At 38.3% G+C, this 72,089-nt stretch overlaps 1 pseudogene; it reads left to right on the top strand.

Annotated features, from left to right (window-relative positions):
- Positions 1-27,651: 27,651 nt before the first annotated feature.
- On the top strand, positions 27,652-29,653 carry LOC103698287 (annotated as a pseudogene).
- Positions 29,654-72,089: the final 42,436 nt, after the last annotated feature.

Here is a 72,089-nt window from a genome sequence, read left to right as displayed (position 1 = left end):
TTATTGTTACTTTTCTTATCTCCTCTTTCTCTCTCACTAATTTTTAATTTTTCTTTTTATACTATTTGATCAGGAATCGAAAAAAGCTGGGATGATCAAAAGGAGAACTGCTGGAAAAGGAATGCTGTAGAGGTTTGCCTAAAAAAAAAAAAAATTAAATTGCTGGAGAAATTCCCTTTGGTAACATCTAAACCTTTCTTGTTTACATTAATTATTAGCTTAACATTTTGTGGTGACTGTTTAATTTTAATTTCAGCAAAATTGTGAATGCATGCCGAACACACATACACCAATTAATCTGCACTTAGTAAGGGCAATCACCCCAACAAGATAAGAGCTGGATTTCATCACCGGACTCTTGCCCAACTTAGGTGAACTCAATCTCACATAGTGTCACTTTAAAATCAATTAGATGTTGGCTCATAGGGACATTCGAGCTCAATAGGACGAAGATCACCGAAAGTTGCACCAATTTCGTTCTGTGGCTTAGTTGATGTCTAGGCAAGCTTTGTCCCTATAACGGAGACAGTTCATCTGTTCGAGGTAAGTGAATTTTAAGTGGGACCTTTGCAAACGCATCGTGACCCCTCCACTTACCTGGGAGCTTATCTGGTCAACTCGGTTCATTAGACCGGATTGGAGGCTTAGGTGCCCTCTTCAAACCAGTTAGGAGATGTCTAGTGATTTTAGGACAAATACAAGGATTGATGTATTTTTCTTTTATTGCATGCTTGACTGATCAAGTACTAGTGTATGCAAAGGAGTCGTTCTAGAGTACGTGACCTATTACCTTTTGACCCTGAAATAGAACGGACCCTTAGAAATATTCGAGCTGAGATCAGAACAATAGAATCATCCCCACCTCCTGAGATGGCTGAAGAACAACCCAAACTCCTGAGGGAGTACTTTACTCTCACCATTTACACTTCCCCATCTTGCATTCGATTACTTGAAGTAGCAGCTGTACAATATGAAATAAAGTCTAGTGTGATCCAAATGCTCCCATCTTTTTATGGGCTCACCAACGAAGACCCAAATAAACACTTAGATGAATTTCTTGAGATTTGCACCACTGTCAAGATTCAGAATTTTACTGATGATGCTCTAAAATTTAGATTATTCCCCTTCTCCCTTAAAGATAGAGCCAAGCAATGGCTGAATTCTTTAGAAGCCAATTCGATTCGTTCCTGAGATCAAATGCAACAAGAATTTTTTAAAAAATACTTTTCCATAGGAAGAACGAACCAATTTAGGCGTGCCATTACAAGCTTCTCCCAAACCGTGGGAGAAGAATTTCATGAAACTTGAGAGAGATTTTGGGACCTAATCCGTAAATACCCACATCATCAAATACCTAAATGGCAGCTAATACAATGTTTCTATGATGGATTGACTGAACGAAACCGTCAGATGATTGATGCTGCATGCGGGGGGACTTTTATGCTTCAAAATGAGCATGAAGCATGGCAATTATTTGAAAATCTTAATGAAAACTCCCTCCACCATGCTTCCTGTTCTCGTCAAGCACCTCCGAGTTCTCAAAGAAAAGGGACCATTTGTGAAATAAGTCATTCTATGGACCTGTCTAGCAAGGTAGATGCATTGTCCCATAAGATTGACCAACTGATGGTAGGTGGGCATTTCATTAACTCTTCTCAGCGCCCCAATTTTCCGAACTCGTGCAAGAACACATCAATGCTACTCAAACACAGCCCAGACCGGGTAATGACCCATTTTCCAATACATATAATCCGAGATGGTGGAATCATCCAAACTTTCCTTGGAAGCAGCAAGCTTCGAATACTGCCCAACCCTACTCCCAAAATTTTCAAACCCTACAAAATATTCATCCCTACCGTCCCTCGACTCAATTTCAACACACTCCTCCTCCACCCCAAAGAAACACAGCTTTTGAGGAGAAAGTGTTGAACGTCCTTCAAGGTTTGGAAACCATTACACAATTGGTGCACTCTCACACGCAGTCAATCGCCAAGCTAGAATCCCAAATGGGGCAACTAGCTAATGCACTGAACAAACGAGAGGAAGGAAAGCTTCCAAGCCAACCACTAAGTAATCCTAGGGGACAATACATGGCTCAAGAAAATCAACTAAATACAATTCATTATGAACAAGCTAATGCTTTGCTACCCTAAGGAGTGGACGTGTAGTAGACAATAAAATTAGGGAGGATAACAATAAGGAAGGTGAAGAAGAGGATAAAAATGTATTAAATGAAAATCTAAAAACTTCTTCTTCTTCTTCAGTTAGTCCACCTTCTGCCAAAACTCACATCCCAAAGGCCCCATTTTCTGAAGCTCTTAATTCACCCTCTCCCTTTGGCAAAAAAGGAACTTCACTAGAGGAGATGATGGAAGTTTTCAAACAAGTTAAAATCAACCTTCCACTTCTTGATGCTATTAGACAAGTTCCCTCCTATTTCAAATTTCTCAAAGACCTTTGTACCCAAAAGTGAAAATCTAGGATACATGTGCCTAGAAAGGTCTTCCTAACTGAGCAAGTGAGTTCTATTCTCCAACACAACACTCCTCCGAAATTCAAAGATCCTGATGCTCCCACCATCTCCTGTGTCTTAGGAAATAATTTCATTGATCGAGCACTCTTAGATCTAGGGGCAAGTGTCAACCTTTTACCTTATTCAATTTATGAGAAACTTGAGTTAGGTGAGTTAAAACCAACCTCGGTATCCCTTCAATTGGCTGATCGATCTATAAAAACACCACGTAGGATAATTGAAGATGTTCTTGTTAAGGTAGACAAATTCTATTTTCTAGTAGATTTTATTATCCTTGATATGGAACATGAACCTAATCCTAAGAAACAAATCTCCGTGATCCTTGGGCGGCCCTTTTTAGCAACAGCCAATGCGTGCATCAATTGTAGAACAGGGGTAATGAATATATCATTTGGGAACATGAAGGTAAAATTAAATGTGTTCAATGCGGACGACCAACCCGCGAGGAAAGTTGAGTGTTTTATGATAGACAAAATAGATGAACTCATAGAAGGAGATGCAAAAACTACCTCACTGTGTCTGGCTGAGACAATAAACTTAGCGCTTATTGGGAGGCAACCCAATTCTCTTAGATTTTTTTTTTTTAATATTGAGGACAATGTTAGGTTTAGGTTTGGGGGTATTCATCTTGATTTTCATCCAAAAAAAAATTAGAAAAAAATGTGTGTTCATTTTCATTTTTTATAAAATAATAATAATAATAATAATAATAATAATAAATTTAAATAAAAAAAAGTTTTTTTTAAAAAATCTAATTTCTATACATTTATGCGATAATGATAAATACACAAGGTATATAAAATCTAAAAAGCCCAATGACTAGTCGGAAGTAATATAAATTTAAGTTCTTTTTATTAAGTCTCTCTTAGGAAGTTGTAAGCTAATTAATACTTTGGAATTTCACTACACACTGGCCGACCCTTCTAAGGTCTAGGCTCGATAATATGTTGATAGTATAGTAGCAATCTTGGACCCTGATGAATCATACTTATCTAATTAAAAAAAAATCATCAATAAAAAGGATTTAGTCAAGAACATCGAAAAGGGCTACCTATTGTCAAAGGTCAAGTGGGCTTGTGATGAGGACTCCGAATATAAGTCCGTAGGGGAGTCTTGATGCCCGACACCTTATGCCAACTGGTGTGAGAGTTGTCGACTGACTGCTCGTTACACGGAGAAATCACCACAAGAGTAAAAGTGCACAATTTATATATCTTTTATATATTAAAAAAACCTCTATATTGATCTTGAAAAAGATAATAGTGTGAAAGCCGTCGTTCTAAAAATTCGAGTAAACTGGAATATTACAGATAAAGCTTGTGAGGTACTAAAGTAAACATCCACAACTCTCGAAATCCTGCAGATAAGATCATTTTGAATCAGTGTGCAGGTCCTTTCGACCAATCCTTGGAAACTACTAGTATTAGCAATATTTTGGAGATCCGAACTCTTAGCTTGCGTACGGTCCAGATTTCACCGAGCACCCCAATATAAATGAGTCTTACAACTCCCTAAACGTAAACTTAATGACTTTAACTTAGATTGCATACTAACCTAGAATTTGAGCTGATTTAGTAAATAAAACCATGTGTGCTTTGAAATTCTTATCATTTATATATCTTAAATTAGATTTTAATAAAAAAAAGGGAGTTTTTGAAATTTTTAGCTAGTATGCATTTGGAATTTGATTTTCACTTCATAGATCAATCGATAAATATATATATATATATATAAATATATTGATGACCCAAAGATTGATTCATAGATTGATTTTGATGATCACAAAACCTTGAAGTATAGATACTAATGCTTATGTTGCAAGGAGAAAGATATTTATTTTGCAAGGAACATAGCAAGTTGGAAGAACACAAGAAGGCCTCCAAAGCTCTCAAGTTGGAAGAAAGCTACAATTTATTGGCCCAAGTTTAAAGTTCAAAGGATTCAAATTGGAGGAGTAAAATCAAAAGAAAAATTCAAAAGAACAGTCTTCGAGTCGACTCCAGTGGAATTCGAGTCGACTCCGGAGAAGTATGAGTCGACTCCGGAGAAGTATGAGTCGACTCCTAGGAGTCACAGGCAGAAAAGTCAGAGAGCATTTTTGGGACTCTGAGATTCGAGTCGACTCCCGCATTGCACGAGTCGACTCCGAGACTCCGCGACCATCAACAGACAGAAAAACCAAGTTACTGCCTCTGAGATTCGAGTCGACTCCCAGACAGCTCGAGTCGACTCCAAGGCAGCGCTACACCAAGATGGCAGAAGGCTGTGTTTCGCAAACTGAGAGCCGAGTCGACTCCAAGGAAGTTCGAGTCGACTCCAAGACTGGACGAGCCAAAAGACAGAGGATCGGGAGTTCGGGCTCTGAGATTCGAGTCGACTCCCAGGACAGTCGAGTCGACTCGAGAGGACAAAATTCAAAATTGGATCCACGGACTTCAGTGGATGAGCCGACTCCAAAATTGCCAAGTCAAGCTCCAGAAGTTGGCGAGTCGACTCCAGGTTAAGACGAGTCGACTCCCAGTCGAGGCAAGCACATTAATTCAAATTTGGAACAGTGGCCGAGTCGTCTCCGGTAAAACACGAGCCGACTCCTGCAACAGGCGAGCCGACTCCTGATCGCGCGAGTCGACTCTGATCCCAACGGTAACATTGTCAGAAAATGCAGACTGTGTCCAACGGCTCTTTTTCTTGTCTCTAACGGCTATATTCTTGTTTCCACGCCATCTAAAGCTATAAAAACAAGAAGAGAGCTAGGGGAGAAAATGATGGAAGTGGGAGAGATCATTTAGGAAAGAGATTCCAAAGAGATTACAAGGAAAATCTCCCATAAGCACAAAAGGGCCATTCAAAGTAAAATAGAGAGAAGAAGAGCATCCAAGTGAATCCCAAAGCTTCCTCTCCATCCGTGTGCTGCCTCGGTGATCCTCTACTTCGTGCCAAATCAGAAGAGGGTCAAGTAAAGAAGAAGCCGAGCTCCTTCATCTTCAAAACTCGTTTGAGGGCTTCTCTTTACTCTATTTGTTTATATTGTCATATTTGCTTGTTTAAGAAGTTTTGTTTTGTTTTATACTTTGTTTTAATATCTTGTAACTTGATTCAATCAAGGGATTGAATCAAGGGGTTAAGGTTTGTTGGTGAGCCAAAGGAAAAACCAACTGTGTAAAGTTTGTTGGTGAGCCAAAGAGAAAACCAACTGTGTTAGGTTTGTTGGTGAGCCGAGGGTAAAACCAACGAGCAGGGTTCGATTGTGATCCGGGAAAACAATCGGAGTGGTTCTAGTCGGTGAGCCTGGAAAAACCGACCGAGTTCGTTGTGCGCTCGTAAAACAACAAGTTGGGTTGTGAGCTTGTAAAACAACCGGCTGTAATCGGTAGGATTATAGTGAAATTCCCAAGAGGTCTTGGGGAGTGGATGTAGGTGCTGGGGTGCACCGAACCACTATATGTCCTTTGTGTTTGTAATGCCTCTAGTTATTGTCTAACTAACACACTTACTTACTTAGATAAATTGCTTGCTTAATTCTTATCCGCACATCCTTTAGTTGCAAGCATATTTAATCAAGTCGAAGTCTATACATCAAACCCTTGCTAAGTTTAACTTTCACTGTGCATCTATACAACTTAGCATAGCTAATCAAAAAGTTTTTAGAAGTAGCATAAAAGTTTTGAAAGACCCAATTCACCCCCCCTCTTGGCTTGTATCTACTGGGCAACAAGTGGTATCAGAGCAGGTGCTCTAAGTTTAATCATTGATCTCACGATCAAGAGCCAAAGATCATGACAACTCAAATAGATAGTTTTCTAGGAGAAGGACAATCAATTAATACACCTCCACTATTTAATGGCATAAACTATACACATTGGAAAATACGCATGCGCATCTTTATTCAATCACAAAACTATTACTTATGGAAAATCATAATAAATGATCTTCACATACTCTCTCAAACTTTTAATGAAAAGGACTTAGCACAATTGAATGCTGATGCTATGAACATATTATATTGTGCTATTCAACAAACAAAGTTTAATGAAATTTCTGCATGCTTATCTGCTAAGGAGATCTGGGATACTTTAGAAAATATTTATGATAAATCTCAGATTAGCTCTCATGTGCTTCAATTACATTCTAACAATGAGACTGCAGAAAAAGGTGTTGAATCTCCCATCTCAGTCGAGTCGACTCCAAGTATTTCAGGGTCGACCCTCAAGATAACCGAGTCGACTCCAATAAGGTCCGAGTCAACTCCGAGGCAAATCAGCTTCCTAAAGACAAAGAAAAAGAGGAAGCAAGAAGAAAGGAAGAAAGAGATAAAAAGGAAGAAAGCCTTGACCAAGAAAGAGTCAAGCCATAAAATAAAAGTTAGGAGCAACAATGATGATATTAGCTCCAAGAAACTACAAGAGGTAACGGACTTGTGCTTTATGGCACAGGAAGATAAGGTAAAATCTGAATCTACTTTTACCTCAAATGATTTTCAAGACGAATTCTCTTATGATGAATTATTAAATGCTTTTCACGATTTGTATAGTGAATGTAGAAAATTAGCTGTAAAGAATAAAAATCTTAAGAAACTAAATCTGAAAATTTCAAAAGAAAATCAAATTCTAATAGATGAAAAACTGAAACTAACTAGTAAAACTGAAATCTTAATGAAAGAAAATCAAGAACTAAATCAAAGAGATCAATCTCTCACTAAAAGTCATGATAAACTTAAGAAAAACAATGAATTACTTTCAGAAGATAACAGAAGATTAACTAAAGAAGTTGACAAATTAAGACCTGTTGTTGAAAGATTTACCCTCAGCTCTGAAAAATTGAACCTAATGATAAATAATCAAAGAGCTGAATTTGATAAAGTTACATTAGGATATCAACCTTGGTACACCCAAAAACCTTTTAAGAATATGTTTGTTAAAACAGTTTTTAATTACTCTAAAACAGATTCTCATAAACAAAAGCTAAGTAAAATCTCTTCTGTTGTTCCTAAATCTATACATTACAAATTTGATGAACCAAAAAGGGAGAAACAGAAAATTAAAAGTTTTCCTACTACTCATGTTCGATCTAAGTTTGTTAAATTCAACAAGAGGATACAGAAATACATCCCTTGTAATCCTAAAATCTGTAAATTCATGGACAAAATAGCTATTAAGAGAATATGGGTTCCAAAAGGAACAATTATAGCTAACCTACAAGGACCCAAAAGAGCTTGGGTTCCTAAGTTGAAAATATGATTATTCTTTCAGCAAGCATGTCTAGCTATCCAAGGTTCTAATGAAAGATGTTATCTAAACAATGGGTGCTCTAGACATGTGTTAAAGAATTGAATTTAAAATGTAATTAAAAAGAATGATTTAAATGAAAGAAAGGATGAAATAAGTAATTCTTACATCTTCTCGTATTGAAATTACTTTATTAGTTGATTAAAACATAACTTGAAAGTATTAATCATTTTTGTGATATAAGTGATATTTGTCTTTTTGGGTATGAAAAGAAAATATATTCAAATCACTTCATTTTTTTTTTTTGTATGCTCCACTCACTATTGGATAAGTTGCTAAATGATTAATTAATTCATTAAAAATAACTCTATGAACCCTCTATATGCTTGATTAAGAATTTTTGTCCATGGCATTATTTTTATTGATCATCAATATGATAATGTGTACTTGGTATGCTTTCGAATACCAAGATTAAAGAAACCATCCTTGGCACATAGAATCAACTCATGCTAGTATGTACTTAATCTCAAAAGACCTTGCCATAGGCTTGCTTAGATTATCTACTTAAAGGTCAAAGTTTTGCTATGCATGCTAACTAAAGAAACAAACAAAAATCATTTCTAAATCTAAAGATGTTGTTTCCATCTCTAAGTCTTCAAAAGCTTACATTGGACTTGTTCTTGGAGAATAAAACTGAAGTATTTTTCTGTATTTACTAAATCTTGTAGAAGCGTTTCAAATGAAAAAGGTTTCCAAACTGTGAAGATCATGGCACAGTGTTGAAAACCAAAATTCAGATTAAGGTTATACAGAAAATAGTATTAAATTCAATTATTTCAGCTCCATGGACATCATAAGTAAAAAGGGGTTAATAGAATTCTTGAAAAAATGAAAAAGACAATTATGTATGATAGTCATCTACTTAAATAATTTTTAAAAGACTATCATCACTGCTTGTCATACATATGATTTCTATTAGATCTATTTCTGATGAAAATTTTTGATCTTCTGAAAAAATGAAAAATGAACCATTGCATATCTTTCATATTTTTCAGTCGTACATGTTATGCTTGATATGCTCTTATGAAAATAATGCCAAATCTGATAGAGATATGTCTATTCTTGGATATCATTCATCAAGCAATGCATATAGAGTATTCAATGAAAAGTTTTTAGTTGCAAAAATATCAAGGTATTTTATTCTTTATGAGACTAATGATTTATTATCAAGATACTAAAATTAAATTATGTATGTATATGGTTAATCTTTTACATATAACAATCTGAAAAACTTGTTAATAATTAGAACCAACTTGGATTTTTCAGATATGCTCTTAATGAAGAAAAAGTGATGACTACTAAAAGACTAAATCAAGAAAAGATGAAATAGATCTTGATGAAATTTTTGCATGATTAGAAGTAAAGATCACCATCATCATTTGCTTGCTTTATGAGCTTTATAGTCCATCAAATGAGTGTGTAGAATGGACTCCTATGTGCTTACTTTATTAAAGAAGATATATGTTAAATAACCACCATATTTGAAAACACTCATTACAAATATGATAAAGCAATATATGATTTGATACAAGCATCAAGAGCATGATATAAAAGCTTAAATAACCTTTTTGATAGAAGGTAATAGTGATAATTCTTTGCATCAAAAAATGTGTGACACCTCACTTGCTCAAAGTATACATTAATGACATCATTTCTGGTTCTACTAATGAAGAGTTATATTGCAAGGTGAGTTTGAAATATGTATGATGAATGAATTAACATCTTCTCTCAAACTCCAAATTAAGACAAACAGGAAAGGGGATCTTCATTGACCAATGTTAGTCCACAAGAAAACTCTCATAGAAGATTGGCATGAAGAAGGTATGTCTATGACCCCATCTTGTAGAATTTGAAAAGAATGAGCAAAATAGATCTACTGTTTAAAGCTGTATTGAAGCATGATAGAATAATTATTTTATCATACAGCTAGTAGACCAAGTTGTATGCTCATTATGTGACCTTGTGCAAGACATCAATCTAACTTTAATGAATCATATTTTATTGATAAACAAATAAATCATAATCTGAATTGTGATAGAAACAACTGTTTAAGATAAGTTGATTAAAACTTAGCTAGCGTGCCTTATTGAATAAAATCTAAACTAAATTGATTTTGAAAATAAGAAATTGATTTGACCTTGATAAATCTACCTATTGCCTCACATGCTTGTCCTTGAACCATCTGATTTAATGAAACTATCTCTTTAGTTCAAGTGATATGTGCTTGCTTATATTTAGGGAATCTCTTGAGTAAAGTGACTCAACATGCAACTATTGTCATATCTTATATTGAGTCATCTAGTTAAAAAAAAATATATATGTTGGATGAATGCTTTGTATCTTAAAGAAACTAATGACCTTCCTTCAAGAAAGAAAAATGAGAAATTTCAACTTGAAGGATATCTTCATGTAAGATACACTAAACATTCACATGCAAACAAGAGAGAGGATCTTCTTCAGCCAAAAGTTCACACATAAGAAATCTAGTTTGGCTTGAAGAACATATAATGAATAGGTAATTTTAGATACCTTTCTCACAAATTAATTGAGCAAAGTCAATAACTTAAATCCTATTATGGCATGATTAAATTCTTTAATTATTAATTTTTGATATCATGTCTATATGTGTATTGACTGACTTATACTTTTAGAAATTATTTCATGGTTTGCCCAAACTAAAATATATCTTTGCCTATGTCATAACCATGAAATACACAAGTATATGCTTAAAATTTTGATGTAAAATAACTTGTGAGAAGTTATGAATCCTTGAGCACAATGAAAATGTTGTTTGCATAATATACATCTATATGATACATAAGATTATCTCTTTATTCTACTCTTTCATGTAAATTACTTGAGAATGACAAAAAGGGAGAGAGATAAAGAAAAGAAAATGGATATTACTCAAGAGATGAAAAATCTAAGCAAAAGCAAGTACTCCAATCTTAAGGAAAAGCAAAACAAGCATAATATATTTGGCATATTTGGAAGTGATAAAATCCATAATTAATTACACTTAAACAGGGAGAGTTTGAAGTGAACATTTTAACCTTTCTATATTGCTCATCATAGGGATGGTGCCAATGGGGAGGCTAGTGGTAGTACCCGGCAGTATTTGACCCAACTATTCGGTGTAGGGCATATTAGGGACGGCACAAGAGGGAGACTAGTGGTAGTACCTCGTGCCCCTTCCCAACTTCACCGGATAGGGAGCAAATAGAGTATAGAGCATAAGAAAGTAAAAATGAAAGACAAAGTTAATAAAAGTATATAAGAAGAATCAAGTCAATTTTTTAAACACTTGAAAACATACTTTAAGGATGAAATCAGTGCAAGATTATATATAAATAGGGGGAGTTTATTTGAAAAGGAATAGATTTTGATTCTTGACATGCTTGTTCTTAATATTTTAATGCATGACTTAACACATAATATATTTTGCATGTGGCATGATGTTTTAAATTATGGGTTCTCAATGTTTTACAATGCTTCATGCTTGGATAATTTGATTGAATATTTGGAATACTATATAAAATTTTTTTTTATTATTAAAAAGAAATTTCAGATTTGTCATTCACAATCATCGTTAAAATCTGAAAGGTGAATAAATTTGTAAAAAGGAGAAGAGAAGGATATTTCTATTTAGGCAAAATGAATTGAGTTTGTTCTATCCTTCAACTTTCTTAACTTTGGTATATAATGTGCTAAACATAAATACAAATATTCTGAATATCCTCTTATATGTGTGAAATATGTGTCTTCAATCATAATGATTTAAGATGAGCTACAATGTGGAAGATCCATATCTCAAATTATGACTTTGAAAGCCTCTATTGAAAATCTTTATGAAATTCAGAATCTGATTTTGTATAAAAGCTTAAACTCAATATGATTTCTAAATAAAATTTTAATTTAAGAAAAACAGAATTAATTTTGATGCCTTGGTTGGTTGCTCCGGTACGCATCCGAAACATATCTTTTCTTATCGTTACAATGTACTAATATTGGTCTAAATGATGTGTCTTTCAATGATCTTGATTACAAGCAATTTTTTTTTTTGATTCTATTTTGATATAAAAAAAATATATATATTTATTGTGCTTCATGTATACATTGCTGAAAAACTATGATTAAGAAATTGAGTTCTATAAATATATATACCTCAATGATCATCTATATATTTTTCTCTCCTACATTATTAAAGACTTCCATCAATAGAGTGAATGATCTAAAAGCTAGAAATATTTCACCTCACTCAAATGACTCTAAAAGAAAGAAAATGTAAATGCTGTTGAAAGAAACTGAGCGTCAAATAAATCATTTTCTGATTAATATTTCAGTACATTTTCTCAAAGATTAAGAGGAAACATAACTTGTTCTTGATAGATTAAAAAGGGTGATTGCTATAAATTTTGAATAATTCTTGATCACTCTCCATTCTCGATATCATAGAATTTCAGTTCTATTCACGTTTGTCATTAAAATCTGAAATTCAACAAAAGAAAAGAATGATTAAAGAAGTACGCATCTTTTGAGGGGGAGCTTTAGATATTCGGTATCTTATCCTAAAGTTACTTCAATTTGATGTATACCTTAAATCTTATGGATTGATTTTTATGAACTTCCTTATATTGCAAGACATGCTTTAAATTACCTTGAGATGAGTTCTATAAAGGTTGTCTTATCTCAAATCTTGAATCTTATAAAAATAAGCTGAAACTTATAGAAAATATATTTTTGAGATTGACAATTTTATTGAACATTATCTTAGGATTCTACACTCTTAAATGGAATGATCAATTGAGGGGGAGAAAGAAAATTTCAGAAGGAGAGGTCTTATGGAACTTAATTACATAAATCTATAGGAGAGGAAAAGAATACTAAATGAAAAGTGATTCTAATACTCTCCAATATGTATCATCTGAAATTTAAATCTGAAAATCTTTATGATACACCTTGAGGCGTGTTATTTGGTTAGTATATCTCATGCATCACTCTTGAACTAAATTGCAAATCTTAAGAGCCTCTAATTTAATAAAACAGGGGGAGAACAATGTATTAAATTTTCTTGAGTATCTTTTAGAAAATCTATTTTTGGAACTTCACTAATGAGCTCTAATTGGCTTGCTTTTTGAAACTTCAATTTTATGCAAATTCATTATTTTATGTATCAAATTGTGCTTATTTTCTAAAGAAATAAAAGAAATTCTTTAAAAGAGCTCTAAGATGTATCAAAAATTGCATGAATGTATATTTTGATATTTGTGCCCCAATGCTCCTATTATCATAGAAGAACTTTGAAGTCATTAAGAAAATTAATTAAATTGCTCTCATGGTTGATAAAATACTTAATAGATTGGGCAAAAGGTCTTAAATGAACAAGCTTTCATACTCAGTGAAGAGAGGTTAGATTTCCACTCATGTTTTTCCTTGAATATCATTTGTAGTACTTCTTGAATTAACCTAAGGAAGATTCCACCTACACTTGATTAGAAAACTATCTGTGGTATCAAATTAGAAAACCTCTTGAATTCACACTCGATGTGTTCTACTCTGATCTTTGTGCTTAATGTTTCACTATCTTTTTGATGTTGTCAAAAAGGGGGAGAAATATCTAAGTATATGCTATATACCTCAGAATGCTTTATTACTTTGAATTGAATACAAATCAGTTTAAATATACATGTCTTCTACTTCATGCAACTTTGCTATGTATTACTTCTAGAAAACAATATCTTTTATATTGCATATACTCCAAGTTTTGTCATCATCAAAAAGGGGGAGATTGATGACCCAAAGATTGATTCATAGATTGATTTTGATGATCACAAAACCTTGAAGTATAGATACTAATGCTTATGTTGCAAGGAGAAAGATATTTATTTTGCAAGGAACATAGCAAGTTGGAAGAACACAAGAAGGCCTCCAAAGCTCTCAAGTTGGAAGAAAGCTACAATTTATTGGCCCAAGTTTAAAGTTCAAAGGATTCAAATTGGAGGAGTAAAATCAAAAGAAAAATTCAAAAGAACAGTCTTCGAGTCGACTCCAGTGGAATTCGAGTCGACTCCGGAGAAGTATGAGTCGACTCCGGAGAAGTATGAGTCGACTCCTAGGAGTCACAGGCAGAAAAGTCAGAGAGCATTTTTGGGACTCTGAGATTCGAGTCGATTCCCGCATTGCACGAGTCGACTCCGAGACTCCGCGACCATCAACAGACAGAAAAACCAAGTTACTGCCTCTGAGATTCGAGTCGACTCCCAGACAGCTCGAGTCGACTCCAAGGCAGCGCTACACCAAGATGGCAGAAGGCTGTGTTTCGCAAACTGAGAGCCGAGTCGACTCCAAGGAAGTTCGAGTCGACCCCAAGACTGGACGAGCCAAAAGACAGAGGATTGGGAGTTCGGGCTCTGAGATTCGAGTCGACTCCCAGGACAGTCGAGTCGACTCGAGAGGACAAAATTCAAAATTGGATCCACGGACTTCAGTGGATGAGCCGACTCCGAAATTGCCAAGTCAAGCTCCAGAAAGTTGGCGAGTCGACTCCAGGTTAAGACGAGTCGACTCCCAGTCGAGGCAAGCACATTAATTCAAATTTGGAACAGTGGCCGAGTCGTCTCCGGTAAAACACGAGCCGACTCCTGCAACAGGCGAGCCGACTCCTGATCGCGCGAGTCGACTCCGATCCCAACGGTAACATTGTCAGGAAATGCAGACTGTGTCCAACGGCTCTTTTTCTTGTCTCTAACGGCTATATTCTTGTTTCCACGCCATCTAAAGCTATAAAAACAAGAAGAGAGCTAGGGGAGAAAATGATGGAAGTGGGAGAGATCATTTAGGAAAAAGATTCCAAAGAGATTACAAGGAAAATCTCCCATAAGCACAAAAGGGCCATTCAAAGTAAAATAGAGAGAAAAAGAGCATCCAAGTGAATCCCAAAGCTTCCTCTCCATCCGTGTGCTGCCTCGGTGATCCTCTACTTCGTGCCAAATCAGAAGAGGGTCAAGTAAAGAAGAAGCCGAGCTCCTTCATCTTCAAAACTCGTTTGAGGGCTTCTCTTTACTCTATTTGTTTATATTGTCATATTTGCTTGTTTAAGAAGTTTTGTTTTGTTTTATACTTTGTTTTAATATCTTGTAACTTGATTCAATCAAGGGATTGAATCAAGGGGTTAAGATTTGTTGGTGAGCCAAAGGGAAAACCAACTGTGTAAGGTTTGTTGGTGAGCCAAAGGGAAAACCAACTGTGTTAGGTTTGTTGGTGAGCCGAGGGTAAAACCAACGAGCAGGGTTCGATTGTGATCCCGGGAAAACAATCGGAGTGGTTCTAGTCGGTGAGCCTGGAAAAACCGACCGAGTTCGTTGTGCGCTCGTAAAACAACAAGTTGGGTTGTGAGCTTGTAAAACAACCGGCTGTAATCGGTAGGATTATAGTGAAATTCCCAAGAGGTCTTGGGGAGTGGATGTAGGTGCTGGGGTGCACCGAACCACTATATGTCCTTTGTGTTTGTAATGCCTCTAGTTATTGTCTAACTAACACACTTACTTACTTAGATAAATTGCTTGCTTAATTCTTATCCGCACATCCTTTAGTTGCAAGCATATTTAATCAAGTCGAAGTCTATACATCAAACCCTTGCTAAGTTTAACTTTCACTGTGCATCTATACAACTTAGCATAGCTAATCAAAAAGTTTTTAGAAGTAGCATAAAAGTTTTGAAAGACCCAATTCACCCCCCTCTTGGCTTGTATCTACTGGGCAACATATATATATATATAAATCATAATAATAAATGATTTATTTTAATATTGAAGTTTGTGGATATCTTCACTGGAAATCCTCACGAGACTATAACTCGTCCACTAGGATAACCTAGAGGTTTAAAGCCTTGTTGCATATGGTAAATGCAATCGCGATTCCTGCGAAAGTGAGTTAATTTCTCTTCTATTTTGCTCGAGGACTAGCAAAATGTAGGTTTGGGGTGTGGTAAGTGCTAAATAATATACAAATTTATCTATTTTACATAGCACTTATTATTATTGTTATGCATGTATTTTAAATATTAACAGAAGAAAATATGTTTTCCCCTCGTCATTGCATTTTAATAAATTATTAGAGGTAATTCAAGTTTGGTTTAATTTTCTATATTGATTTAGTCTAATGTGTGTGCAGGTCGAGTCATCCCATTCACGAACTAGTCCCAATCTGTTTCATGTGTGGACTACTTTCTCCCACATGTGCATGAAGCTATCCATTTCTTTGTCCATGTCATATTTTTCCATGTGCACCAAGCTTTCCAACCTAGCAAAATAGAGGCCTCTTCCATTTTCTCCACGTGTCCAAACTTTCTTTATTTTAGATTCAGAACAAAGCCCTTACAACCTACCCGAGTGAACCCCAACCACTTTTCTAAAAAAAGAAGAAGAAATATAAATAATAAAAAATTCACATAACCTCCCTCATTCCCGTATTCATCTTCCACATTATTTTTCTTTCTCCTCCCCTGTTTTGGAACAAGCCGCATGATCATCCTTTCCGCATCCTCCCCCGCGCGTTCAAAGGAATTCCTCCCAGCTGATCCCAACATCCTCGTCTCCTCCTAATCCTCCCGCGTACGATCCTCCGCTTCGATTCTCTTCCTGATGCATCCAAGATCCCGGCAGTCCAGCCATTCTGCTCCTACTCACGGAATCACCGCGCCCAGAAAGCCCTCCGAATCAGCCCGATCCGCCGCCCTCGCTTCAAAACAACGGGACTTCGTATCAGCCGCGTGCCAGATTTACCTACGAGGGAATCAGCCGGGCGTCTTCCGCATCCAAGCAGCTGTAGCATCGTCTTCATCCCCGGGTGTTCCGCCAGCGACCACTCCTCCGCGATCCCAACCGGCTGCAATCAACGATCCACTCCCAGCAGCCGAAATCCAGCACCAGCGCCATCAGCCCGTTCCAGCCGCATCCACCGACGATCTCACCGTCCGGATTCAAGATCTCCAAATCCTGGATGACCCTGCCTCTATCTCTTCTCCCTTCCGCATTCACCAGCCTCTGCAATCAAGCCCGAGATCATTCCCAGCAACACGCCCTTCTCCAGCGATCTCGCGTGCAACAGAAATCAAGCCTCCGTCGGATCCATTCCCAGCATCACGCCCTCCTCCTCGCTGGGGATCCATCGCTGGTCTTCGGGATCTATAAAAGGAGGAAGAACCAAGCAACCGTGGCGTTCGGTGGCAAGGGGGGAGCTCGGTGGAGGGAGGAAAGAAAACAGGGGAGGGGGCTCTGTTTCGTAGTGAAGAACGAGAGAAAAGAAATAAAAAAAGAAAGAGGAGGGGGGGAAGAGAATATTTTGTGATATTTTGGGAAGAATGGGAGGGGAAGACTTTCACTTGAAGATGGGAGGTCATCCGGAAGCCATGCACGGCTAAACGTCCAATCTAGGGCTGGATGAAGCCCTAGCAATGTATCATGGCAATTGTAATTCTTATTTTTTTATTATTTTGGAGCTTGTTTAAATTCTTATTTTCAATAAAATATTTTTTTATGATATTTAAACTTTGAGCATGCTAGTTACTAATCATGTTTGCTAAAGTAGTCTAAGATGATCCATGTCTAGGAAGATGAAGTGTGCTGCATCCTAGATTAACATACTTAGGTAGACACTTCATGCTACACCGAAGATGGATCTTCCTAACACTCTTTATGATTTTATTTTAAAAGGCTTGTAGCCAAATTGCATGCCTCTCCAAAAGATAAAAATTAAGAACACGGTCCTTGATGCAATGCTATGTGGTGGATTCCAAACCCTAGATCTATTTACTCTGATAAATTTCAATTCGCACTCATAGTTTAATTTAGTTAAATCAAGTTAGCAAATCCTTCTTCTTGATTTATTTTAAAAGAAAAATAACTTATTCTTCAATCCCTGTGGACCGACACCCGTAATCACTATCCTACAGGATACGTGCTATTGCGTGGTTTATTTTTAAAATTGAAAGAATCGATCACCCATCAGTAACCCTGTTCTCTAACAAGCACCTGCACTATCACTCCAATGTCCCTATACTGTGGACTCGAGACTCGTCCATTCAAAAGAAAAGCGATCTGTGCACTAATCTCATAGGATCAATCACCATCCTCGTGATGATCCATCGATCAAAAGCATTTAGAAATTAATCACCAATGACACATGGCTCAAATTCTCAACTCTTGAGAATATGTATCATCTTATTAATTTTTTGGATGATTCACAGACACATACACAATATGAATGAAAAAGATGCCCATTTATTATTCAATAATAATAAAGTCAAGTACAAAACTATATTCCAGAATTAATAATGTGTTAGTCGGATTGGCTTTTAGGGCATACATCTAACACTTATCTGTAGCAATGGAAAATCCAAGATTTGAACATTGCTGCATTTAGTGTGGTATGGTGACATGAGTCACAATTATAATGGTTATTATGATTTCCTTTGATGGAACAATTAGGATCTTTAAGGGAGGTTTGAGAAACTTACGGAGTCTTAGAGGGCAGTTTGAGTAGTGATGACAATGCGGGGTAGTCCAAACATGGCTATGTTAAAGGAGGTGCGGCTCCTAGTGTTCTTCTCCTTGAGATGATGAGGCATTTTCTGTCCTAGCCGTTGTTGTTCAAAATGATTTCGGAGGCTAGGCACCGCCACCAACTAGGTGGGACTGGGCGCTATGGTTGGTATCTGACACGTCATTTAGGAAGTACTTCGATCTAGCCACTGTCTTGGGACGATTTTGGGATACAATGAATATGACATGAGTGGTTAGGAGGAGATCAAGAGTGGCAGGAGTTGGGGAGGAGGAGGAGAGGAAGAGGAGGTGGAGGGAGAGTTAAGAGGAGGCATATCCAACCTTGGGTATTTGAATCTGATAATATTCCTAGTCTTATTCTACTGCAGTTTTGTTATGTGGTTGTTTAATGATCCTTGGTGCTGCCAAAAGAAAAGAAAATATAATTGGATGTTCAAGTAAATCTTTCTGCTACAAAATTCTTGACAAAATGCTAGTAGAAAATTGAAAAAACTGAAATTTTAATGTATTCTTGAGTAGTCTTCTATTTATAGAGGTGTATATGTTGGAATTTGTATCCTAAGTGTCAATCATCAGCATGTTGATGATTGAATTTTGTAAATAAATTAATAAATTAATAAAATGTTATTTGGCATTATTCATCATTTCATTGTACATCTTCAAATGAACTCTTATATGATGAAGTCTTTAGGACTTATTTTATGATAAATGAGGATTTATTTTCAAATCCTTAAACTTGTTCGTGACCAAATGATATATAGTTACTAGGATGACAGCATCATCGAGGTTAGGTCGTTGTGTGATATATACGTTGGTTGTCCTCTTAATCAAGGAGTATGGAGGCACTGATATGTCACACAGGTAAAGTGTAGGAGTACATTTCACTGAACGTGACCAATTCCGAAATGCTCTACTCTCGAGAGATGTTCCAAGTGGATATGGGTATAAGTATCCCTCAGACCTGAGATTACCATAATGATTAGCAAGTAACTCATTGTACTTTGGTACCGAACTAGCAGAATTTCTAATTCTGGGATGGAAGGTTACTGGGTGCAGTCAAGTACTTATGAAATCAGTGTGTGAGTCAAGATGGAATTGACCTCTCCTGAAAATAGGAGATAATGCTTTATGTTCAATTTAGCAAAATCTTGGCCAAGGTAATCCTTGTGATGAGTCACAGAATTTCTAAAGTTGATCACATAGTGGATGTACTGATTACAGAGTTGACAGAACTCTGAGGTTATTCTGGCATTAGGAGTCAAAGGGATGAATTATACAGTAACCATAGTCCAGGATTTCAGAATATTTGCTTCGCATATATTCGGCCTATCCGACGTCGGGTACCATTGCTAGATGGTCACATCGATTAGTATAGAAAGTCATTCCTGTACTACCAGCTTAGGTTCGAACCTATGAGGTCACAAGCATAGAAGTTTTCTTATTGATCAAGATGGCTGATGGATGATTGAGAATCATTCAGGAATAATTTGGTCAATTCAATTGGCAAATTATCCTATAAAATAATTAAAGTTATTGGAGGATTAATTGGTAATTAGATTACTAATAAACTCAATTTGATTGAGTAATTGGACTAAGGATGAGCGAAATTTAATTGGATTCAATTTTAGGCTCAATCAGATTTTTAACCTGATTGGATTAGGTCTGAACCAAGAGGACTTAAGTTGACCAAATTGAATTAGATTCAATTTGTGCTTATTTAGGGTTTGACCTAATTGGTTTAGGTTCAACCCAAGGAGATTGGATTTTCTTAATTGTTAGGATTTGATCGAATTAAATGGTTTGATCTGAATTATTCGGATCTTGAAATCCACATGTCATATGTTCATGCATGGCCCCATGAATTAAATTTTAATATGATTAAAAATTAATTTAAATTATTTAATGGTGCCATGAGACACGTGGCAACCATCTGGAAGGGGAACATGAGATGAGATCTCATGATAAGTGTTTGAACAATTCAAACTTAATCCCTTCATGGCGCATGAATGAAGCATGCTTCAAATGGGTGGCGACATGAGCTGAGTTTGAATTTTGAATTCAAACAATAAGTCACATGGAAACTATGAATCAGATGGCTCATTCATCCGCCAACTATATGGGAATATGGCTAGTGGAATTTTGAAATAATCAATGGGAATTTTGAATTCAAATTGAATGAAAAAATTAGCACCATCCATTTTGATTTTATCTCACTCACATGAACCATCTATTGTTTGAATTTTGAATTCAAACAAAATAGGATCTATCTTGCTACAACCCACCCCTTCATGCGCCAATAAGATACCTGATTTTCATTTGAATTTTGAATTTAAATGATTAGATGACGTGCCATTAAAAGGATGATCTCCTTGTGTCGCCAACACTATGAAATTCAGCCTAGTCCATCTCGCCCATTCATCCTCCTCTAAGTCCATCTCACCATAGCTGATAGGGGTCCCTGAAGAGAGCTTTTAGATCAGATCTAAGTCCTCTTTAATTCCTACAAACCATTCCTTCATATTCTTCCAAGAAGGCAAATCAAAAGTTGATAGTGTCGGAAAGATCGAATTTCAGCAACAAAGGATCCTGCGCAAGCTAGCACTTCCGCGGGATTGGATCTCTCCAAGAGCTTCGTGTGGATTACTCATAGAGGCCAGATGACTGTGTGGCTACGAAGCTCGAGCAATAGATCTATTACCTTCTGATTTCGTAAAGGTATGAATCTATTTTATACATGATCCAATTTTCGAGGGTTAAACCTCTTTTGGGGCTTCTCACAGAGTAATCTTCAGAGCCTATTCGATGGGCATTCGGAGATTAGTTGGGTTATAGGTTAGTTAAGTTTAGAACTTAATTAATTTTATTTCAAATCTGATATTAATCTTGCAAGTTTTTAGCATAATCGTTTAAACGATCCTGGCATATTGATCATGAGTTCTAGTAGTGGTATTTTGAGATTTGATTTCTTATGCATATAAAATTAAAATGTTTAATTCAATTTTTTCGCTATGTTTTTCAAAAATTAATAGAACTACATATGGCTTGATCCCCCTTGTGAAGGGGTATGTAGGCAGCTTGAACAGGTGCAGCCTTTGATTTTGAAAAATTTTAAATTTCAGCATATTATCACTACTAGACTGCATAGATCTCTTTTAATATAAATGCACAATAGGTATGATATGATATCTAGATAAATAATGAATGATATACAAACTATAATGAGCTATAAAAGGTAGCATATCAAGTCAAAACAAGATAAAAGGGCAAACATGGAAGGCAACCATGCGGCGAGAAAATAACATAACCATGTAGCTAGTTCATAGGTCGCTTTTCTTAACACCCCTATGATGTGACCATATGGGAGCAGTTGAAGTTTGGGGAGCAGGAATCAAAATCAAGCAATTTATGACTTTTTGCCCAAAATAGCTTCAAGCTGAAAAGTAGATGGAACAAAATGTAATATAATTGCTCCTTAAGAAAATGATGTCGCACAAAAAAACTACATATTTCAATGTACACTATGAGTTCATGAAATATGTCATTATGTGTAATTAAATGGAATTGTCATTATTGCAATATAAAAGGGTAGGTGAAGTAGAAGCAACTTCATTTTTTCTAGAAGTCATCATAACCAAAAATCCAAAAAAGTAGCATTCGTGAAGGCTTTATACTCTGCTTCCATTGAGAAATGAGCAACAATTGGTTCTCTTTATTTTTTTCATCAAATCAAGAAATCACCTAGAAAGATGCAAAATCTAATAATGAATGGGTGATCTTGAACATCGCCAGCCTAGTCTACATCAAAGAATGCTAGAAGATCAAGTTAGAAATTTGAATAATAGAAGACACTATAAAAAATTATGCACTTAATTAAGATAGCACAAGATTCAAAATACAGTAGCATAATGAATAGAATAAGGAGCTACAATAAAGAATGTGGAGCTACCATAAAGAATGCCTCAAATATTATCAATACAGTAGCATGACTTATGCCAGGCTTTTTAACAGTGAGACAGGTAAGGCTCTCGACAAATTAACGATATAATGTGGGTTTTGAAAGAACTCTATTGGTGGTCAATATTTAGCATTGAGGTCAAGTGGTTTATCAATAACTTTATTGTTAGTCAAGCCAACTGTATTGATAATCTTTGAGGCATATTTTACTTGAGAGAAAATATCTTTGACATGTATTCTGAACTTCAATCCTAAGAAAGTACATTAAAGAATCTAAGTCCATCTGAAAACTTAGGTGGCATTTTGCATCATTTATACTATTAGGATCACTTCCTAGAAGGATCATATCGTCAACAAACAATAAAAGTCATATCATTTCTTTGGCTACATGATAAATAAAAAAAGAGTCATACGAGCTTTGAGAAAAGTCAATTTACAATGTTACACTACTAAACTTTGCAACCCAAGCACAAGGTGCCCGTTTCAATCTATATAAGCCTTGATAGAGTTTGTAAACTTAATTAACCAATGAGGTGGACCAAGAGGAGGAGCCACGTAGCTATCTTCTTAGAGTTTGACATTCAAGACTACATTTTTTACATCCATCTAGTGAATAGGCAACTTTCATAGTGAAGCTACTATGATAAGAGCTCAAATTATATTCATATATGCTAGGGAAGCGAAGGTCTCTTCATAATTTACCCTATATTCTTTAGAAAAACTCTTAGCAACTAAACAAGCTTTGTATCATTCAATAGATCCATCTGACCCTGTCTTTAATTTGTATGCCAAATTACAACTAACAAATGATTTTCGGTGATGCAAATCGAGGAGATCAGATGTTTTGATTCTTTGAACAGTAAATAGCTCTTTTACCATAACTTGTTTCCTATTTGGATGAGAAACTATCTCATGATAAGACTGTGGCTCATGATAAGTGAATATAGAAGAAATGAAGCATTGATGATCATGAACGTGTTAGGGTGTGTACCTTTGTCATTGTGGATATTGAGGCTTAGGGTGTAATGGATCATTCTCTAATATTATGTTAGGATGAGGTGCAAGTGGTTTATATGGTTCCCTATGAAGACATCAATATCAATAACAAATTTTGAAGATTCACTTATTAGATGACAGATGGAGTCTCTTCAACAAAAGGGTCAACGAATTGGAGTATGTAGGTGAAGGAGCAGATGCAAAATGAGATTTTGGGAGATTAGAGAAGCGTATATGTTCCCAAAAAGTTGCATGTTCCTAAGCAACAACGACATAACATCTATAACCTTTCTGTTGAATGAGAGAACCTATAAAAAGCAACAACGACATAACATCTATAACCTTTCTGTTGAATGAGAGAACCTAAAAAGAAACATGCAGCAGATCTTTTGGATTACTTATCTCACTCCTTTTAGAAGAAGAACAAGGCAAGTAGAGCCACAGACATGAAGCTCAAAATAATTTAGGAAAACTTGAAAAAGCTATTGATAAGGAGATTTCCTAGCTGCAACATGAGAGGGCATCCTATTAAATGGGTATAAGTATAGGTTTTTTTAAAATATTGTGTGTAAGTGTAATAAATATAAACCTCAAAAAGATTTTTGTAAGGTTATTTTGGTCATTTTTAAATTTTTTCTTGATGTGGTATTTGGGTCTCATTAAAAGTTAATGATTTAATGAATATTTTGTTAAGTTAATGGTTGAAGTGTTGGATAAAAATAAACCTTAGGAGGGTAAGTGTAGGTTTTTCATACTATTGGGTGTAAGTATAATTTACCCCTAATCTTACGGAGATTTTTGTAATTTTCTCAAGTTTATATACCAGCTGATTTGTAGTATTTTGATGTGAGTTGTACTGTAATTACATACATAACCATCTTTTCAATAGAAAAAATCAGGTTTTGGAGATATAGACTTTCCAGGCTATAGAGTGATGACAAAAAAAAATCATCATTATAGCTAAAAAGGGACCATTAATAATCCGATTAGCTTCTGTTTTTTTGTTGAAAATCCAAAGAAAGTTTCCTTTTTGGTTTGGTGCGCTTTGGGCCTCCCACCGTTTCGCTAAAAGAATTGAAAAATAAATCTTTTTTCGATTTTTTTTTTTCCAGCGGCTGCATGCACAACCATAACAATGCTTGAAATTAGGTATTTGACACATTGCCACTGCATATTAATGCTACACAAAGATCATCACAGTCTGATTTATACAACTTGTTCTTAAAATACTACTACCCAAGTCAGCCAATTCAACAACACAATCACCAACCCATCGTTTCTATGAATCTAAACAAATCCCAAGGACGTGTCTGCATCTAGTTCTGACACTATAAGAAGAAACGTTACCACTTACCACGCTCCCATAAACAATTCAATCCTTTTTTTTTTTTGCTGAATAACAATTCAATCCTTTTAGCTGAATGAAAATTATGTAGAATGCTGTATGCTACGAACTGAATCAAACACGAGAACCAGAATCCATCTAATTGATGCTAAACCCTGTAACTGAAGTGGACACGCATTTTCTCCACGAAACCAATAGAATACCAAAGTGTTTGGGCTTCCAATCCTCATCTTAAAACCCATAACTTTACCTGACATCCTTTGCCAAAGTACTCAAGAAATGACCAACGTTCCAACTCCGAAGCTTTACAGAAATCGAATCCACAGTAAACACAACAATCACGAATAGAGATTTCTTCAAACTCTTCAATTCAGCATATGATTCAAAATTCCATTATAGAAATCAATCAAGACACAAGAGTACAGGCACTAACACGAGAAAACAAGCAAGAAAAAGGAAGAGAGCACAAAGAATATGTACGTAGCACCTGGATCTCAGAAAAACGACGTTAGAAAACACACTGTACGCTAGTTCTCGGTAATACAAGAAGAAAGAATCTTCTAGACTACCACAAATACATAGAAGCTATATGAATGTAGTGAGAATTAATTTACTGCCTGAGATGAAGAGAGTCTCAGATTCAAGATGGAGGAGATTGGGGTTGCGGTTGCGGTTGGGGTTGAGAGGGAGGAGGAGAAAGAGGAGGGAAGAGTAGACGGGCCCTACAGAGGGGGCAGATGGGGTGGAGTTGGAGCCAGGCGTCGGCGCAGTGGCGGTGGAAGGCGTGGCGGCAACCTGGCAACACCCGCAGCGCCTGGCCTTCCGCCATCTCCTCCTGGCACACCGCGCACTCTCCCCCTCCCCCCACCGCCATCTTCCCTCCCTCCAGCTTCTCAAGCTCCTCCGCCGTCAACCCTCTTTCGTTACTCTTCTCCACCGCCGCCACGGACGACACCCTGCAAAGGTGCACGAAAAACACTCAGGGCGATCCCCGCGCACACCAGAAATAGATCGAAGTATAGAAGCCAGAACCTCGTCATCTCTCTCTTCTTCGACTCTCCCATCTCTCTCTCTCGGGATCTCTTCGCTTCGCTCCGCTTACGCTCCTCGGTTTTTGGGAGCTAGCGCAGAGGACGCGACCGGGTCGTGGTTAAAAAGGTAGGGGAGGGGGTTCCTCAATTGCCGGTTTTGGCAGGTCGCGAGGGGACCCAATCCTTGCTGGACTCGAAATTGATCACGACCACGTGATGGGAAGAGTATTGGTCTGCTGGTCCATGATCAGACGGTTAAAGGTGCTGCCATGTGTCTCATAGAGCGGAGTATATATGTCAATATATTGTAATTTGGAAATCTAACTTCGAAATTGAGAAGCGGAGTTGGGCTAGTTGGCAGCACCTGCATGTCCCTCGCAATAGCTGGCCCTAGGGGAGATAAGTCTAAATCCAAATATAAATATAAAATCCATAATTTTTACTATTCAAAAAATTATTAATTATAAATTCATAATCAACTGAATAAATAAAGTTTTACTCTACTATACAGATCGCTAAGCTTGCTAGCGCGAACTCCAAGTCTAAACCATCATTCGTTCGTATCGACCTTATACGTTGAAAGAAAAAAAATAAAAGTATATGTGCGACACAATGCGGTAAGTAAACCTTTCACTACTTTACCGGACCAAGCATTAGTTTTACTATATTGATGCATCATTTAAGAAAAATAACATATATTCTAAAATAAGCATTTCACAATATAATATAATAAAACAAGTCATATTATGCATGCATAAATCATTCATATTTCATAAACATAGCTCTAAGTTAATTTTGCTAATAAATATATAAATTGTTCTTCTACCATTTAGCCATATCATAGCTCAAATATTGCTCACAGATATTTGTGCTATGGTCAGTTTATACCCGTAACCGGGTGTGTTCGTAATCGACATAAATTTATATTTCGTATGCCTATTTTATACCTATTGGTGGAGCCAATGTTTGTATGGATGCTTGCTCTGGGTGTTTAGTTTTCTCAATTCTAGAAATCATACATAGCTATCTCAAAGCCTTTAGAAAGCTTATATTTTTTTCAGTACAATATACATATATTAGATAAAAATTAAATACTAAGTAGCACTACAGAAAAAACTACCTTTTCCGACTTTTGGTTGCCGACGCTAAGTAGAAGCATCAGTAATTTTTGCTAAGCGCCAAAGTTTGCTGACGCTTTTAGAAAGCGTCAGTAGGTGTCGCCTAAGACGACGCTTATAAGCGTCGCAAAAATTATAAGGCTAAAACGACGCTTATAAGCGTCGTCGGAGGCCGTTGTGAGTAAAAATCTTGCTTGGGCCGACACTTTTAAGCGTCAGCGGAAGCCATCTCCCTTTTTTTTTTCCCCTCCCAATGACGCTTTAGAAAGCGTCGTCGGAGGCCATTATCCCCCCTCCTCGCTGCAAATTCCTAACCCCTTGCCTCTCGATCCCTCACCCCTCCAGCCACCTACCTCTCCTTACAAATCTCTAGCCCCCTTCTGATTCTCGATCAGATCCCTTCCAAGAAGCGAGAGAGAGAAAGAGAGCGGCCATGCTTCATAGACAGTTCGATGGAGCTTCTTCCCTCTTCTCTGGCGTCGGCTTCATGCCTTCTCCGGCCACCCAGGCCTCCGATCCCTCCTCCTTCTCCCCCGCCAAGGTACCCATCGCCTCTCTCTCTCTCTGTAGAGATCGCGACCTCTAAATCCTTGTTCTCGATCGTGCTCTCAATCTCAGATTCCGCTATAAGTGCTGCCTTGGAGCGAATCCCCAAGTCTCCCACTTCACCAAACCTCCCGTCGGTGGTCTCGGCGTCCCCATACTGCTAGATCTAGCGATCTACTCCCCTTTTCATTTCACTCTCCTCCTCTCCCGATCCAATCGGGGTTAGGGTTAGGGTTAAGATCTCGCCCGCCTTTCTTCAATCCATAGCGATCCAAGGAGCCGATCGATCCAGCGATCGAGAGAGCTTGTTCGGCGGCGGCCGGAGGAGGAGGAGAGATGGGACGCGACGGCGGTGGGGGAGCGATGAGCGAGGGGCTGGTGAGGAAGGTCCTCCTCTCCTACGCATACGTCAGGATCTGGATCTTGCTCAGCTTCACGGTGATTGTCTTCAACAAGTACAACTGGCCCTTCCCCATCTCCCTAACCATGGTCCACATGTCCTTCTGCTCCGCCCTCGGCTTCCTCCTCGACCACGGCCTCCGCGTCGTCGAGCCCCCCACCTCCCCTCCCATGACCCGCGACCTCTACGTCGCCTCCGTCGTCCCTATCGGCGCCCTCTACGCGTTCTCCCTCTGGTTCTCCAACTCCGCCTACATCTACCTCTCCGTCTCCTTCATCCAGATGCTCAAAGCCCTCATGCCCGTCGCCATCTATTCCATCGGAGTCGTCTTCAAGAAGGACGCATTTAAGACCGAAACCCTGCTCAACATGCTCTCCATCTCCTTCGGCGTCGCCATCGCCGCCTACGGCGAGGCCCGCTTCAACGCGTGGGGCATCATGCTCTAGCTCGCCGCCGTCGCCTTCGAGGCCACCCGCCTCGTCCTCATCCAGATCCTCCTCACCTCCAAAGGCATCTCCTTGAACCCCATCACCTTCCTCTACTACGTCTCCCCCTGCTGCCTCGCCTTCCTCCTCCTCCCCTGGTGCCGCACCTCCTTGGATCGCGTCGGAATCCAAGAGATAAGAAATTTCGCTTGTGGGATCTTAGATTTGAGAGGCAGGAGATGCCCCCCTCAGGTTGCGGTAAGAAAATATATTTTTCTATATTTTTTCTATAAAAAAATTTATAACGACGTTTTAAAGCATCGCTAACTTAAGTTAAACCCGACGCTTTAAAGTATTGCTAGATGGATTTTAGCGACGCTTTTAAGTGTCGCTAAAAATAACCTTTAGCGACGCTTTTCAAACGCGTCAGCAATTTTTTTTCCACCCCGACATAGCCGACGCTTTGGCGACGCTTTGAAAAGCGCCGGAAAAAAAATTACCGACGCTTATAAGCGTCGGTAAAAGCCTTAAAAAGCGTTGCCAAGCCCCTTTTTCTTGTAGTGTAGCATGATCAGATTTATATTTTATGACAAAGCAATTTTCACCAAAGTATTCATGAACTAATTTTCATAATAAAGCATGATTTTTATAACATATATGCTGATCCATAATTTTGAGAAAAGCATGATATTTCCACAAGCAAATTTTATGCATGAAAAACATAATCATCTAAAAAATAATAACGAGTATAAGATTTACTAACTTTTTTCATCTTAGACTCGCAAACTTGACTAGGCAATTAAGTGAACTCTATTAAAAATATTAAAAGCAAAATTAATTTCTCTTTGACAATTTTAATTGAATAATAAGAAATTGGGACAATTAGACAGATGATAACATTCGACAATTTTGGGTGGGTTAGGCTTGAACGATTCGATAAATAAATCATAAGGTAGGATTTCGATCAGGGCCAAGGTCATTTAACATAATTCATCATCAGTGGGCTCCATGGATACTTGACAAGGCTAGGTGATCAGTCCAGCAGGTGACTCGAGCACCAAGACAGTTTTGGATCTCTTTTTAAGGATCAGCTCAGGTTCGTAGATTAGGTCGACAGGACCTAATACTGAGTTTTATAGATTTTCTAGAAAGAGAAAGTAGAGAAAAAAATAGAAAAAAGAGAGAGAAAGTAGTGAGAGAAGAGTCGAGAGAGAAAAGAAGGAGAAGAGAGAGTAAACAAGAGAGAGAAAGAGAGGGATAGTTCTCTCTCTCCTCCTCGTATTCTTCTTTGTTTTTTCTTCTTTTCTTCTTTGTTCTTTCTTGACAAAATAGAGAAAGAGAGAGGCGGCTGGTGGCTATGGAGATGGTGGTCTGGCGAGATGGTGGCCAAAGGCGGTGGCAAGCAAAAGAGAGCAGCTGGTGGCGGTTGCTGGCCAGCTATTTTTAGACCAAAAATAGAGCCGAATAGGGGGATTTTTTTTGGCTTGATTGTTCTCGGATATCAGCCCACTCGCCGGTGGCTAAGGGTCTAGCATATGCTAAGGCCAACTCGGAGATGGGGGCAAAGCTCTCAGTGATGAACACCGATGGCAGAGGTGGACAGAAGAAAAAGAAAAGAGAAGACAAATAGGGGAAGAAACACGAGTTACTTATTTCGGTCGACTTTTGGCCAATTATGCAGTTGGTGGTTGTGATTCCATGGGAAGAAGAACAAGAAAAGGGGAAGAAGATCAAAGTGACCCTAGGGTGACAACACTTAAGAAGACAAAATAGGGGAAAAGAGGCGACAATGGTCGGCGATCATCGGTGATGGTCCACTTGGGGGTTTCTAAATAGGATTGGAGGCTAAGATTATCCTACCCTCAGATGGAGTTCATGGTGGAGGATTACTCTACCTCCACCACCATGATCAAACTAGGGCTTTGCCCTGTTTTTGACTGAAGCAGTCCTTCAGGCTGCGGTTGGGTGCTGGGTCGCACCAATAGGCCAGCCCAATGAGATTGGGCCTTACATTCTCCCCTCCTTTAAAAAAAAATCATCCTCGAAACTTAACCCATCATCATTCTTTAATAAATAAGGATACTTAGTCTACTTCTATTCCACCAAACTTCCACTATGCAACTCTAATCTAAACCAACTCTTCTATACTCATTGTTCGTCCGATTCCTGTCTACCTAAAAATATGCTAGACAGATCGTTGTTAGAACCGACGAACAAAAGTTAATTTAAATTTTACTCTTACCTTTTCTACTCGAAGAATAGTGGTTGTAAGAGGTCGATCCACAGGGAGGCGATTGGAGTTGCATAAAAATTAAAACGTTCACTCGAATTCAAAATTGAGTTTCGAATAACTAAAGAAAAACATTATTATGAGGATGTTGATGGATTCTCTAGTCTACCAGAGAATTTTCTTTATTTAAAAATAATAAAAAGACAAGTATTTAGAAATCAAAGAGCATTTATAAATTCATGAAATGTTTAACTATTCAAAGAAAAATTTTGGCATGAATTGAAATGGATGAAAGCAAGTGCTAAGAAGATTGAAATCCGGAACATAAATTGCATAAAAGAAAATTTCATATATTGCATGAAAAAAAAGAAGAAAGATTACAGAATTTGAAGAACGGAAATTAAAAACAACAGAAATTACAACTTTAGCATAAATAAAACTAAAAACCCCAAAACACATGCTCTTAAAATAAAACTCTTAAAAAAAAACAAAAAAAAAAATTAGAACATGCTCTATTTTCAAAAGAGAAAATAGAGCATTTCCTTCAAAACAATCCCTCTCCCCTGTTCCTTCTTGAACCAGCCGAGCTTCTTCTTCTCCTTTGGACCCGCCGGCCACCCGCCTTGGACCCGCCGGCCACCAACCCGAGAGCCCTCGCCCTCCTCCTCCTCCTCGTCGGCCTCTTCCTCTCCTTAAATAGGTCGCCCACCCCCTGATCTATAGCGAGGAATCCCTTGATGGAGGGGTAACGGATGCAGGGGCTCTCGAATCCGGAAGAGGAATCAATGGGCGGAAGAAATGGGAGCTTGATCGACGGGAGGAAATCACGGAAGGGCTGCTGGGTGCTTGGACATGTGCTGAAACTCGGAAGCGGGATCATGGGAAGGCTGAGAGGTTGATTCGGGAAGGGAGGAGATGCAAAATTCCCATCTGGTTGGCCACGGAATCGCTGGATTACGGGATGAGAGGCGCGAACTTCCTTCTTCGGGCGCTGCTGGGATCGAATGCGGGAATCGCTGCGGGATCGTCGGGATTAGAAGCGGAAGGCAGCTGGGGTCTGCTGTGATCGATGGAGCTTGATGCGTTTGCTGGCGTGGAGGATTTGGAAGGGATGCCACGGCATGGATGCGGTGGAGACGTGGTGAGGATGCGGTGCGGGATCGCCGGAGATTGGATTCGGATTCCGGAAGAGCTTGGGGGGCGCTGATTCACGGACGCGGTGAAGGCTGTAGTGGCGGGATCGCTGGGATTTTCTTTGCCCTCGTGAGATGGAGCTGGGAGACACCAATTTCCATCCAATCAGTCATCTAGATAATAATAAAAAAATAGTGTGATATGAAATTTGGCTTGTAGACGGACGAACTTGGTTCGTCACGGGTCATCTGTTGAGGTCAATTGCAAGTCTTTCAAGTCATGGGTTACCCAGCACCTCATAGTTATGATATGGCCAAATTAGATTTGCCCCAAAATTATTTCCCAAAAGCACTAAAGAAATGGACCTGATTCGGATCCGAACCCGACTCGGACCCGACCCGATCTTCAACCGGGTCGGATCTGGGAAGGGATCCTTCTTTAGTCAAATTTGTACTCAATGTGCATTTTATCTCTAATTTATGAAAATCTGTGCCAAACCCAAATATAATATTAATCCAGTGAATTTATCATTGTCGGTTAGCAATAATACTAATTTAGGTGACATGTAGGTCGCACTTTTGTGCTCTCATCACACCCCCCAACTAGCTTATTGCTAGTCTCTAGCAATTTAGTACGAAAATGATAAAATAAGAGTGCAAAAGTGTTATTTATTATATAAATATACTAAGATAAATACTCACTTTCGTAGAGCATTACGATTGCACTTAGCACGTGCAACAAGCCGTTAAACCCCTAGGTTACCCTAGTGGACGAGTGTTGTCTCGTGAGGGTTTGCAGTGAAGTTACCCACAAACTTCATCAGTCAGGAATTTTCAATTTTTAACTCAAAATTTTAACAGGTATTACTGTATGAAACTAGAATTTCAAGGACAATAGAGACTCGTTGCTATCATATTTAAGCAGACTCTAACTCAAGTTTCATTACTCCATATCTATCTGCTAACAAGTCAAGAATGTAGTGAGGTGCAAGATAGTATCATATAAATGAGTGGCTTTTACTTACTTCCAACATGATCACTCTAATTTTCAAGACTTTCTAGAGTTAAATGGTAATGAACACCCCAAATTTATTTATTTTATATATATATGTATTTTTTTCAGACTGAATGCTAAGAAGAATGATTTGTGCAATATCTAGCCTTATTAAACTTTCTAGCTAACCCATGTAGCGAGTGTTAGACCAATGACTCCCGATCCAGATGGCTCAAGGCACTAGGTGTAGAGACACCCTAACAGGCTTAATAACTCAAGTTAACTAGGCTTCAAGGCCAAATTAGTCACTCAGAGTTTAATCTCAGTCATTCTCACCTTTTTACGCGAACACTCGCTGCTTGCCAGGCAAGAGGTCCGGTTACTCAGTGAGAAGACTTAAAATAAACTCATTAATTTTTTTTTTGTATATATATATATTTTTTTGATTAGGGTGTTCATCCACATATAACTTTAAATTATCTCGAAGATTAAAAGTATTCATATTAGTTGCAAGTATACATACCCCACTATTCATGTGCTTACGTGTAGGTGCTAAATCATCTTCTATCATGTTAGCAGGAGACAGGTGGAACGAAAACTCAAGCTGGAACTGCTATCATATTCCTTAACTCAAAGCTTTTGTCAAAGCAATTCCTAGTTTGTACAGCCAAAAAGATTAGAGTTTGACTTAAAAATTTGAACTTCCCTTTTTTTTTTAATTTTAATTTTAATTTTAAATATATTTTTTTCAAAAATATTTTCACCCCCATACCTAAATCTAACATTGTCCTCAATGTTAAAAAAAATTTAAGGCAGTAATAGGACAGAGGAGAAGTTACCTTATATGGGTGGTTAAGTGACAATTGGGGCCAAAAACCCCCAAACCTACATATTAGTAATTTATTAAATTTTTTTATTTTTATTTATATATATATATATATTTTTATATAATATTTACATGTTGGGTTGCCTCCCTTTAAAACCCATGGAATTTGGGTAGCATATTTATTGTCGCAGCCCGAATTTCAAATTGGGCTGCATTATTTATTGGCAACACTGTAGGTGGATAGCGGATGCAGGAGCGAATAACTCATTCAGGGTTTTAATATGATCACCCATTGTAGAGATTGGTGTTGATCAATAATTCGTCGGATGTGACGATACTTTTTTCCAACCTCTGGGTTAAATGGTGTTAACTTACCCCTTAATGATTTTCTACCATGCATATATTATTCACAACTTAATTAGACTCGACTCCTAAATGAAATCTTAAAAGAAAAGAAGGGCTAGACACAGCTGACCACAACCAACACCACACAACAATTTGATCCTATTAGTCTTAGAACTAAGTGAGGTTTAGTAGCTTCTTAAATCTAGTTGCACAGAGACTTATCAGGTTAAAAAAGTTCCTAAAATTCTTTCTAGATTAGACAGCTCCTAATCTCCTTTCAGATTAAGCTTGAGCTTACCAGTTAAGTGATCCAGTAACCAGTGACCAGAAAAGTTCCGGGGTGTGTGGTGGTGCCAGAAGGGATACACCGATACCACAATACCCGTAACAGTTCTCACTGTTGTAAAACTTTCCTTGACATCACTAATTACTAAATTCTCACTGGAGTGGCTTTCAGCTGCTTCTTTCCAAGCCTAATTGAGCTCGAAAATCCTAAGGCCAACGTCTAATTTGATTTTAATTTAATTTAGCTTAGGATAAGTATGCAAGGTGGTGATTTTTGGGCTAAGGACAGGTAATGACTTCCCAACCTTATCTTTTTAATGGGTTTTGCCCTTAAATTATTTTATGCAAGTGCTTAATACTAAATGCAGCAAATAATCAATATTTTTTTTCAAAGTTTATGCATTGTCATTAGGTTGTATTGATTAAATGAGCAAGCAATTTTTTTTTTACTTTTACTTTTTTTTTTATTTTTTATTTTTATTTTTATTTTTTTTAATTTTTTTTTTTAGCAATAACTTGAATGTAAACTAAACACAATCCTTATGCGTCAGTCAATCTCCGAATGCCCATTGACTAAGCTCTGAAGATTACTCCGTGAGGAGCCCCAATAAAGGTATGATAACCTCGGGGGATTGCACCTTATCAATTACTAGCAAAAATAATATAGATATTTTTTTATTTTTATTTTTTATTTTTTTTGAATTTTTTATTTTATTTTATTTTATTTTATTTTTTTTAAAATTTAAATTTCAAATTTCGAATTTCAGAATTCAAATTTTGAATTTAAATTTTTGAATTTTTGAATTTTGAAATATATATTTTTTTTTAATTTTTTTTTGAATTTTTTTTTCAAATTTCAAATTTCAGAATTTAATACGAAATTATTAACTGAAAATAATCAAAATAATAGAAATAAAAACTTACTACCGGAGTGCGTTCACTCTGGGCATCCAAAATCCAATTTGATCTTCTTGATCGTTCTTGCTTCTCAATTTGCCTCCCCGGCAACGGCGCCAAAATTCTGTTCGTCCGATTTCTGTCTACCTAAAAATATGCTAGACAGATCGTTGTTAGAACCGACGAACAAAAATTAATTTAAATTTTACTCTTACCTTTCTTACTCGAAGAATAGTGGTTGTAAGAGGTCGATCCACAGGAAGACGATTGGAGTTGCATAAAAATTAAAATGTTCACTCGGATTCAAAATTGAGTTTCGAATAACTAAAGAAAAACATTATTATGAGGATGTTGATGGATTCTCTAGTCTACCGGAGAATTTTTTTATTTAAAAATAATAAAAAGATAAGTATTTAGAAATCAAAGAGCATTTATAAATTCATGAAATGTTTAACTATTCAAAGGAAAATTTTGGCATGAATTGAAATGGATGAAAGCAAGTGCTAAGAAGATTGAAACCTGGAACATAAATTGCATAAAAGAAAATTTCATATATTGCATGAAAAAAAAGAAGAAAGATTACAGAATTTAAAGAACGGAAATTAAAAACAACAGAAATTACGACTTTAGCATAAATAAAACTAAAAACCCCAAAACACATGCTCTTAAAATAAAACTCTTAAAAAAAAACAAAAAAAAAATATTAGAACATGCTCTGTTTTCAAAAGAGAAAACAGAGCATTTCCTTCAAAACAATCCCTCTCCCCTGTTCCTTCTTGAACCAGCCGAGCTTCTTCTTCTCCTTTGGACCCGCCGGCCACCCGCCTTGGACCCGCCGGCCACCAACCCGAGAGCCCTCGCCCTCCTCCTCCTCCTCGTCGGCCTCTTCCTCTCCTTAAATAGGTCGCCCACCCCCTGATCTATAGCGACGAATCCCTTGATGGAGGGGTAACGGATGCAGGGGCTCTCAAATCCAGAAGAGGGCTGAAGAAATGGGAGCTTGATCGACGGGAGGAAATCACGGAAGGGCTGCTGGGTGCTTGGACATGTGCTGAAACTCGGAAGCGGGATCATGGGAAGGCTGAGAGGTTGATTCGGGAAGGGAGGAGATGCAAAATTCCTATCTGGTTGGCCACGGAATCGCTGGATTACGGGATGAGAGGCGCGGACTTCCTTCTTCGGGCGCTGCTGGGATCGGATGCGGGAATCGCCGCGGGATCGTCGGGATTGGAAGCGGAAGGCAGCTGGGGTCTGCCGTGATCGATGGAGCTTGATGCGTTTGCTGGCGTGGAGGATTTGGAAGGGATGCCACGACATGGATGCGGTGGAGACGTGGTGAGGACGCGGTGCGGGATTGCCGGAGATTGGATTCGGATGCTAGGATTCCGAAAGAGCTTGGGGGGCGCTGATTCACGGACGCGGTGAAGGCTGCAGTGGCGGGATTGCTGGGATTTTCTTTGCCCTCGTGAGATGGAGCTGGGAGACACCAATTTCCATCCAATCAGTCATCTAGATAATAATAAAAAAATAGTGTGATATGAAATTTGGCTTGTAGACGGACGAACTTGGTTCGTCGCGGGTCATCTGTTGAGGTCAATTGCAAGTCTTTCAAGTCATGGGTTACCCAGCACCTCATAGTTATGATATGGCCAAATTAGATTTGCCCCAAAATTATTTCCCAAAAGCACCAAAGAAATGGACCTGATTCGGATCCGAACCCGACTCGGACCCGACCCGATCTTCAACCGGGTCGGATCTGGGAAGGAATCCTTCTTTAGTCAAATTTGTACTCAATGTGCATTTTATCTCTAATTTATGAAAATCTGTGCCAAACCTAAATATAATATTAATCCAGTGAATTTATCATTATCGGTTAGCAATAATACTAATTTAGGTGACATGTAGGTCGCACTTTTGTACTCTCATCACTCATCATATGCCTATCGTTACAAATCACAAAACTAAGCTTAAGTTCTACCAATTACTTGATTTTTAAGCTTAACCCACGATCAAACCTATTGCTTGAATACTATAATGTCACGCCCCATATTCAAAACATGATGTGGTCATGCTACCGAGGGGTACAACCCACGATAACATAAAGACAACATTATATTTAACTTTCAAATCTATCTCAAATATAATAGAATAAACAAGAATCCAATTTTTGAAGGAAAAAAGCCGATTTTTGCATGCATGTAATTTTAAAAATTTTCAGAAAAATGCAGCGAAAAGATAGAATTAAACTTTTTAATTCCAAGCATGCAAGGGAGATCATATCTCAAAAATAAATTACAGAAACATTTAAACTATTTATGTAAAAATAGTTATAAGCATGATTAACCATAGAATTAGAAAATCAGCAATCCTTGTTAAGTTCTAAACCTAACTAAGATAAAATAAATTTCATACTTTATGATGAAGAGGTTGGATTTGAAGATCTGAAAGTCGAGCCTCGTAGCCACACACGTGTCTGGCCTCTACGGATGATCCACGCAAAGTTCCGGGTTGATCTGATCCAGCGGAAGTGCTAGCTTGCGCGGAATCCTGCTGTGGCTAATTTTGTTCTTCCTAAAATCAATCAACCTTTGATTGATCTTATGAGATGAAGGAAGAAGATGAAGAAGGAGAAGAGGAGAAGTAATGAAGTGATTCTTTTTCTGAATTTTTCAGAACTCTAAGTTCTAAAAAAAAATCATAATCACTAAATCCTTGGCGTGGAGAGGAAGAGAAGAGAATTCATTCATAATGTCTCTCTTGCTACTCTTTTATAGATTGGATTTAGGGCTTCTCCTAATCTTATTAGGAGTATGGGACTATAATCCACCCTTGGATTAATGCCAAGTGTCCAATCCTTGTGCTCATAGATGCATGACATGTGTCCACTTAATCAATTGATTAATTTCCTAATCACATTAGGATTCCTAATCTCATTAGGAGAATTAATTAATTTGTGAGCATGCATCCTACGATGCCATGTGGACTTTAAAGTCCGCATAGTGTGAACATGACTTAAGTCATATTCATCCTACGACGACATGTGGTCTTTAAAATCCGCACAAATCTTGATTTAATCAAATTGACCCAATCATGAACCCAAATTAATTTGGGTCGAACCCAATTTGATTTGGCTCATTAAATCAGCCTAATTGCAATCCAATTGCAATTAATTCCACTTAATTCTTCATAATAATGACTCTTAATTGACTAGAGTCAATTCCAATCCAATTGGGTCAAGTCCGATCAATTAGGTTATGCCCAATCGGCTCAGGTCGAACCCGATCGAATTAAGTCAAACTCTAATTTAGCCCAAATTGAATCTAATTCAATTTGGCTTAATTAAAGTCCAATAATTCAATCGAAATAAATTTATTAGTAATCCAATTACTAATTAACCCTCCAATAATTCAATAATTATTTTAATGCAACTTTTGCTTAAGATAATTTTGTCAATCGAATTGACCAAATTACCCCTGAATGATTCTTAATCATTAATCAGCCATTTGATCAACTTAGAAACTTCTATGCGTGTGACCCCATAGGTTCGAACCTAAGCCAGTAGCACAAGAACAACTTTTTGTACTAATCGAAATGACCATCTAGCAATGGTACTCGACGTCCGGATAGGACGAATGATCGTAAAGCAACATTCAAGAATCCTTGGACTATGGTTACCGTATAATTTATCTCTATGACTCTTAAATGCCAGGATGACTTCAGAGTTCTGTCAACTCTATAATAAGTGCATCCATGATGTGATTCAACTTTAGAAATTCTGTGACTTCTCATAAGAATTACCCTGGCCAAGGTTTTGCTAAGTTGAACACAAAGCATTATCTCATGTTTTCAGGAGGGATCAATTCCATCTTGACTCACAACTGACTACGCAAGTACTTGACTATACCCAGTGACATTCCGTCACTGAATTAGAAATTCAGGTAGTTCGGTAGCAAAGTACAGTGAGTTGCTTGCTAGTCACAGGTTGCGGTCTCAGGTTAGAGGGCCAAACTTATACCTATATCCACTCGGAACATCTCTTGACAGTAGAGCATTCTTGAATTGGTCACGTTCAGTGAAATGTACTCCTACACTTCACCTGTGTGACATATCAGTGTCTCCACACTCCTTGGTTAAGAGAACAACCAACGTATATGTCACACAAGGACCTAATCTCGATAATGCTGTCGTCCTAGTAACAGCATATCATTTGATCGCGAACAGTTTTAAGGACTTGAAGATAAATCCTCCTTTATCATAAAACAAGTCCTATGGACTTCATCATATAAGAGTTCGTTTGAAGATGTACAATGAAATGATGAACAATGCCAAATAACATTTTATTAATTTGTCAATTCATTTACAAAATTTAATCATCAGCGCACTGACGATTGACTTTTAGGATATAATTTCCAACAACTCCCACTTAGCCTAAAGCCAATCGGCACAGTATCTAATACCCATCTTCGACTTGTGTTCGTTGAACTCTTTAATGCCGAGAACTTTGGTAAATGGGTCAGCCAGATTTTCTTTTGTGTCAATCTTCTGAAGATCAATATCACCTCGTTCGACGATCTCTCGAACCAGGTGGTAGCGACGTAGAATATGCTTGGTCCGCTGATGTGCTTTGGGTTTTCTTGCTTGAGCTATGGCTCCAGTATTGTCACAAAATACAGGCACTGGACCATCAATGGAGGATGTCACTCCAAGCTCAGTGATGAACTTCCGCAACCATACGGCTTCCTTGGCGGCATCAGATGCTGCGATGTATTCTGCATCACATGTAGAATCTGCCACTGTATGCTGTTTGGAACTTTTCCAGTAGATGGCCCCACCCTTAAGAGTAAAGATATATCCCGACACGCTCTTGCTATCATCTTGATCTGACTGAAAACTTGAATCAGTATATCCTTCAAGTTTTAAGTCAGAATCACCGTAGACAAGCTACTGGTCTTTAGTATTTCTCAAATACTTAAGGATGGTTTTTACAACCTTCCAGTGGTTACTACCTGGATCAGACTGGTATCTGCTCACTACTCCTAGTGAGTATGCCACGTCTGGTCTAGTACATGTCATGGCATACATTATAGATCCCACTACCGAAGCATATGGAATTCTATCCATACTCTCTCTTTCTTGAGGGGTTGTCGGACAATCCCTCTTAGAGAGGTTAGTTCCATAGCCCATCGGAAGATAGCCTTTCTTGGAATTAATCATACTTAACCTCTTCAGTATAGTATCAATGTATGTGGATTGGGATAATCCAAGCAATCTTCTAGATCTATCTCTATAAATCTTCATCCCTAGGATGTAAGATGCTTCTCCCAAATCCTTCATGGCAAATTGAGATGATAGCCAAACCTTTATTCCTTATAATGCAGGAATGTCATTTTCGATTAGAATAATATCATCCACATACAAAACAAGAAATATAATAACTGAACTATTTGCCCATTTATAAATGCAAGATTTCTCTTCATTCTTAATGAAGCCATACGATTTGATCACCTTATCAAATCGTATGTTCCAACTCCGTGAAGCTTGTTTTAATCCATAAATAGATTTTTGAAGCTTGCACACCTTAGACTCATCTGTAGATATAAAACCTTCAGGTTGCATCATATACACCTCCTCTTCTAAATCTCCATTTAGAAAAGCGGTCTTTACATCCATTTGCCAGATTTCATAATCTAAATATGCTGCTATCGCAAACATAATCCGAATGGATTTGAGCATTGCCACAGGAGAAAACGTCTCGTCATAGTCAATACCATAATGCTGACGATATCCTTTGGCAGCCAGACGAGCTTTATAGGTTTCTACCTTTCCGTCTGTGCCCCATTTTCTTTTGAAAATCCATTTACACCCTATGGGTTTAATCCCTTCGAGTGGGTCAACTAATGTCCATACATCATTGACCTTCATGGATTCCATTTCGAATTGCATGGCTCCAAGCCATGCATCAGAGTCATACCTCTGCATTGCATCCATGTAGGTGATCGGATCCTCATCATTTTCATCAAGTTCGATAGGATCCCCGTTCCGGACCAAGAAACCATAGTATGTGTCCGGCTGACGTGGTACTCTACTTGATCGCCTTAATGGTGCATCTAAGATGGGTTCTGGATCTGATCTAATCAAATCCGACTCAATTGGTTCAGTGGATGGTGTCGGATCTTTTACATGTTGAACTTTCCTAAGTTCAACATTAGAGCTATTAGTTCCTTCACTAAGGAATTCTTTCTCTAAGAAAATAGCTCTATTGCTTACGAACAACTTTTGTTCTTCAACAAGGTAGAAATAATATCCTTTAGTTTCTTTAGGGTAACCGACAAAGAAACATTTGTCAGACTTGGGTTCAAGTTTGTCTATCTTCAAACGTTTGACGTACGCCGGACACCCCCAAACCCTAAGGTGAGAGAGTACCGATTTCCGTCCCGTCCACATCTCATGTGGTGTTTTATTCACAGATTTACTTGGAACCTTATTAAGTATATAACAGGCTGACTCAAGTGCATATCCCCAAAAGGATATGGGCAGATCAGCAAACCCCATCATGGATCGAACCATATTTAATAGAGTTCGATTTCTTCTTTTTGACACGCCGTTATACTGCGGTATACTAAGAGGAGTCCATTGGGAAAGAATCACATTCTCTTTCAGATATATCAAAAACTCATTGAAAAGGTATTCACCCCCTCGATCTGATCGAAGAATTTTAATACTCTTTCCAGTTTGTTTTTCTACTTCATTACGATACAATTTGAACATATCAAATGCTTCAGATTTATGTCTCATTAAATAGACATAACCATACCTCGAAAGGTCATCTGTGAAAGTAATGAAATATGCATATCCGCCTCTAGCATTTGTGCTCATTGGCCCACATACATCAGAATGTACTAGGGTCAATAAGTCATTGGCTCGTTCACCTTTTCTAGTAAAAGGTGACTTGGTCATCTTACAAAGAAGGCATGATTCACATGTTGTTAATGATTTACAATCATTAATATTGAGGATTCCCTCTTTATTTAACATGTTCATCCTGTTCTTGTTAATATGATCTAGCCTATGATGCCAAAGGTAGACATCCGTGATATTATCTATTCTAGGGCGCTTATTGGACTTGTACATTACATGAACAGACTGTGATAATATGTAAATCCTATTACTCAATTGTCCATTCATTATAGTAACACCATTCATAACGATATCACAGTAATTTCTTTTTATTGAAATCTCATAACCGTTCATGGCCAAAAGGCCTACAGAAATTACATTCAATAAGAAAGAAGGACAAAAGTGACAGTCACTTAAGACTACTATTTGAGAATTGAATACAAGTTTCAGAATTCCTAAAGCTATAACTGGAACTGATCTTCCATCTCCAACATTTAGGAACCTTTCACTTTCTTCAAATCTCTCAATGACTTGTAGTCCCTGCAACGAATTATAAATATTAAAAGGACTTCCAATATCCAATACCCAGGTCGAATTATCACATATTGAAAAATTACAAGGTGTTATCATATAAGTACCTTGATCTGCAACTGATTGCATCTTTTTCTTTGGCCTGTTCGGATCAAGAGAGGCAATGTACTGAGGATAGTCCCTCTTCCAATGCCCTTGCTTCTTATAGTAGAAGCACTCTGCCTTACTCTAATCAGCCTTCTTATTCATAATCTGACTTTGCTCTGCACGATGCACCTTTTTCTTTTGATTTTTATTTTTCTTCTTTCCTTTTTTAAAAGGACCACGACCCTTGGACGAACCTCCCACTAAATTCACCGATCCTTTTAGGAGTTGGTGATCCTTCTCAAAAGTTTGTAGTAAACCCAACAATTGGTGATAATTTACTACCGATTTCGTCATACGAAAGTTGGTGAGAAATGGGCGGTACGAACCAGGAAGAGAGTTCAGTATAGCATCTTTTCCCAATTGATCATGAAGGGAAAAATCGAGACTGCTCAGGCGCTCGATCAACTCAATCATGTACAATACATGATCAGTCACCGATGCCCCATCCTTCATCCATGCGCTGAAAATAGCACAACTAGTTTTGTGTCTTTCAACATCGTCGGGAGTGCCAAAAGATTCGTTCAACACTTGAACGATTTCTTCGGGCAGGGCGTTCTTGAACCGGCGACTGAACTCGTCGCTCATTGCAGCAAGCATATAATGCATCGGACAGTGATACGGTCACTGAGCCACTTCTGATAAGTTTCTCTGACCGCACCCCGTGCATTAGCAGCAGGCTGCTCAGGTGCTGGATCCGTTATCACATAAAGGATCCGTTCATGCTCTAGCACAATCTTAAGTTTTCTAAGTCAGTTATTGAAATTGGGTCCAATCAACTTGTCATTATCCAACAATGAACGAAGTGACAAATTAGTGGCCATTTCTGCATAAAAAAAATCGGTTATCAGTATATGAATTGACAATACCCTAAAGACTTGAACTTTAGTCTAAAGGTCCTCCCACCATTTTATACAAATTTGTAGCCTCTACCTCAAATTCGAAGAATTACACTTAAATCTTCAGTGAGCACTAGAACCCAATTGATCGCATATGGGCCCGAGTGTGGCTCGGCCAACCCATATGCACCTATAGGTAGGTTCTGAACCATTGTTTCACCAAACAATTTCTAGTGATAATTTTGCCCCAGTCTCTTTGGCAGGCGTGTAGCGCCTCCACCGAAGATTCTGGTTAGGTCCAACCATTAAATGATAGGATTCCGTATAATCAACTAATAGATGACCAAGCCCGAGTGTGGCTCGGCCCACCTGACCACCTATTGAAGGTACACTCGACTCATCATATATCAAATGACAATTCCAATGCCCAATAAGCTCCAGGCGTGTGGTGCCTCCAATGATTATCGAAACATTAGACTCATTATTATCTAACTTAATGGGAGGCTATGACCTAGTTATCCCCATAACTATTTCATTTTAAGAACCTAATAATTTTAGAGAATTAAATTAGGATAGATAAGAAGATCCGGTTAACCTAAATTCTCCTACTGACTTCACCAAGTCAGATTATAAAGAATTAGATTCAAACCGGTTAAGGAGGCACCTAAATCAGTCAAACTGATTTTTCTTACAGGCATGGGTTAACTCGAATCATTAAATGATCCAATCAAAAAATGATTGACCAAATCGGCCAGGTAAGTGAGATCGGTGGAAGGGATATGCCATTAACTCGACAAAGACGCATCAGTGCGAGTAGCTCCCAATTAAAAACCACCGGTCGAGTCCGCCAAGCTTACCTTAGACACCGACTGGTTAATCAATTTTGATTTTGACCATCCTAATGACTCGGGCTCAACCACGGATCCTAAATCAAGTTCCATCTTGGTCTGATCAAAGACATGGAACCGATCAATCTATAACTATTGTAAATTGAATTGAGTTATCTTGATTTGATCTAATTACTACTTAGTTAGATTTAATCAATTAACTCAATCATTCCATGATTTGATTCTAACCTTAGGTCTAACCCAATTAGAGAACTTGACTTGAGCTAACCCAAACCCCCAAGACTTATGCAATTTGTCATTGAAATTCAATTCACAATTCTAGGTCACTTAATTCTTAATTAAGTGTAGTTTTATGAAAATTTTTTAGATCATTGTATAAGTCTTAAATCAGATGTTAATTACAAATTTTTAGTTCTTAAAATCAGATCTAAATTTGTGAATTAAACATTCTGATTTCATATTTAATTCATGTTTAAATCATTAACGATTTATGTTCATATATCACATATATAAACTAACATGAATTAACTTAAATAACATGCATCATAAGCATTTATTCTTAGATCTTATATGTCTTACAAAATCAGAGATTAAAAGGATCATAAATTGCATTTAGATCTAATCTAAATAAGTTTATGATTTCAAATTTTACATGTTCAATATATCACATATATTAATCATAAAACATGCATCACATGCATCCAAATTTCAGATCTAGTTAATCATGCAAAAATAGTAATTAAATCATTCATAAATCTTCTTTAGATCTGATCTAAACATATTTATAAATATCAAATTTAATTACAATTATTTTAAGCATAAATTGTTTAAACATTCAACCTGACTCTGATACAAATTGAAGGAAAAAAGCCGATTTTTGCATGCATGTAATTTTAAAAATTTTCAAAAAAATGCAGTAGAAAGATAGAATTAAACTCTTTAATTCCAAGCATGCAAGGGAGATCATATCTCAAAAATAAATTACAAGAATGTTTAAACTATTTATGTAAAAATAGTTATAAGCATGATTAACCATAGAATTAGAAAATCAACAATCCTTATTAAGTTCTAAACCTAACTAAGATAAAATAAATCTCATACCTTATGATGAAGAGGTTGGATTTGAAGATCTGAAAGTCGAGCCTTGTAGCCACACACGTGTCTGGCCACTACGGATGATCCACGCGAAGCTCCGAGTTGATCTGATCCCGCGGAAGTGCTAGCTTGCGCGGAACCCTACTGTGGCTGATTTTGTTCTTCCTAAAATCAATCAACCTTTGATTGATCTTATGAGATGAAGGAAGAAGATGAAGAAGGAGAAGAGGAGAACTAATGAAGTGATCCTTTTTCTGAATTTTTCATAACTCTAAGTTCTAAAAAAAAATCATAATCACTAAACCCTTGGCGTGGAGAGGAAGAGGAGAGAATTTCATTCATAATGTCTCTCTTGCTACCCTTTTATAGATTGGGTTTAGGGCTTCTCCTAATCTTATTAGGAGTATGGGACTATAACCCACCCTTGGATTAATGCCAAGTGTCCAATCCTTGTGCTCATAGATGCATGACATGTGTCCACTTAATCAATTGATTAATTTTCTAATCACATTAGGATTCCTAATCTCATTAGAAGAATTAATTGATTTGGGAGCATGCACCATACGACGCCATGTGGACTTTAAAGTCCGCATAGTGTGAACATGACTTAAGTCATATTCATCCTACGATGACATGTGGTCTTTAAAATCCGCACAAACCTTGGTTTAATCAAATTGACCCAATCATGAACCCAAATTAATTTGGGTCGAACCCAATTTGATTTGGCTCATTAAATCCGCCCAATTGCAATCCAATTGTAATTAATTCCACTTAATTCTTCACAATAATGACTCTTAATTGACTAGAGTCAATTCCAATCTAATTGGGTCAAGTCCGATCAATTAGGTTATGCCCAATCGGCTCTGGTCGAACCCGATCGAATTAAGTCAAACTCTAATTTAGCCCAAATTGAATCTAATTCAATTTGGCTCAATTAAAGTCCAATAATTCAATCAAATTGAATTTATTAGTAATCCAATTACTAATTAACCCTCCAATAATTCAATAATTATTTTAATGCAACGTTTGCTTAGGATAATTTTGTCAATCGAATTGACTAAATTATCCCTGAATGATTCTTAATCATTAATCAGCCATTTGATCAACCTAGAAACTTCGATGCGTGTGATCCTATAGGTTCGAACCTAAGCCGGTAGCACAAGAATAACTTTTTGTACTAATCGAAATGACCATCTAGCAATGGTACCCGACGTCCGGATAGGACGAATGATCGCAAAGCAACATTCAAGAACCCTTGGACTATGGTTACCGTATAATTTATCCCTATGACTCCTAAATGCCAGGATGACTTCAGAGTTCTGTCAACTCTATAATAAGTGCATCCATGATGTGATTCAACTTTAGAAATCCTGTGATTTCTCACAAGGATTATCCTGGCCAAGGTTTTGCTAAATTGAATACAAGGCATTATCTCCTGTTTCCAGAAGGGGTCAATTCCATCTTGACTCACAACTGACTACGCAAGTACTTGACTATACCCAGTGACCTTCCGTCACTGAATTAGAAATTCAGGTAGTCCGGTACCAAAGTACAGTGAGTTGCTTGCTAGTCACAGGTTGCGGTCTCAGGTTAGAGGGCCAAATTTATACCCATATCCACTCGAAACATCTCTTGACAGTAGAGCATTCCGGAATTGGTCACGTTCAGTGAAATATACTCCTACACTTCACCTGTGTGACATATCAGTGTCTCCACACTCCTTGGTTAAGAGGACAACCAACGTATATGTCACACAACGACCTAATCTCGATAATGCTGTCATCCTAGTAACAGCATATCATTTGATCGCGAACAGTTTTAAGGACTTGAAGATAAATCCTCCTTTATCATAAAACAAGTCCTATGGACTTCATCATATAAGAGTTCATTTGAAGATGTACAATGAAATGATGAACAATGCCAAATAATATTTTATTAATTTATCAATTCATTTACAAAATTTAATCATCAGCGCATTGACGATTGACTCTTAGGATACAATTCCCAACAATTTTATCATCCATCAAATAAAACCAACATTGGTTCAGAGCGTATAAATCCAAATATAAATGCCAAACCCATAATTCTTACTATTTAAAAAATCACTAACTATAAATTCGTAATCAACAGAAGAACTAAAGTCCTGCTCTACAATATAGATCGCAAACCTTAATTGCACGAACTCTAAGTCTAGACCATCCTTCATTCTTATCGACCCTATCTATTTAGAGTGAAAAAAAAAATAGGGGTATATGAGCTACATAGCTCAGTAAGTAAACCTTTCATTATCTTACCGGACCAAGCATGAATTTGTTCATATCAATACATCATTTAAAAAAAATAACGGATATTCCAAAATAAGCATTTCGTAATAGAGTATAATAAAATAAGTCATAAAACAAATCATGCGTGCATAAATTATTCATATTTCATTAACATAGCTCCAAGTTTATTTTGCTAATAAATATATAAATTATTGTATTCCCATTTAGCCATATTATAGTTCAAATATTGCTCATAGATATTCGTGCTATGGTTCATACCCGTGATATGACCCACATTTGTAATCGACATAGATTTATGTTTCGTATGTCAACTTTATACCCATTGGTAAGGCCAGTGTTCGTATAGATGCTAGCTTTGCATGTCAATTTTTTTTAATTTTAGAGATCATACATAGTTATCTATAAGCCTTTAGAAAGCTTATATCTTTTTCGTAAAACATACATATAATTTGATGTAAAATACTAAATCGCATGATCTGATTCATATTTCATAACAAAGCTATATTCATCAAAGCATTCATAAACTATTTTTCATAATAAAGTATGATTTTTATAACACATATGCTAATCCATAATTTCGAGAAAAGTATGATATTTCAAAAAGCAAATTTTATGCACGAAAAATATAATCATCTAAAAAATAATAAGAAGTGTAAGATTTACTTCTTCCATCTTGGACTGTCAAACTTCACCGGACAATTCAGTAACCCTATTAAAAATATTAAAAATAAAATTAATTTATGTTCGATGATTTTAATCAAATAATAATAAACAGGGATGAGTAGCTAGATGATAGCGTTTGACGATTTCAGGTGGGTCATGTGTGAGCTGTTCGATCAGCAAATCATAAGCCTGAAACTTGACCAGGGCCAAGGTCATTTAATATAGTTCATCATCAGTGGGCTCCATGGATACTTGACAAGGCTTGGTGATCTGCCTAGTATGGACTCGAGCACTAGAGCAATTTAGGGCCTTTTTTTAGGGAACGATTTGGATTCGTAGATCAGGTCGACAAATTGTAATACTTGTAATGTCCGGGCCCAATACGAACTGGGCCCAATACTTTTAGGGCCCAGTTGAAAAGTATTTGGGCCAGGGGGTGTTAGTGGGCCATACTGGCCCATGAGGAGCAGCCATGGAAGACTGCCATCTCCCACCTAAGGGCTGAAAGGACAGGACCACCAACTAGCCAACGAATAGACGCCCACTGCCATGCAAAATGGGAGCCCGCCACCTCCTCCCCCTCGATAGTTGGGTACTGAACTGGCCTGAAGAGGGGGGGCAGCTGGTGGCTCCTGGAGCAGTGGTGAAGGAGAGGATGCCACCTCCTCTTGGGGTCAAATCCTAAGCCAATATATATAACCCTTAAGATTGCTAACCCCATTTTGATATACCCTCTTAAACCTCAAACCCTCTGGATATACTGCACCAGAGAGCTGAGCCTTGGAGCTGGAGGCAGAAGGAACCTTGTAGCCCTAGGAGAGGAAGGAGGAAGCTTGCCGAGGTGGTACTGCCCAACTTCGACTAGCCAAAGCAAGGTAAGGGCCACTATGAGTAGGGTCTTAAGTAAGAAAAAGGGTGGAGAAACCTCTTTGTGGGGTGTTCTCCTCTCTGTTTCATCAATGAAATAGAGGGGAGGAGACCAGCACAGAGAAGAAGACCGGCACTGGGGGAAGACAGGAGAGGGGCCACGGGCCGGACCCATAGGCCGCGGGCCGGACTCACGGGCCGCGAGCCGGCCTGAGGATGCCCCAGGCCTAGGTCCAACATCCACCTGGGCCGAGCCCAACCGGACTCGGCCTACGGGTGAAAGGGCACCGCAGCCCCCCGGCCGCGGCTGCCCTAAGACTAAGGGGAAACCAAGGGCTGCCGGGTCTGGCCGAGCCGGTGACAGATGCGGCCACAAGGCCGCCAGCCTCAACTAAGCCCCACCTCTTCACCGGCGAAGAGGTGGTGGCGCTGAAAAGAAAAAGAAAAAGAGAGAAGAGGGGAGACGGAAGCAGGAGAAGAACAAAGAAAAAAAATACTTACCTTGGACCACGGCCTTACCTCGCCGTGGTCGGAGCAGGTGAGGACCTCCCGAAGGAGATCCGGCCTCGACCCCACCTCCCGGCCCTCCTCCTCTTCTCCGGCATCACTTCGGAGAAGAGGAAGGGCCGGCCTTCCATCCGCTGCTACCCCCGGGGGGGAACTCCACCTCGGTTGGTGGATTGGGGGAGCCTCGTCTCCTCGGTCGCCTGCGAGAGAAAAGGGAGGAGCCGGAAGGTGGTGAGGAAAGAGGAAGGAGATCAGAGGAGGAGGAGGAGGAGGTCGGGGAGGGGTTTCGGCTGGAGCGGGAGGGTTTCGGTGAAGACGAAGGAGAGGCCAGAGGAGAGAGAGAGGCATGGACGAAAGAGGCAGAAGCCTCTGGAATCCCCCAGAAGAAACCTTTTAACGGGTTGCCTAACGGGTCAGATCCAAGTTCAGGTCCGAAACCCGTTAGGCCGAAATAAATTGAAATGGGCTTGGGTAAACCCAATAAAAAGGTGAACCGAGCCCAATCGAATGAATGAGTCCAATTAAGTCCAAATAGCAACGGTTCTGAACCTAACTGAGCCTGAATGAACCCAATTAAGCTCAATTAAGCTGGATCTGAACCCCATTCATGTCATGTTGATCCCAGCAAGCTCAATTTGTTTTGAATCAGGCCCAATTAAACCTTGTGGATCCAAATTGACTTTAATTGAACCCCAAAGGCTTCAAATTAGGTAAATTAAATTGGGCTAGGATCCTTGGTTGGGATCCAAACAAGTCCATGGTAAGATGAACTGACTCTTACAATGTGGTTTTAGGAGCCAAAGATCCGTCATCCGGACCTAAGGAATTGGATAACAAATTATTGTAAGTAACCTGTTTTAATCCTGTTATGGATCATGTCATGTTTATTAATATTTCCTAAGCATTTTTCAAGCATATACTTCATGCATGATATGTTATGAAAAGTGAGTAATCTTGCCTGATCTCATAAATTATGGCCATGTAAGCACCATGATTATGCTGATATGTTAATCATGCATGCAAACTAGTATAGCAAAATTGTATCTAGCCAAGAGGCACTATAAATGGGCTCAAAGATGCTACCGACCGAATGCAACTGAGATGGCCTTGCTAGTGGCCGAGAATGACTGAGCCGGCACTGCCAGTGGCTGACTAATAACTGAGCTGGCCCCGCCAGTAGCCGAGAATGATTTCGCAGTAGCATCTGAGAGTATGGACCACGGCATGCCGGGGGCACGGTTTCATATGTATATCTTAGGAGAATTATTGTTGACTTAAAGTGCTGCTTGATTTCTTAGCATAAATATGTGATTATGATGAATTGTCAGACAGTATGCATGTGAGCTTCTCAAACTCTGTTTAAACTTGGTTAATATATTAGTTGATCCGATAAGATTATGCGGGATTACTTACTGAGCCGTATAGCTCATATTGGTTTATTTACATTTTCTTTTAGATCTTCACCAGTGATCGCCATCTGGTGTATTTTTCTTTTGTAAGAGAGCTTCGTTATTTTTGGGTGAAGCATACATACTTTTATATATCTAAATAGTATGGAAGTTCTGTATTTTGTATCAACCTTAAAGGTTGTACTGCAAATCTTTTAATATATGAAAGTTTGACTTCTTTTGGCTACCTGCTACCCTTGTATAAGGCTACGTGCTATTGTGGGTGGTAGTCGACAATAGCACGGCTGTGTCAAGAATTCGGGTCTGAAGCGTGACATCTTGTGGTATCAGAGCCCTAGGTTAAATAAAAAAATAACCATAAAGTATCTAGGGCAATGGGTAGTTAAGAATGTTGTAGCCTATAGAGATTGTCATAATATGCTAGTTTATTGTAATCTTACTTTAAATATTGACTGCTAGGTGACCATTAAGAAGACATGGACGACGATAGGAGACCACCCTCCCCAGAGCTTAGCGAGCAGCCAGTCTCCCAAGATTCTCCTCGTTCAGTAGCAGGTCAGGCAGACCTTACCGGAGTATGCTAGTTGATGGCGCTGATGAGAGCACAAAGTGCGATCTACACATCACTTAAATTAGTATTATTGCTAACAAATAATGATAAAAGTGCTGCATTAATATTATATTTTTGTGGGGTGCAGGTGATCGTAAATCAAAGTTAAAATTCGCATCGGGTCCAAAAAGATGCATCACCGCAGATGACCAGCCAACAGCATGGGTCAACCCCAGCCAAGTTCAGCCGTCCACTTCGTCGCAGCTTCAGTCTTCTGTGAGCCCAAGCATCTGAGCCGCGTGCAGCCCATCCTCCCGCGAGTGATCCACCGCATCCGCGAACCAGTATCTATCCCACGCGTCCGCCCGCATGGAAGAATCACGATCCATCCGCCCGTCTCACGTGCCTCCCAGCCATCCACGAACATCCACCCAGCATCTTGCATCCTTCTCTTTCCCTATTTCAAAGGCCTCTGGAGTTCATGATTCATTCATCCCAACCATCACCCTGGCATCATCCGAAACTCAGCGTCCCAAGCCCAACATCCGGCCATCTTTGGCGATTCTCCCACGTCCAATTCCTTGCAATCTTCCGTTTCCGCACCTCAACCTCCTTCCAACAAAATCCCAGCCTCCTCAGATCCCGTCTGCGTTCACAGTGCATCCTGCGAGCCTCCCATGAAGCTTCCTAGCGTCCGCATCCAGCACATCCAAATCTCATCCTGCGGCCAGCTTCCGAATCCGCATCATTCCGCGATTCGCCTCCTCCGGCGATACATCCATTCCTTCCGTTCCCTCCAAATCAGCTTTCGGATTAGCAATCCATCAGTTTGCTTCTTCCGCATCCGTAGCATTCGGAGTTCACGATCTTCCCAGCATCTGTGTCGATCCATCCATCTGTTCACGGCGCATCCTAGCGTCACAACAGGCTCAGCATTCGCGATCTCATCCTAGCCATCCGCGCCCATTCCCCTACGAGCATTAGGGCTCTCACGAACTATATGAGGGGCTCTCTCGGCTGGGAAAGGGAGAGTTCCCATTCTAAAAAAAAACAGAGGAGGGAAGGAAAAAAAAGGGAAACAGGGGATGCCCTGTTTCCGAAAAGAAAAAGAAAAAAAAAAGAGAAAAGAGGCTAGTGTTTGAAATGAGTGGCTGATTTCTTAGGAAGGATGATGGAGGAACCTTTGATGTATTGCTCTTTGAAGTAAACTCTAAACTTTTGCTTTGAATGATTTATATTTACTGATATGTTCTTGATCCATACGTAGTTATTTCGTAGATAGTTCTTTAATGGCTTATGACTATTGATATATGGATTGCTTTAGTATTTGATTCATCGTAGACGTAGTAAGCATGATGAATGCTTAGAAATTGAGTTCATATGTTCATGAAACATATACCATGATTAGATCTATCCTACCATTAATCTTTAATCAAGAACCATAGAATTTATTTCTTGGATGCGATATCATCAAGGGGGATTCCTACCATCTTTATTTCATTGAACTTTGTTTATTGATATATTATTCTCTACTTTTAATTTCTGAAAATCAACTAAAAATTACATCTAAAAATTACGCTAATAATCCATAGATCGTTTTTTGAGAAATTGATCTCGGACTTCCGAGTTATACTACTTGTGCGATTCTCCTGCACTTGGGAGAGCAGTTTTACAACGCATCAAGTTTTTGGCGCCGTTGCCGGAGAACGGCTGAGTTATTAGTATAATTTTAGATTTAATTAGTACCTTAGTAGTTAGTTTTTTTCGAAAAGAAAAAAAAAGTAAAACTAAAAAAAAATAATCTTTACTGCTGTTTTTATTCCCTGCACAGTCTGCATCAAACTATGATATCAGAGTAATTCGCTGTTTTAGTGGACTCAAATTTGGTCAACTAGTGCAGGACGTGTGTTTCGATAATCTGAACGGTCTGATTGACATTCTGAGACTTTTAAGACCATTAGATTAATATGAAACCTTGCTGCTGTCTGTTTTGAATTTTCTGTATTAAATTTTTTTTAGAATCATAATTTTATTGTTATCATACCTCATTAATCCTTGTTGCTAATTGAAAATTGATAAAAACTTTAAGAAAAGATCAAGGGTGATCATTTAAAAAAAATAAAAATTAAAAATAAATTTTGTATGCTAGGTTGGAATAGGGATAACACTGGACGTTTGAATCGAAAAACTTTTGACAATTCCGATCATATTATTGAAACTCTTTCGCAAAATCTCAGATCTAGTGAGATGGCTAATGATGATGTAGGAAGTCACCATGGTGATGAAGGTAGACCCCCAGTTATGACACTTCGACAATACTTGCATCCTACTAGGACTAGTCAACCTTCATGCATGATTATTTCTGAAAATGTAGGACACTTTGAAATCAAACCAGGGGTAATTCAATTGCTGCCCAAGTATCATGGGATGGAATCCAAGAACCCTTATCTTCACCTTAAGGATTTTGAGAAAATTAGCATCACATTTAGAGTGCCAAATGTATCAGAAGATGTCCTTAAATTGACCTTGTTTTCTTTTTTCTTAAAGGATAAAGCCAAAACATGGCTGAACTCCTTGAGACCTAGATCGCTAGGAACATGGCATGATATGCAAAGAGAATTTTTGAAAAAATTCTTTTCTGCACAAAGGACTAACTTTTTGAAAAGGCATATAGTAATTTCCAACAAAAAGACCATGAAACATTTTATGAATGCTGGAAGAGATTTAAAGAGTTGCTTCTCTCTTGTCCTCATCACAGGTTTGAAACATGGAGAACCATTAGTTTCTTTTACGAAGGGTTGTCTCCACAGTTAAAACAATTTATAGAGACCATGTGCAATGGTCTATTTTTGGAAAAGCAATCCGATGAGGCATGGGACTATTTAGACTCTCTCGCAGAGACTACACAATTATGGGATACAGGGGATAGAGTGAATAAACCTTTGCCTAAGCCTACTAGCATTGGACACGGGGGCCTTTACAACCTTAGTACTCAGGATGATATTCAGGCTAAAATGGCGGCCCTTACTAGGAAGGTAGAAAAAATTGAACTTAGAAGGATTGAACCGTTAAGACCGTAGAACATAACAGCGAGTGTTGTGAGATTTGTGAGATGCCTGGCCATCTCACCACTGATTGCCCCACAGTACCTGCATTCAAGGAAGTCTTGCACGATCAGGCCAATGTTATGAATGCATACAAAAAATCTTTTAATATTTCTTTTTCGGGTACTTACAATCCTGGATGGAAGAACCATCCAAATTTCAGGTGGAGGAATGACCAACCTCAACCAGTATATTACCCAACTCCTCCACCTCCGCAACCTCATTATGCACTCACACCCCCTAAAAAACCCAGTCTCGAAGAAACTTTGCAATCTTTCATGCAAGGTCAAGCCAAAATCAATGATGAAATAAGAAATCAACTGACAATGCTGACCACTGCTTTAAGTTCTCAAGAGAAGGGTAAGCTACCAGCTCAACCACAACCTAATCCTCAAGTCTACGGTGGTAGCAATGCATCATCTTCAACTTCGCATAAAGAACAAGCGAAGAGTATAATAACTTTGTGAAGTGGAAAAGTTATTGACCGACCAGTCCCAGAACAAACACAAGTCATACCTGATTCTGACTCTCCCAAGACAAAAGAAAAGGATAATGAAGAAACCAAAGCACCAACATCTGCTGAAAAAATCGAATGTCCTTTTCCAGCACCATTTCCACAAAGATTAAAGCCCTTGCAAAAGCTTGAACCAAACTCTGAAATTCTTGAGCTTTTTAAGCAAGTAAAAATTAATGTACCTCTTCTTGATGCAATCAAACAAGTACCTTCATATGCAAAATTTTTGAAGGATTTGTGCACTGTCAAGCGTCGGTTAAATGTCAAGAAAAAGGCATTTCTGGCTGAAAATGTGAGTACAATTTTACAACATAACATTCTCTCTAAATATAAGGATCCAGGTTGCCCAACTATCTCGTGCATCATTGGCAATTTTAGGATTGAGCGAGCATTGCTACATTTAGGAGCGAGTGTGAACTTGTTGCCATATACGGTATATGAGCAACTTGGTTTGGGTGAGTTGAAACCAACAATTATCATCTTACAATTAACTGACAGGTCAGTGAAGGTTCCTAGAGAGATTATCGAAGATGTGTTGGTCCAAGTAGACAAGTTCTATTTTTCTGTCGACTTTATCATACTGGACACACATCCGGCTTCCAATTCACCATCTCAGATTCCGGTCATCTTAAGACGTCCATTCCTTGCAACTTCTAATGCATTGATCAATTGTAGGAATGGGGCAATGAAGCTTTTGGCAATATGACCTTGGAACTGAACGTCTTTAGTATAGGCAAACAACCCAGTAATCATGAAGAAAGTAAAGAGGTTGAATGGGTTGAAACCATTGCGGAAGAATATCTGTTAAAAGAAACATTTACTGAATCGGCTGACAATGGTTTAATAGATTGGTATTCTGAAGGTACTGCTGATGACATGGCCCCACCTATTTTAGATAATTCGGATGTCATGATGGTCAATGGGTGGAGATCGAGAATAGAGGAATTCGAGCAGTTGCCCTCACAAGGGACAAAAATTGTACAATCTCGGAAACAAGCACCCATACTTGAGCTGAAACCCTTACCAAAGGAACTCAAGTATGCCTTTCTTGGATCCGATAACACTTTTCCCATAATTATCTCGACTGGGCTCGATAATGATCAAGAAGAAAAATTACATACGGTCCTAAAGAGTCATAAAGAAGTGCTTGGATGGTCGATTGCAGACTTGAAGGGGATTAACCCTTTGATTTGCATGCACCGGATATATTTGGAGGATAATGCGAAAACCACAAGGCAAATGCAGCGTAGGCTGAATCCTACAATGAGAGATGTGGTTAAAACAGAAGTCCTTAAGTTGCTTGATGTGGATATTATTTATCCGATTTCCGACAGCAAGTGGGTGAGTCCTACTCAAGTCGTGCCCAAGAAAGCAGGTCGACGGTAGTCGAAAATGAGCAGGATGAGTTAGTCCCGACTCGCGTTCTGATGAGTTGGCGCATGTGTGTTGACTACCGAAAATTGAATTTGGTCACTAGGAAAGATCATTTTTCCCTACCCATCCTAGACCAAGTTTTGGAAAGAGTTGCAGGATACAATTTTTATTATTTTCTCGATGGCTATTTCGGGTACTACCAAATCGAAATTTCATCTGAGGATCAAGAAATAACTACTTTCACTTGTTCTTTTGGTACATTCGCTTTCCGACGAATGCTATTCGGGTTGTGTAATGCACCCGCACCCAAGACGGTTAGAGATGTTAGATCATTTTTGGGTCACGCTGGATTTTATAAGAGGTTCATCAAGAACTTTAGTGTCATAGCTCGACCATTATGTAACCTCCTATCCCTTGATACATCGTTCAATTAGACTGAAACCTGTCAGGAGGCGTTCGAAAAGTTGAAGTCTATGCTTAGCGCTGCACCCATCGTGCGACCACCCGATTGGTCATTACATTGAGATCATGTGCGATGCTAGCGACTATGCGATAGGAGCTGTCCTAGGACAACGCAAGGATAATAAGCCATATGTCATTTACTATGCAAGTAAAATCTTAAACGATGCTCAAATGAATTACACCACCACCGAGAAGGAATTGCTTGCAGTAGTATTTGCATTAGACAAATTTAGCTCGTATATCCTTGGTACTCCTATTATTATCTTCACGGACTATGCAGCGCTAAAATATCTGCTGGATAAGAAAGAGGCCAAATCACGCTTAATACGATGGATACTTCTACCCCAAGAATTTGACATCACTATTAAAGATAAAAAGGGAGTAGAGAATGTGGTTGCTAACCATTTATCATGGCTAGTTTTTAATGATTCGGTGCCACAGTTTTCCATTAAGGACTCATTTTTCGAAGAGCAGTTGTTTGCACTTTCTACTATGCCATAGTATGTTGACATTGTAAACTTTCTTGTCACGAACCGGATGCCAGAGCATTGGGGATCGAATGATAAGAATAATTTCTTGCGTGAAGTAAGGAGTTATTATTATCATGCCCCCTATTTGTTCAAGTATTGCAATGATCAAATCTTTAGAAGATGCATACCGAATCATGAGATGCAAAGTGTATTCTCTTTTTGTCATGCTAGTGTTTGCGGAGGACACTTTACATCTAAGAAAACGGCAGCTAAGGTGTTGCAATGTGGTTTTTATTGGCCTATACTATTTAAAGATGCCTACAAGTTCTGTAGGATATGTGACCCATGTCAACATGTTGGGAGTCTAACTCGTAAGCAAATGATGCCTCTTCAGCCCATTACTGCTATTGAAATTTTTGACATGTGGGGCATTGATTTCATGGGTCTGTTTCCGCCATCTTTTGGATACGAATACATATTAGTCGGTGTTGAATATGTATCTAAATGGGTTGAAGCGGTATCTTGTCGAGCAAATGACCACAAACCAGTTTTAAAATTTCTTAAAGAAAATATATTTTCTAGATTTGGGATGCCCAAGGTTATAATTAGTGATGGAAAAAAATATTTCTATAATAAGCCGTTTGAGATCCTATTATGAAAGTACGACATCACCCATAGAATTGCAACCTCTTATCACCCGCAGATTAGTGGCCAAGTAAAGTTAGCCAATCGGGAGATTAAATAAATTTTAGAAAAAATGGTGAATCCATCATACAAAGATTGGTCTTTAAAACTTTCTGACGCATTATGGGCTTACCGTACTGCTTATAAAACTATTCTTGGTATGTCCCCGTATCGGCTAGTCTATAAAAAAGCATGTCATCTACCTGTTGAAATAGAGCATAAATCGTATTGGGCCATTAGAAAATTAAACTTTGAATTGTAAGATGCTGGTTTAGCTAGAAAATTACAATTAAGTGAGTTGAATGAAATTCGTCGGGATGCGTATGACAATGCTAGACTTTGTAAAGAACGAATGAAAATTAGGCACGATAAATCAATTCTAAAAAAAACTTTTGAACCTTTACAAAAAGTTCTTTGAGATGACTCTCATTTACATCTGTTTCTTGAAAAGTTACGATCAAGATGGACAGGTCCTTTCATTGTAAAAACTGTTTTTCCATATGGGGCAGTTGAGATTGAGAATCCACAGGATGGCAAAATTTTTAAGGTAAATGGACATAGATTAAAACTTTTTCTTGAGAATTTTGCAAATGAAGAGGACTCCTTTCCCTTGGGGGAGCCTTCTTATGACTGAGCATGACGGCAAAGGTATGTGTATATTAGTTAGAATTATTTTTTTTTTTATTTCTAGTTTTCTTCTTATTTTGTAGGTCTTCTTTTTTGGATATCAACAGCTCAAGGTATTCCTCTTCTCTCCAATATTATTTTCTCTATTGTCTCTCATATATAGTTTTCTTGCATCTTTTATATTGAGGACAATGCAATGTTTAAGTTGGGGGGAGAAAAATATTTTGCACAAAAAAAATAAAAATAATAATAATAATAAAAGAGAGAGATTTTGTTTTTGCATTTGATTTATTCTATTACTTTCTTTTCTGAGCAAATGCACATGTATTTTCATATTGAGTTTGTGCAACTATTAAGGCAAGGAACACATGCATACGATGACTGATCAGAGACCTATTATTAGATCCCCGCACGTGTACTTAATGACAATAGGAAGGCCTCAGGAGTTCACATTTATTAACTGCATTTTTGTTAGCCTTATCCGTAAAAGAAGTACGAGTATCCTTGTTCGTACCATAAGGTTCATGATTTGATTTTCACATAAAGATAGAGGTTGAATATTCCGACTAAATTACTTAGGTGCCTTATGATTCGACCTTGGTTGACCTATAGTCACGATGCAGTCACATATATAATAAAAATACCTATATGGTTCAGTCTACCTTCTCTTTTCTTGCCTAATTATTATTTAAAAAAAATCCTTATGATGACAAGTCTGGCCTCATGGCGTAGTCTGGTTCGAGTAATTAAGTCCGAGGGGTGTTTCACCTAATATCTTGAGCCAACTGGATCGGGGGTCATTGGCTGAAAGCTCGCTACATGTACCTTACTAGAGCCTAATGGGGTTGGACAGCTGTAGTCGTCATATGTGTTGAAAAAAATAAAAAAAATAAAAAAAATAAATAAAATTAAGCATGAATGAGTTGATCAGGCTGAACCCAGTGACATGTGGTAATGGCTGGTTTGACTCCATTGTATTGGATCTCTATGTACCTGGATTGTTTAGTTGGGATTGATAGCTCTTTCTTTACATGCGAACCATTCTTGACAAATTTAGACAACATGTGATATTCTGAAAATTTGATGGATCACGTTCTAACAAATTGTAGAAAACACTTGTGAACTTGAGTAGTGCACCTAAAACTCAGGCGGTGCCCTGTTGTGGTGGAGGTATGAGTACTCTGAGAAAGTCATGCGATTTGATGCACACTATATGACCATATTTTTCTTGCTTTGATAGTTGCCATGCTTGAATATATATATATATATATTAATTACATGGGTGTTGGCTTAGGATTTATTTCATATTTTTATTAGGATTTCATGTCATGTCATATCATTCATGATGTTTGTGGGTAACATCTCTGTAAACCCTCACGAGACAACACTCATCCACTAGGATAATCTAGGGGTTTAATGGCTTGTTGCACGTGCTAAGTGCAATCGTGATGGCCTACGAAAGTGGGTATATATTATTGTCAATTTTTTGTTTACCTAAAAATATGCTAAACAGATCGTTGTTAGAATCGACAAACAAAGTTTAATTTAATTATACTTTTACCTTTTCTACTCGAAGAATAATGGTCGTAAGAGGTCGATCCACAGAAAGGCGATTGGCGTTGCTTAAAAATTAAAACATTCACTCGGATTAAAAATTAATTTTTGAATGATAATAAAAAAAACATTACTTCGAGAAGGTTGAATGGTTCTCTGGTCTACCGGAGAATATTTTCTATTTGAAATTAATGAAAAGATAGGTACTTAGATTCGAAAAACATTTATATATTTAACTAATCATAAAAAAAGAGCTTTGGCATAAAAAATGGATGGAAGCTAAGAAGATTGAAGCCTGGAACATAAATTGCATAAAAGAAAATTAAATATATTGCATAAGAAGGAAAATTACAGATTCTGCAGAATAGAATAAAAGAGTAGGAATTAAAATTGCAGCATAAGAAAAAAAATGTTAAAAGTAAAACTCTCCACCAAAATAAAACTCTCTAAAGTTAAAACTTAAAACAGAACCACTCAATTAAAATACTTATAAAACTAAAACCAAAACAACATGCTTTGTTTCGTTCCTCTCTTTCTTTTTTTTTTTCTTTCTTTTCAAAACATAGCTTTCTTCTCTCCTCTCAGTGGAACTCCCAAAACAAATAAAATACTCTTTTTTTTTCTTCTTTCTTCTTGACAAACAGAGCTCTCCCCTGTTTTTTTTGAACCAGAGCTTCCTTTTTCCTCCAACCGAGCCTTCCCCCTCCTCCTCTTAGCCCCTGCCGATGGCCTCTTTATATAGCCAACTCTCACCCGGTGATGGATCCCTTGGGAGCATGCTGGTGGACGGATGCGAATCCGGGATGCTCATTCGGGAAAGGAGAATGGATCATGGGCCGCTGATTCGATGGGAGCTGGCCGCTGGATCAATGTGACGGCTAGAGGATGGCTCAAATCCGGAAGAGGGGGACGGCTAGATGCTTGGGCTCACGCCTGATCTCACAGGATGCTGGAAGCGTTGATCACGGAAGAGATTTGGTTGCGGCTGGAATGGCTCCGGGAGCTTCATCGATTTGCCTCTTTGGACCACGGAATGGGCGCTCTGGGAAGGAGGTTAATCCGAAAAAGAGCTGGCTCCGGGATTGCTAGGAGGAACGGGATCCGGATGAAGTCGTAATGGAAGGAGTGGTTGGATGCTGGGCGGATCGCTCCGAACGACTTCCTTCTTTGGACCACGGAAGGAACGGACACGGGATCGCCGGACGCCTGATGCTGAAGGCGCGGATGGTTGGAGACGTGCTGGGGATGCGCTTAGGACGCGCGGATGGCTGGCTGGGACGTTCACCGCATGAAGAACATGGGCTGCTGGGATGCAGATGGGCTAGCACGCGGGCATGATACGCTGGGAGATCTCGGACATGCCGGCTGGTGGCTTGCATGGCACGGGAGACCTGGCTGAAGGGGTCTGAGACGTGGGATGGCGAGGAGATGGAAAAAATTGGATGCATGGTTTTCATAGATGGAAAGAAGGCTGCATGGAACTGGCAATGACGCAGGGACGATGCATATGGACGCTTGCTGATTGGTTCCAAGCATGGCACGGAGGGGCTGGAGTCTGAAGTGCGGGAAAAACACGGAGACACTTGGACGTGGGCTCTTCCATGCATGGCAGCGTTGGGCTCAAACCCAATGTTATTGGGTCTCTTGGATTACTTGCACTCAAACACAAATACAACGTTAATTAGTAAATTTTATCATTAATGATTAGCTAAAATACTAATTAAGATGGTATGATGATTGCACTTTTGTGCTCTCATCACACCTCCCAACTAGCCTATTGCTAGTCTCTAGCAATTTAGTGCAGAAATGATAGTGCAAAAGTATTAATTATTATTATATATATATAAATATACATGAACTTAGATAAATACTCACTTTCGTAGAGCATTACGATTGCACTTAGCATGTATAACAAGCCGTTAAACCCCTAGGTTACCCTAGTGGACGAGTGTTGTCTCGTGAGGATTTGCAGTGAAGTTACCCACAAACTTCAATCCCAAAATAAAATTTGTTTTATGAAATGAAATTCTAATTTCAAGTACATAAATGATAAGAATTTCAAAAGCACACAAGGTTTTAATTACTAAGTAGCCCAAATTCTAGGTTAGTATGCAATTTAAGTTGAAGTTATTAAGTTTTCCGTTAGGGAGTTGTAAGACTTATTTATACTTGAGTGCTCAGTGAAGTCTGGACCATGCATAAGCTAAGGTTTCAGATCTCCAAAATATTGCTAATGCTAGTAGTTTCCAAGAATTGGTCGGATAAGACCTATTTGCTGATTCCAAATCATCTTATCTGCAGGATTTCGAGAGCTATGGATGTTTACTTTAATACCTTATGGGCTTTATCTGTAATATTCCAGTTTACTTGAATTTTTGCAACGACGGCTTTCACACTATTGTCTTTCTTAAGGTCAAAATTTAGATTTTTTTTCTTTTCAAGAAACATGATAATGTATATATTGTGCACTTTTACTCCTGTGATGATTCCTCCATGTAGCGAGCAATTAGTCGACAATTCTCACACCAGTTGGCATGAGGTGTCGGGCATCAAGACTCCTCTACGGACCTATGCTTGGGTTCCTCATCACAAGTCCGCTGACCTTTGATAATAGGTAGTCCTTTTCGATGCACCTAACTACATCCACCATTTATATATATATATATATTGTGAATCAAAAAAAGATGGTTCATCAGGATTCGAGGTTGCTACCATATTCTCAACATAATGTCGAACCTATACCTTAGAAATGCTGGTCAGATGTGTTATGAAATTCAAAGTACTAATTAGCTTACAACTCACTAAAAGGAACTTAATAAAAAGAACTCACTTTGCACTACTTCCGACTAGTCATTGGGCTCTTAGATTTTATATACCTTGTGTGTTGTATAGAAATTAGATTTTTTTTTAAATGCTTAAAAACACCCCCAAACCTAAATCTAACATTGTCCTCAATGTTAAAAAAATTATAAAGCAGTAATAGGACAGAGGAGAAGTTACCTGATATAGGTTGGTAAATTGACAATTGGGGCAAAAATCCCCAAACCTGCATGTTAGTAAAATTTTTCAATTGGGTTGCCTCCCAAGAGCGCTAAGTTTTATGTCTTCAGCCAGACAATCCTAACTTAATTAGTATAAACAGGATCTACCAGAAGTGTTTCTTCAACTCTGGACTCAGATAATCGAGGTATGGTTTGAGGCGATGTCCATTAACTTGAAAAGATCTGCCATCCTTGGTACTGCCTATAATTATCGCACCATGTGGATGCACTTTCTCCACAATATATGGGCCAGTCCAGCGAGATTTAAGTTTCCCAGGGAACAGATGTAATCAAGAGTCGTATAAAAGAACTTTCTGTCCTGGGTGAAATTCCTTACGAATGATCATTTTATCATGCATGATCTTCATGCGATCTTTGTACTTCTTGGCACACTCGTAAGCATCGTTTCTAATTTCTTCAAGCTCATCGAGCTGAAGCTTTCTATGTTCTCCTACTTTGTCAAGATCGAAATTTAAATGTTTAATCGCCCAATAGGCCTTGTGCTCTAACTCGACAGGTAAATGGCAAGCCTTGCCATAGACAATTCTATATGGAGATATTCCAATTGGTGTTTTGTAAGCTGTTTGATATGCCCACAGTGCATCTGTTAGCCTAAAAGACCAATCCTTTCGAGATGTATTAACAGTTTTTTCAAGGATGGTCTTGATTTCCCGATTAGAAATTTCGATTTGTCCACTTATTTGTGGATGATATGGTGTACTGACCTTGTGATTAATGTTGTACTTTCTCATAAGGGTTTTAAAGATTTTATTACAAAAATGTTTTCCCCCATCACTAATGATAGCACGAGGGGTGCCAAAACGAGCAAAGATAGATTCTTTAAGGAACTTGATCACTACTTTGTGATCATTGGTCTTACACGCGATAGCCTCAATCCATTTTGATACATAGTCAACTGCCACAAGAATGAATGTTGTCTGATTCCTGTTTACCTAAAAATACGCTAAACAGATCGTTGTTAGAACCGACAAACAAAGTTTAATTTAATTATACTCTTACCATTTCTACACGAAGAATAGTAGTCGTAAGAGGTCGATCCACAGGGAGGCAGTTGGAGTTACATAAAAATCAAAACGTTCACTCGGATTCAAAATCAATTTTTGAATAACAAAAAAAAAACATTACGTCGGGGATGTTGACTGACTCCCTGGTCTACCAGAGAATGTTTTCTATTTAAAAATAATGAAAAGATAGGTTCTTAGAAATCGAAGAGCATTTATAAATTTGATGAAAAAGAAAGCTCTGGCATAAAAAAAAGGATGAAAACAGTACTAAGAAGATTGAAGCCTGGAACATAAATTGCATAAAAGAAAATTTAATATATTGCATAAAAAGAAAAATTACAGAATCTGCATAACAAAATAAAAGAACAGAAATTAAAATTGCAACAGAAAGAAAAAAATGTAAAGCTCTCAAATAAAACTAAAACTAAAACTAAACCCAAGAACACATTGCTCTGTTTTCAAATTTCTTTGAAAACAGAGCATGACTTCTTTTTTTTTCTCTTCAAACAGGGCTATCTTCTCCCAGCTGATGGCCTCCTCTGTTTCTTGGCCCCCAACCGAGAGCTCCCCTCTCCTCCTCTCGTTCTCCCCTTCTTATAGATCGGCAGAGCATGGATCCCTTGATTGCGCATGGAGAGGAGGAGAAACGGGCGCCTGGGATCGTGCGCGGGATCACTTCTTTGTAACGAACGCGGGATCTCTTCTTTGGCCATGGGATGTTAAGAAGCTGATTCGGGAAGGGATGAGACGTGGAACGCCTGGATCACAGGTGGTCGTCCGGTCTCTGATTCGCGGGATTGTTGGGAGGAGGGCGTGTCGAATCCGCATGAAGCTTGGATCACAGGAGGCTGATTCGGAATGGAGCTTGATTTCAGCGTGGGATGAGGAGGATGGAAGAAGCTGGGAAATCACTCGGGATCATTTCTTCTCCCCTGTTTTCGCATGGGATGAAGCTGGAGATCGCGATCAACGGGCGGAAGAAGATGCGGAAATGGGGTCTCGAATTCGGAACGAAGACGCTGCGGGATCGCTGATCTGGAAGGGAGCTGGGAGCCTGGGAACGTGGACTTCCTTCTTTAGCCACGGGATGACGTTGGAATCGCTCGGGATGAGATGCAATGGCTGGGCGGATCACGGAGAAGTGGATCACGGGCTTGGTATCTGATCTGGAAAGTGATCCGTGGAAGATGGACGGTCGTGAAGCACTGCGGGAGGAAGAAGAAGAACAGTGAATAGAGTATTTTTTTCATAACACTGTTCCTATGAACAGTGTCATCTCGGAACACTGTTCATATGAACAGTGTCATCTCGGAACACTGTTCATATGAACAGTATCATCTCGGAACACTGTTCATATGTGATTTCAGCATGAATAGTAACTTTAGGAATGAATAGTATTTTCAGCTATTCTTCTTGGAATTGGAGGTTAAAAAGTTCTTTTCTTTGTGATGAAGTGAGAGTGGGAATCTTTATTCCGGAAGAGTGTGGGTGCTAATCCGGAAAGGGGGGAACGCGAGGATCACTGGAAGATCGCACGCGGGCTCGGATGTTTGGGTGCAAATGTGCTCGATCAGATCATGGCAGGATTGGGCTCGCGCGGTTTGGGGCCATGATGCATCCCTCTAAACTCTACCAAATGCACATTTAAACTTTAATTTATACTAACATGTGCCAAACAAAATATAATATTAACCTAGTGATTTTATCGTTATATGTTAGCAGTAATACTAATTTAAGATGCGTGTAGATCGCACTTTTGTGCTCTCATCACACCCTCCAACTAGCTTATTGCTAGTCTCTAGCAATTAACGAGCAAACGATAAAATGAGGGCACAAAAGATGTAGTCTAACCCATGACTTTTTATTGAAGCTAAGTACATAAAACTGAGATACGTACCCACTTTCGTAGAGCATCACGATTGCACTTAGCACGTGCAACAAGCCTTTAAACCCTTAGGTTACCCTAGTGGACGAGTGTTGTCTCGTGAGGGTTTGCAGTGAAGTTACCCACAAACTTCATCAGTCAGGTTTTTCCAATTTTTAACTCGAAATTTGAACAAGTATTACGGTATGAAACTAGAATTGCAAGGACAATAAAGACTTGTTGCTATCATATTTAAGCAGACTCTAACTCAAGTTTCATTACACCCCATCTATCTGCTAACAAGTCAAGAATGTAGTGAGGTGCAAGATAGTATCATATAAATGAGTGGCTTTCACTTACTTCCAACATGATCACTCTAATTTTCAAGACTTTCTGGAGTTAAATGATAATGAACACCCCAGATTCTTTTTTTTTAGACTGATTGCTAAGAAGAATGACTTGTGCAATATCTAGCCTTATTAAGCTTTCTAGCTAACCCATGTAGCGAGTGTTAGGCCAATGACTCCCGATCCAGATGGCTCAGGGCACTAGGTGTAAAGACACCCTAACAGGTTTAATAACTTAAGTCAACTAGGCTCCAAGGCCAAATTAGTCACTCAGAGTTTAATCTCAGCCATCCTCACCTTTTTACGCGAACACTTGCTGCTTGCCAAGCAAGAGGCCTGGTTACTTAGTGGGAAGACTTACGATAAACTCATTTTATTTAATTTTTATTTTATTTTATTATTATTTTTTTTATCAATATTTTTTTTATTAGGATGTTCATCACACATATAACTTTAAATTATCCAGAAGATTAAAAGTATTCATATTAGTTGCATGTTTACATACCCCACTATTCATGTGCTTACGTGTAGCTGCTAAATCATCTTCTATCATGTTAGCAGGAGATAGGTGGGACGAAAACTCAAGCTAGAACTGCTATTATATTCCTTAATTCAAAGCTATTGTCAAAGCAATTCCTAGTTTATACAGCTAAAAAGATTAGAATTTGAGTTAGAAATTTGAAATCTTTTTTTTTTAAAAAAAATCTTTTTAGACAGAAAAAATCCAAAATATTCTCACCCCCAACGGTGCCAAAAAATTTTCCGGCAATGGCGCCAAAATTTTATTGTCCGATTCCTGTTTACCTAAAAATATGCTAAACAGATCATTGTTAGAACCGACAAACAAAGTTTAATTTAATTTTACTCTTACCTTTTCTACTCGAAGAATAGTGGTCGTAAGAGGTCGATCCACAGGGAGGCGATTGGAGTTGCATAAAAATTAAAACGTTCACTTGGATTTGAAATCAACTTTTGAATGATAGAAGAAAAATATTTCGTCGGGGATGTTGACTGATTTTCTGGTCTACCAGAGAATCTTCATTATTTTTAAAATAAAGAAAAGACAAGTACTTAGAAATCGAAGAGCATTTATAAATTTCATGAAATATTTAACTATTTAAAAGAAAACTTTGGCATGGATGAAAATAGTGATTAAGAAGATTAAAGCCTGGAACCTAGATTGCATGAGAGAGAATTTCATATATTGCATGAAAAGAAAAATTATAGAATGTGAAAAATATAAATTAAAATTGCAAATCTAAAGCTCTTAAAATAAAACTCTCCAGTAAAATTGCAACAGAAAGAATTACAAATAAAACTCTTAATTAAAATTAAAAACAACACTGCTCTTAATTAAAATAAAACAAAAAATAAAAAGAAAAAGAAGAACAACAACATGCTCTATTTGAAAACAGAGCACAAACTCAAAACTTCCTTTTTTTTTCTTTGGAACAGAGCTTCTCTTCCCCTGTTTCTTTGGCCCACAACCGAGCGCTCCCCTCCTCCCTCTCTGTTTCCCCCCCCCCTTTCTACCCAGCCGAGAACTCTCCTCTCTTATAGGCCCTTGAAGTCGCTTGGGAAGGCGTCTCATCGCGGAGATTGGGCTGACAGCTTGCTGTGAGAAGGTGGGGACGCGGGCGGATGCTTGATGCGGAAAGCGATCGCGATACATGGCATGGACGCTGGCAGCGATGCGGACGAATGCCTGATGTGGAAGGCTGACCGCGATACGGCACGAATGGAAGGTGCTGCATTCGGAACGGCCGTCGGAATGGAAGGCGATCTAGGATGCTCACCGCGTGAGGACTACGGCTGCTGGCTTTGCAGATGGGCTGGCACGCTGAGAAGATCTCGGACGTTGCATTTGCTCGGAACGGCACACGACTGGTTCACCGTGTGATACGCTGCGAGATCTTTGCTGATGGCATGGATCGCGGCTTGGATGCTGGGAGATTGCCGGTTGGGATCACTGGAGGAGCCGGGAGCGTGATCGATGGAGCCTGACGCTGATCGTGGGATGCTGGAGACGCGGGCGTTGCGATGCGGACGAAGCAGGGACTCGAAAAAGCTGATCCGGCTGGAACACTGCGGGAGGAAGAAGAAGAACAGTGAATATTAGTATATTTTCGTAACACTGTTCATATGAACAGTGTTTTCACGTAACACTGTTCATATGAACAGTGTTTTCAGCCATGAACAGAGATAAATATCATTATTAAGAATTAATTTCATAGCTGTTGGGAATAGGCGAAATGAGCATGAAAACAATTTGATTGGGTCATCGCAATTGGTTGAGATGAACTTCTGTCCATAACAATAAGGATGAATCGTGATGATGTAGTGTAAAGATAAGGAGTGACCCAGGTTTTCAAGTAGGCTTGGCCCGGAAAGACCTTTAATTACAATACGAAAACCAAAATAAAGAATTACATTTTTTTAAGCGTTATATGCAGGAGAACTTTAGAAAATTAGGTCCAAAAGAGTGCTAAAATGTGCACAAATGTGCACTTAACACACCCCCAAACCTAAATTTTGCTGGTCCTCAAGCAATATCCTAACTCACTTTCGCAGGCATCGCGGTTGCATTTAGCAGATGCAACAAGCCGTTAAACCCCTAGGTTACCCTAGTGGACAAGTGTTGTCTCGTAAGGGTTTGCAGTGAAGTTAACCACAAACTTCATCAGATAGGGATTTCCAATGTTTAACTCAAAATTTGAACAAGTATTATTGTATGAAACTAGAATTGCAAGGGCAATAGAAACTTTTTGCTATCATATTTAAGCAGGCTCTAACTCAAGTTTCATTATACCCCATCTATCTGCTAACAAGTTAAGAATGTAGTGAGGTGCAAGATAGTATCATATAAATGAGTGGCTTTCACTTACTTCCAATATGATCACTCCAATTTTCAAGACTTTCTATAGTTAAATGGTAATGAACACCCCAGATTTATTTATTTATTTATTGATTTTTTTTCTTTTTTTTTAATCAGACTGAATACTAAGAAGAATGACTTGTGCAATATCTAGCCTTATTAAGCTTTCTAGCTAACCCATGTAGCGAGTGTTAGGCCAATGACTCCCGATCCAGATGGCTCAAGGCACTAGGTGTAAAGACACCCTAACAGGCTTAATAACTCAAGTCAACTAGGCTCCAAGGCCAAATTAATCACTTAGAGTTTAATCTTAGCCATCCTCTTTTTTTTACGCGAACACTCGCTGCTTGCCAAGCAAGAGGCCCGGTTACTCAGTGAGAAGACTTACGATAAACTCATTTTATTTAAATTTTATTTTATTTTATTATTACTTTTTTATCAATATTTTTTTATTAGGGTGTTCATCACACATATAACTTTAAATTATCCAGAAGATTAAAAGTATTCATATTAGTTGCAAGTTTACATATCCCACTATTCATGTGTTTACGTGTAGGTGCTAAATCATCTTCTATCATGTTAGCGGGAGACAGGTGGGACGAAAACTCAAGCTAGAACTGCTATTATATTCCTTAATTCAAAGCTATTGTCAAAGCAATTTCTAGTTTATGCAACTAAAAAGATTAGAATTTGAGTAAGAAATTTGAAATCCTTTTACTCATTTTATTTAATTTTTATTTTATTTTATTATTACTTTTTTATCAATATTTTTTTATTAGGGTGTTCATCACACATATAACTTTAAATTATCCAGAAGATTAAAAGTATTCATATTAGTTGCAAGTTTACATACCCCACTATTCATGTGTTTACGTGTAGGTGCTAAATCATCTTCTATCATGTTAGCGGGAGACAGGTGGGATGAAAACTCAAGCTAGAACTGCTATTATATTCCTTAATTCAAAGCTATTGTCAAAGCAATTTCTAGTTTATGCAACTAAAAAGATTAGAATTTGAGTAAGAAATTTGAAATCCTTTTTTTTTTAAAAAAATCTTTTTAGGCAGAAAAAAAAATCAAAAATATTCTCACCCTCATACCTAAATCTAACATTGTCCTCAATGTTAAAGAAAATTTAAAGCAGTAATAGGATAGAGGAGAAGTTATCTGATATGGGTAGGTAAATTGACAATTGGGGCAAAAACTTTCAAACCTGCATGTTAGTAATTTATTGAATTTTTATTTTTATTTTTATAATATTTACATGTTGGGTTGCCTCCCAAGAGCGCTAAGTTTTATGTCTTCAGCCAGACAATTCCGATTCACTCATAATAGACAGGGTCGGTCAAAAGTGTCTCCTCGACTTCTAGACTCAGATACTCAAGGTATGGTTTTAAACGATGTCCATTGACTTGAAACGACCTACCATCCTTAGTATTGCATATTACTACCGCACCATGCAGATGCACTTTCTCTACCATGTATGGGCCAGTCCAGCGAGATTTAAGTTTTCCAGAAAATAGATGTAATCGAGAATCATATAAAAGAACTTTTTGTCCTTGGTGAAACTCTTTACGAGTAATCATTTTATCATGCATGACCTTCATGCGATCCTTGTACTTCTTAACACACTCGTAAGTATCGTTCCTAATTTCTTCAAGCTCGTCGAGCTGAAGCTTTTTATGTTCTCCCGCCTTATCGAGATGGAAATTTAAGCGTTTGATTGCCCAATAGGCCTTGTGTTCTAACTCGATAGGTAAATGGCAAGCCTTGCCATAGACAATCCTATACGGAGACATTCCAATTGGTGTTTTGTAGGCTGTATGATATGCCCACAATGCATCTCTTAACCTAAGGGACCAATCCTTTCGAGATGGATTGACAGTTTTCTCAAGGATGGTCTTGATTTCTCTGTTGGAAATCTCAACTTGTCCACCGTTTGTGGATGATATGGTGTACCGACCTTGTGGGTGATGTTGTACTTCCTAGCAAGGACTTTAAAAATTTTATTACAAAAATGTTTCCCCCCATCACTAATTATAGCACGAGGGGTGCCAAAGCGAGCGAAGACAGACTCCTTAAGAAACTTGATCACTACTTTGTGATCATTGGTCTTACATGCGACAGCCTCAATCCACTTAGACACATAGTCAACAGCTAGGAGTATGTACTGGTGCCCAAATGACATAGGAAAAGGACCCATAAAATCAATACCCCAAACATCAAAGATTTCTATAATTAAGATCGGGTTCAGGGGCATCTCATTTTTTCTTGAAATTTTTCCTAATCTTTGACATCAGTCACATGCTTTGCAATACTCATGTGAGTCATGAAATAGTGTGGGCCAATAGAATATGTACTGCAAAATCTTTGCAGCCATCTTTTTACCACTGAAATGACCACCACAAGCGTGGTCATGACAAAAGGAAAGGACTTTCCTTTGTTCGTATTCAGGGATACACCGTCGGATGATCTGATCAGGGCAATATTTAAATAAGTATGGTTCATCCCAAAAATACCACTTCACACGAGCTAGGAAGCAAAATTGCTCCTGTTTGGTCCAAGAGCTGGGCATTTGTTCAGTAACGAGGTAGTTGACTATGTCAGCAT

The sequence above is a fragment of the Phoenix dactylifera genome, unplaced genomic scaffold, assembly GCF_009389715.1.
Source record: "Phoenix dactylifera cultivar Barhee BC4 unplaced genomic scaffold, palm_55x_up_171113_PBpolish2nd_filt_p 000494F, whole genome shotgun sequence".
Taxonomy (NCBI): domain Eukaryota; kingdom Viridiplantae; phylum Streptophyta; class Magnoliopsida; order Arecales; family Arecaceae; genus Phoenix; species Phoenix dactylifera.
Note: the sequence above shows the minus strand (reverse complement) of the source record. Positions and strands in the feature narration are given on the sequence as shown.